This window comes from Pan paniscus, chromosome 14 (genome assembly GCF_029289425.2).
Source record: "Pan paniscus chromosome 14, NHGRI_mPanPan1-v2.0_pri, whole genome shotgun sequence".
Lineage (NCBI taxonomy): Eukaryota > Metazoa > Chordata > Mammalia > Primates > Hominidae > Pan > Pan paniscus.
In genome coordinates, this window is record NC_073263.2 from 47,868,576 (window position 1) to 47,940,664 (window position 72,089).

General features: G+C 41.2%; 1 protein-coding gene and 2 pseudogenes across 1 annotated transcript; 1 reads left to right on the plus strand and 2 right to left on the minus strand.

The window, feature by feature from the left end:
- Positions 1-38,455: 38,455 nt before the first annotated feature.
- On the minus strand, positions 38,456-39,430 carry LOC134728815 (putative uncharacterized protein FLJ45355; annotated as a pseudogene).
- Positions 39,431-40,669: 1,239 nt separating this feature from the next.
- LOC134728816 (putative uncharacterized protein FLJ45355) lies at positions 40,670-41,469 on the minus strand (annotated as a pseudogene).
- Positions 41,470-66,971: 25,502 nt separating this feature from the next.
- On the plus strand, positions 66,972-67,380 carry LOC106635428 (cytochrome c oxidase copper chaperone-like). Its single transcript, XM_034936363.3, has one exon. It carries the CDS (start codon positions 67,039-67,041, stop codon positions 67,228-67,230), a length of 192 nt encoding a protein of 63 aa, XP_034792254.1. The 5' UTR covers positions 66,972-67,038; the 3' UTR covers positions 67,231-67,380.
- The last annotated feature ends 4,709 nt before the right edge of the window (positions 67,381-72,089 follow it).

Sequence of the window (72,089 nt, forward strand, 5' to 3'; positions counted from 1 at the left end):
CCACTTTAGCCTCCCACAGTGCTGGGATTACAGGTGGGAGCCACCAAGCCCAACCCATAAAGTTCCTAACTTTTTATCTCCCTGGGAGTGCACAGCCTACACACACCAGTTTCTCTTTAGAACATACTTAAGAGTCTTGGCTTAGCATCCAACAGACAGAACTTTAACACTTCTACGGATCTGTGCACCTGTCTATGGTGTGGGGTTTTTAAGATCTCTTTCTAATGACACTTTATTTTGCAAAGCAGGACAGTTTCATTCCCAGAAGAGCAGGTATGGTAAATCCTTTGTTCCAGTAACGAAGACAATGATCCAAACCCTAAGCCTCAGAGAAGCCCAGAAACCCTCCAGGCCTCCATCTCTCTGCTCCTAGCACCTGCCTCTCTCTTGACATCAACATCATCCTCCCCTCTCACAGCCCAGCTCCTTCCACAGACCCAGGGATTAGGCACCAGCACCTCAGACTAGATTTTAGAGAATTACCATTCAAGAGGCAATCCTCTTCCCTTGGTTCCAATTTCAAGGTTCTCAAAGACTGGAACAGGGCTAGTTTGAGGCAATGTGCCCCATCGCATAGCCAGAAAGAACCTTACAGTGAAAAGGAAAACAATTCTTCCAAAGTAAGGGGGTGCTGATCCCCAGAGGGAGGACAGATGGGCAACCAAACAGTAACCGGGCCACCACATGCTTCACACTCACTGATCAAGGATTTCTAAAACCACTTTTCTTTCCTCTGAATTTATATAGGACTTTGTATCACTCATAAAGGAATGTCTTATAGGCTGATAACACCTTTCTATTCATGCTTATACTTAACATTTAGGCTAGGATAATTTCCTAACCTCAGTGTCCTCACTATAAGATGGGAATTATTATAATCCCTACCTCATAAATTGTTGGGAGGATTAAAATACTTAGTAAAGTGCCTGACTAATAGAAAGGCATTCAATAAATGTTAGCTATTCATGGTGTCATCATCATTATATTTACCATTATTACTAATCTCCTGTATTGCAAGAATTACAGTTTATATTTTTGTAGACCATCACTGTAGCTAAAGGGTCTTTGGGCCATAGGTGATATTCCATAAAGGTTGGTTAAATTGATCTGTGGTTTTTGACTATGGAAACTCAGAACTCCCTCAAAATGTACAAAACAGATTTACCTGCTAAATAAATCTCTTCAAAGCTGACCCCAGGTTTAATTGAATTAATTCCAATGAATTTGTCACAATGATGGAGAAAGGAAACTTAGAGGGCCCCACAGTTGTTTGCTGGTAAAATGAGAAGTTTGGATTAGATCAATGTTTCCCAAAATATTTTCCTCAGAATGTTAGTGCCCCTCGAATCCTGCACAAAGCAAGAGTTTCATGACCAAGTAGCTTTTAAAACTCCTGTACACTCTACTCCCATTCTTCACAATGCACACTTTCATATTAAAAGTTCTGAGATGTCCTCAACAGAAGACATCACTTAACTTTTTTTTTTTTAAGACAGATTCTCACTCTGTCACCCAGGCTGGAGTACAGTGGCCACCACTCCTGGCCTAAACATTTTTTAACCTGGTGCTTCCCAATCTAAACTCACAGGGACCAGTTTTCTTAATGAAAGAGAATCAGACTAGCTTGTAACCATAGCTGGTGACACTCCCCTGCCCCATTCCTTGTATGCCCTCAGTGGACTAGGTCAGGAATAAATAAATTTTCCTGATTCTCAAGGGATGGTCACTCCTTTGCACTGAGCTCAAAGCTTCTCTGTAGCATGGGTCACAATGAATGGTAGCCCTGATAGCCTAGAGTAGCCTTTCAGCCTTCTCTGAGCCTCTAAAGACTGAGGATCCTTGGCATGAAATGGAGCAACTGATATACCTTTGCTTCCCCTGGGGACTCTCTTGCTCTCAAAAAGGCATCAGCCATCATCTCCATCTAGAGAATATACTAGCTGACTCAGCTTGACCAGCCTGTCCCAAAATGAGAATCTGGGTAAAATAAGCATTGAAACACTTCATTCCTTGTAGATTCACAAAACATATTAGCATATTAAAGACTATGAAGTTCTGCAGGAAAAAAAAAACCTATTTAACTTTAATCCAACATTGCCAAGTTTTATTTGACCATGGAAGATTTTTCCAAAACACTTACAAACAGATCAAGGACATTAATCTTTCATGAAACACTAGATCCCCAGGGTCCTCTCCAGCTACAGCATTCTGTGATTTTCTTTTTTATTTATGATGCATTAAAAGATTAATCTCTATCAGACTTCCATTTAGAAATTCACCAGAATGTGCAAAGGCAGCAGGTAAAATTGCTGAAGGGTATTATAAAAATACCCTCCAGTGATTTTTGAAACTTAAACTGAAATATTTATATAACTATATATTTCAGTTTGTATATTATATATATATATGTATATACACACATATATATGTGTGTATATATATTGGTGTATGTATATCTATATCTATGTATATATGGCATTATATCCATTTTACAGATGCAGAAACTGAGCTTTAGAGGGGGTGAGCAATTGGTCCAAAGCCACACAGCACACAGGTAGTCATTGATAAAGGTAAAAACAAGAGTTGAAGCCTGAGGTGTAAGGACACAGAGGCAAGTACACAAATGTTTACAAGTTACACATATGACACGTGCCTTTAACATGAATTTCTTGAACATTCATTTAGAGGCCTTACAATGAAGACATCAGAGTGGCAGCAAGTTCTTTTGGAATCAGGGGAGCGTGTTCTTCTATAATCCCCTGGCTAACAGGAAAGCACACTGATTTGGCCCATGGTAGTTATACACTCCCATTGAGTCAGGGGCCACTTCTATGCACACATGAGGTGCTAAAAATATGCTGTTGACTCATTGCCTCTAAGAGCAGAAGAAATGCCAAAAGTATAGGACAAGAGGCAGAAAAGCACACGGAAAAATGTCGTAGGGCAGTCCTCTGAGGAAGTGTTAGATCCCTTTGAAATCTGTCCAAACACTTTCTTGTGCTGGGGAAAGTCAATTACATATTTCAAGCAACCCCACATGTCATACGAGTATCTTGTACGTGTTTGTGTACTCGTGTCTGTGAACTTACATCTCAGACTTCAACTTCTCGCTCCCCACCCTTATCAATGACTGCCTGCATGGCCTTGGGCAAGTTGCTTTCCCTCTTCAAAGCTCAGTTTCTGCATCTATAAAATGGACATAATGCTACCTACCTCATGGGGTTAGTGATCACATTTAAGGAGCTAATATGTGGAAATTGCTTACACAGTACCTATCACATAATAAGGGTTTAATAAGTGTTTGATGTAATTGTTTTGATTATTACTACTATTACTAAAATAATAATTACTACGATAATAATGATTCTTATTCTCTATATTAGTATTATCTTTGAAAATGGGCATGGATTATGTCTATGTAACACTTTTGGCACAATATCTAGCATTATATCACACACAAATGAGAGAATTCATGTTATTAAGGATGAAAAAATATTTTTACTGACCCTTAAATTCTTCGTCAGTAACTGCAAAAGAAGCCATTATCCCAACACATGAAATAAAAAAAAAATTCAGTTCCTCTGGAGTTTGTTTTTGGAGGTAGCCACAGGATACCTAAATGTTTTTTCTTTTCAGAGAGACCGAGGGGCTCACTAGGTTGACCAGGCTGGTCTTGAACTCCTGGTCTCAAGCCATCCTCCCACCTCAGCCTCCCAAAGTGCTGGGATTACATGCATGAGCCACCACATCCAGCCTACCTAAAATATTGAATGCTGTTAATAAATCTCCTGAGGCCAGCATAAGAAGGTGATGGGCAAAACTAAGGCAGGTATGTTTTTCTGGCTTTTTCATGTATTGGGCCAAACTTTGAAAAGCACTTACTATTAATGGCTAACTTGCAAAATTTGTGATTTATTAAAAGCAGATTTTAATTGTTTTACCTAAAAATAATAGGCCTCTGATCTGCCAAAGATGAAGATTTAATTTCTAGGTGTTCCCCACAATACCTAGAAACATCAGTGTAATCGATTATTAAACACTTTAGAACTATTCTCATCAAAGTTCTTTAATATATAATACGGCAAAAGAAAAGTTTCTTTTCTAAAGGCTTCTCTATACTTTTTTTAATAGTTGAATTTCATTTCTGAAGGCTCCTAAAAAGAATAGAATTTAGATCTTTATTAAAGAGGAAATATATTTTCCATGTTTAATTTAAATTACATTCCATCAGTCATTTGCAATCTTAGCCTACACGGAATTTTTTTTTTTTTTGGTAGTTTTTATGTTTGGGCTTTAGGAGGGGATTCCCAATAATCTCTATATAAATATTTCTAATCTCTATATAAATATTTTAACATTTCAATGTAAATTAGGTTATTAAAGCTATTTTATCCATAAAAATAATGAATTTGCATGGCTGAGGGTGAAATAATGTGTTACCAGGACCCCTCAGTTTTGGGGGTTGTGAGTAGATCCCATCTTCATGTTCCTCCAGCCCAGCCCAAGCCTGGCTCAGGGCCTCCTCCCCCATTTGTCAGGAACCACCATCCCCAGGGATTCTATGTGCCCTGCCTGACCAGTGTTCTCCATCAGAGTTTACCAATCTTTTGTTCATTCCCTCAGAGCACAGCTAAGCAAGAGTACACTAATTTGAAAATTAACTCAAGCAAATAGAGGAACAATATCCCCAACACATTGCATTTTAACATAGGGTTTCCTGGACACACTGTTTCAACCCAAGAGTTGGGCTAATAGTAGGAGTTCCATCTGCTAAAATACGGCTGTCAGCTTCAGAGGGAAATTCATGAACGTCTTCGTAGTTTGTTTTTACGTTTCACTTGGCACTGTTTCTAAAATTTCCTCTGAAGCCAAAAAATAAGTTATTTCCCAGCACACTGGGCACTTTTCATTTATCATTGGATTGATTTTTGTAACTTGCAGTAGGAGCTGAAATCGACCAGGGGGTTCTTATCCAACAGACAGCAGCAAAACTCTTTGTGTATCTGTGTTCCTTTCAACAAGCGTGACTTCCTCAATGGCATCATTCGTGAGCGTAACACAGAGCTCAGCAATAACGTTTCTTCACTAACCCTACCAGGTATCCAACATAGGATGTTACTTCCTTTCACTGTTTTCTGACTCCTGGCAGATATTAATCATTGGGATTTGGGAACAAGGAAATAGAATTTCTGAGAATGCTTGGGAATTCCCAAATTCATATGATTTTCATAACACTTCACTTACAAGTTTTTGAAAAATAATAAGTGACTATAATAACAAGCAAATAGTCGTTTTTTTTTCTGTAACAGGATTATATGAAAAGTTTTAGTAGTCTTCTCTTTTAAAAAGATATGATAACAAATGATGATTTATTATTATTATGAGCCAACATATTGTAACAAGATTATAAAATCCAATAGCATTAATAGAGAAAACATTAAAAAGAAATGAATATTATCACAAAATAAATGCTAAAGAAAAGTCCTTTAAAGATTGAAAGGTAACACCACAAATACTTAATGCTTTAATCCTTGTTTACATGACATTGTTAAACAAGGCATCAATCATCCCCTCCAATACCATTTAAATAACATAACATTCTGATCTCCTGGCAAGATGAATAGCACTAGAAAGAAGCAACTGTCAAAGTTGCCGATTTAAGGGCATATTTTGTTTCTAAAACTTGGCATTTCTTAGAAAACCTCTCATAGGATTTGTAAAACATATACTATGCCTATGAACACATTAATATTTATTTGCAGAAATGGTTCACTGTTAGCAGTGGACAAGGCCATGAACACACACTTGTAACACAGCAACAGATACAAGAAAGTCTGACTGAGGCTCCTTTACTGCTCCTGTCCTGTTCACCTTAACTTTCATCTCCACATGTCAGTGCTTCCTCATCTTGCTTGACTTGAAGTCAGTGCATTTCTTCAAGCCAGTAAGTTCTCTATACTGACTATTAAGCTGTAATTTTCACAGGAAAATTAGAATGTTCCTTCCCATTTTCCTAATTTCTCAACTGATTTTTCTCAGAATTCAGAATCCATAAATATTGAAATGCCAGGAGAGAATTTCCAAATGGAAATGCTGTTCCCTTCGTCCATTTTCAGAAGAAACCATAGGATAGTGTTATCCTTCTCTTCTCCAATTTTTTTTTTTCCTGCAAACTTATGGTTATCACCTCTTTAAGTGAGTAGCTCACAATTTTGCCTCCCATGCAAATGGTCCCAAAACAGTGAAGTGGGTCCTCTTTAGCTGTGTCTTTAGTACATAATCCTGCATTTCTGACCATATGCAGGGAGTGCGACCCAGGGAAGGATCCCTGACTCAATGGGATTTCTCTTGCTGTCTCTAGAATTTGAACACCGGAACCCAGACGTACGGAGGCTGGGAGCCATCGTGGTGTGCTATATTGATGACAGCAGCAGTGGGCGGTGTGGGGCCAGTTAGTTGACAGCTACCTGTTGCTGACATCCCAGGAACTGCCTGAACCTCCTCTTTCCCAGTCATAAGATATCTAAGATTCTGCAGTATTCTTCATTAAATCCTAGCATGGTTTAAGCTAGCCAGAATTAGGTTCTGTTGCTTTCAATCAACAGAACCTTAGCTAATACGTTGTTATTTCCTGGTCTTTGTTCCTTTAATTTTCCAGGAAAAGAAGGGAAAATGGCTTACTGGTTTTAAAAAGAGACAAGGGACAACATACCATTTATGCAAAATTTAGAAGCACTCAAAGGAAACTCTGGAAAGTTCCTGAGACATATATAGGTAGGATCAGCATAAAACTTGAACAGTGTATCTAGATCATGGTTGCCATGGTTGCCTTGACACAATGAACATCTGTATCAAGATCATATTTTCTTGGTGGGACAGAGAGAAGCACAAGGCGGGACTCACATTTACAGTAATCCTTGTTTTCCAGGGAGCATACAACCCAGTTTGTCCAGAGCTGTTCATCTTAAGTTTGTTATCCCACCATAATTATAAATAGAACCTCCTTTTTCTCTCAAGAATATCCCACTTTGGATGATAATTTCTGTGACTACCCATTAAGAATATTTAATAACTATAGAAAACTGCTTCTCTATATTTTTTGTATGTTTGAAACATTTTATAACAAAAATATCTCTAAAGTTATCACCTACACAGAACATAGCTGCCAAATGCTCCTACTCTGCTGTTCTAACCATGAATCCCTCTGGGGCCCCTTCCTCCTACGGCGCTTGTGAGGATGAAATGAAATAAGCTCTATGAAGTGCCCAACAGTGACCAACACTGAATAAAATACAGCCACCATAGGTGGCCTTCCCTTATGTTCACCAAACTCCTGATAAGTTATTCGGTGATGTTTTAATCTTAATATTTTATGTAGATTATACATTCATCCGATTCAAAATGCAAAAGGTACAAAAGCGTATACCGTTAAAAGTTTCCCAACCCACTACCAATTATCTCCCTGGAGGCAACTGTTTCCAGATTTTTGAATATCCTTAAAGAATATCATATGTATGGAAAAGAAAGATTATATATTTATATGCATCTGTGTATGCATTTTCCTATGAGAGGCTCACAAAGTCTCCTTGAAGAGATATCATTATTACAAATACCCCTCAATTTACAATGGGGTTATATTCCAATAAACTTATGAAAATATTGTAAGCTGAAAATGCATTTAATACACTTAACCTACTAAACATCATAGCTTAGCTCGGCCTACCTTAAACACTCACATTAACCTACAGTTAGGCAAAATCATCTAACAGAAAGCCCATTTTATAATAAAGTGGGCTTTGAATATCTCATGTAATATAATGAATACTGTACTGAAAATGGAAAACAGAATGGTTGTATGAGTACTCAAAGTACAGCTTCTGCTGAATGTGTATTGCTTTCAAACTAGCTTAAAGTTGAAAAATCATAAGTCAAAATATTCTAAGTCAGGGATTGTTTGTACTTCTACTTTACATGATGAAATTGAGCCTTGAAAAGATTAAGTGACTCGCCCAAGGTCACACTGGCAGTTAAATAGTGAAACTTGGATCCAAATTGTTCAGTCACTACATGTATTGTCTTGAAATTTGAAAAAGAGGAAGAGGAATTAAACTACTAAATTGAAGGACTATTTTAGGCATAGAAGAAGCAGATGCCTTCATGTCCAAGTGATTGTAAAAAGCCCACTTGCCCCAAAATATGTCTCCTGGTCATATGAAATTCCACCATTTCAGATTTTTACCTGGGGATTTAGAGTAATCTGCTGTTTTCCTAGAGCTCCCCTAAAATAGAAATAGAAAATTTTGGAAGGCTAAATATATGCTAACATTGGAAAACTCATTTTCTCCCCTTCGTAAGGCAAGGTACTGAAGGAGGGGGCCCTACGGGCTGTGCAGGGACATCCTGGAGGATGGGGAGAAGAAACTGAAAGGCAAGTTTGTATGGAACAAAGAATACCGATCTCAGGATTCTCCCTTGAACCTGCCCTAACTTTGTTCAAATAGACTTAGCCACTGACCTGCTGTCAAAAGACCACAGCCAATCTGACTTGTTTTCAATATAATGATGAATATTGATTTGGTCCCTTCATCCAACATTCTCAGCTGGATCTTTTTTGACCAAGGATATACATTACTAGGTGAGTACAGGCAGTTAATTCTTCCACACGGGACTTCGGAGTTTCTGAGTTAACCAGAATCACCCACCTTAACATCTGCCAGTTTATACCCCAAGTCCTGACCAGTGCCCCCTACCTGCTATGCCTCGTGTTTTCAATAGAGCATAAAATCAGAAATGAAAGATGAAACATCATAGCCAATATCACAGAAATACAAAGGATCCTAAGAAACTGCTAGGTATAATTACACACTAACTAATTGGATCATCTAGAAGAAATAGATAAATTCCCAGACACATAAAACCTACCAAGATTGACTCATGAAGAAATTTAAAAATCTGAACAGACTAATAGCAAGCAAGGAGGTTGAATCAGTAAGAAAATGTCTCCTATCAATGAAAAACCCAAAACCAGATGGCTTCCCAGTTTAATTCTACCAAATATTTTAAGAAGAACTAATACCAGTCCTTCTCAAACTCTTCCAAAAAGCTGAAGTGGAGGGAATACTACTAAACTCATCTTACAGGGCCAGCATTACCCTGATTCCAAAGCCAGACAAGAACACTACAAGAAAGGAAAATGACAGGCCAATATCCTTGATCTACATAGATGCAAAAATCCTCAACAAAATCCTAGCAAACCAAATTCAATAGCACATTGAAAGAATCATTCACCATGATCATGTCATGGTTCAACATAAGCAAATCAATACATATAATATACCATATTAGAAAAATAAAGGATAGAAACTATATGGCCATCACAATAGATATAGAGAAAGCTTTTGACAAAATTCGAAACCCTTTCATGGTGAAAAAAAAACACCCAACAGATCACGTATTGAGGGACTGTATCCCAACAAAATAAAGGCCATATATGACAAACCCATAGCTAACACCATAATCAATGGTGAGAAGTTGAAACTTTTCCTCTACCATCAGGAACAAGACAAGGATGCCCACAGACACCACTTCTCAGGGTAATTAGGCAAAAGAAAGAAATAAAAGGCATCCTAATAGGAAAGGAAGAGGTGAAACGGTCTCTACTGACGGCATGATCTTTTTATATATAGAAAACCCTACAAACTTCACTAAAAAAAGGTTAGAACTCAACACAAAGAAGGGAACAATAGACACTGGGGGACTCCAAAGGTGGGAGGGAAGGATGGTGGGAGCAAGGGTTGAAAAACTACCTATCGATTACTATGCTCACTGCTTGGGTGGTGGGATCATTAGAAGCCCAAACCTCAGCACCATGCAATATACCTGTTTAAGAAACCTGTACATCTACCCTCCTGACTCTAAAATGAAACATACAATATTTAAAAAACAAAAACAAATAAATAAAATTTGAAAACTGTTAGAACTGAACTGATAGGTGAAATCAGTAACGTTGTAGGATACAAAATCAACATGTAGAGCCTTGAACACAGCAACATCCAGCTGTCTGACACGAAAGTCTCAGGGACAAGAAAACCTCTATATGAACTCAGAAACAATGAGCTAAGTTGTGTTTATGTCTGAAAGGATGTTAAGAACTTCATTCATGTTACATCAGAGTCAACAGAAAGAACCAACAGGAAACCTGTACCCAACAAACAGAAATGACAAGATGAAGGGAAAGCAGAGGTAAGGGCTTACCTTAGAAAGGGCAAGTGATTAGCTCAATATGCAATACAATGTTTGCTCCTGAGCCAAAAATTTGTACAATAATTTGGATATTACTTGCACAACCAGAAAAATCAGCCACTCGTTAGGAAAATGTGTTTCTGTATAAGTCTTAGGACTCAGCTATCTATAATAACATGAAAAGACAATATTTTCATCCAAAATGAGTATTTTTGTTTGTCTTGGCTTGTTATTCTAACGTCAACAGCCTCTAAATAAACTGTTGAAGTACATGATATAACCACCTCTTTCTCCATCTTTCCCATTGCTCCCATAGGGTTTCAGTTGTGCAATTTCACCATTAGCAAAGCTTTTCGCTGAAATCTGGCTTTTCAAAGGGAGAGTATCCAGAAACAGAAGATGCTGATCTGGGAGGCTCTTCCTAATAGAACTGCTGCTTCAGTTTAACTTGAAAAAGCCCACACCCAGTTCCTAATGACAAACATCTGAACACCGGGTCTTCCCATGAGCAAGACCATGCTATGCCTCCTGCTCGCTCTGTTCTATAAGCAACCCACAGATTGCTCCCTGTGAAGAGGAGCCTGCCAGGGGAGCAGCATTCCACCAGACCCTGATTTAGCAAGACATTTCCGTATCATTCCCCCAACCAGCTGGAAGTCCTCCACTGCTCTTGTGTAAAAATCTAACTCATCTCGCTGAATTTCCTGATTTAAAAGTCTAATTCATTTCACCAAAAGTGTGACAGAAGGAAACCAAGTACACCATCTCTCTCTTACCAAACCAAAGCTATTGCATGTGCATTCTGGGGGAAAAACATGGTCCAAATATGTTATGGAGGGGGTGCCAGCCCAGTGTCATCCTCTTACTATTGCCATAGGATCTTGGCTGATGGCATCAGAGGAAAAACAAGTTTATCGATTACTTTCAACCATTAAGCTCACTCCTCCATGAAAAATACGTCACAAGTCCAATGTCTCTTATTAAAATAAGCACTGCAAAATATAAAGGAGTCACAGTTTTAAAATGGGACACACGTTCTCTAAGCGGTGAACCACGTTAGAGGTGCACTGTTTACATTGTATAAAGTCCCCTGGAGCCAGGGTTAGGAAGCGCATCTGTTCTTTGGTGTTCTGGGATGAAGGAGAAAGGAAAATGTGCTGCCAGAAGTGAGTGGGAAGGAGCCCATGAGATAAAGGAAGTAAATCCATTTGCTGATTGCAATAATAATGGTAATACACGAAGCTATACATACATACATACATACATACATACATGCAAACTTTCACATTTTTTAAAAAAAAGAACTTAAGGCTTCCACTCATGTAATCAGCCCTTATGAACTCTCCTGATTAGCTGCAAGGAAAATCTTCCTTTCTCCTTTTTCCTGCACCATCCTGGGCTCCCTTTTGACTTTTTTTTTTTTTTAACTTATAAACGATCAGCTCATATTCTGAAGTTTGTAGTCCCCTCCCGCCCCCTCTCTCTCTATACGGCTCATTTACATTGGCAGCTGTCGTGCTGCTGGGCATCCTCAAACCCACCAGTTTCCCTTTAATGTTTGAGCAGACAAACATGATCATGCACTAGGCATCACTGTGCCACTCAAAATGCTTTTTTGTTTTTTTTATTGCATCTGAGAGAAATCTCAAGGTTGCAAACCTGGAGTCAGAATTGTCTCCATGTGTCTCAGTGGGAAGAGTATCGTGTGAAGAAACAAGTTGATTCTACTAATCAAAAGGAATTTTTTTTTATATCAGGTCATCCTCCGAATGAATTTATATTACCGAGTGGAGGGTCACATGAAGAAAATGGTCAAACAGCACCACCTAGAGCAAGAGCTGAGAAGTGCAGCGGAGACGGGCTGTGTCAGGAAAGAAAAGCAAGCTGGGGCCTGACTTAGCGCTCTCCCCTCTGCTCCTGTCTGCACGGAAAGATTAGGATGACAGTGGCAGGAAGCCTGTGCACCTAGTATACATCACTTGAAGGGAACACACAGATTCCAGTAAACAGTTGGAAGGAAATGTTAATACCAGGCTCTGCTAAACAATATGAAATGACTCCTAGATGAGACAAGCGACTTTCATCAAAGTTTCCTGATACCTGAAAAGACAGCCCAGGGGATCCTGCACTACATGTGGTGTATGTAAATTAAGCGGGTTTTTTTCCCCTTTGTAATCAAGGCTCATACACAAACAAAATCACATTTTAGAAACGGCCTATTTCAACTTGTAACTAGCTTGCTTTCAGGGGCTCCAGGTCAAAAAGAAATAGAGCACAAAGACGCTTGCTCCTTAGGGATCATACACAAATTCACTCTATCCGTTTCTTTCCCACATGGAGCAACAAAGCCATCAGTCCTCTCCATCCACCCATCGGGTCCTTCCTGATTAAAGTGAGATAAATCACAGCCCTCTCTCTCTAGTTGGCAGGCGACAAGAGGGGGATGCTTGCCTCAAGAAGTCCTCCCCATCCCTCTACATTCATGCAAGCCCGAGCGGAGAGATGCAAGAAATTACGGATGCATTTTAATTCCCCAGACCCTGCAATTAAAAATGGAAATTTTTTGGCCACGCGTGTTGGCTCACGCCTGTAATCCCAGCACTTTCAGAGGCCGAGGTCGGCGGATCACCTGGGGTCAGGAGTTCGAGACCAGCCTGGCCAACATGGTGAAACCCTGTCTCTACTAAAAATACAAAAATTAGCTAGGAATGGTGGTGGGCGCCTGCAGTCCCAGCTACTCGGGAGGATGAGGCAGGAGAATCACTTGAACCCGGGAGGCAAAGTTTGCAGTGAGCCAAGATCGCACCACTGCACTCCACTCTGGGTGACAAAGGAAGACTTCATCTCAAAAAATGTTTTTAAAAAATGGAAGTGTTGTTCTTTCATTTGTAAATGTGTTTTGGTAAAAGAGGGGCAGTTTAAGCAACCCTTTCTATTGTCTACATTGTTAAAATTCATCCGACGTGGACTCTTGACTCCGTTTTGCCTGGGCAGACCCAATTCAAGCATTTACAACAGCTATAACCTCCTCAAATCCAAAAGAGGAATCAGCATTATTGCTAAGTTCAAATAAGGTCTTGTTTTATTTCATTTTTATTTTTGAATGCAGCCATTCCTCCAGGTGCTGTCATCAGGTAAGATTGTCAGTCCTGATTAGGTAAAGGTATTATTACAAAATGCAATTCTTAAAAATTCAGTGTCTAACTACACTTTTAATAAGCCTTTCCCCCTCCCCTATGTATTCTCCCTTAGACACCCCTTCTCAAATTTAAAATCACAGAAACTAAAATATGATGCCTAAAGAGAGCCTAGCGACTGCCCAGTCCTCTAATTTGATGAGTGGGAGTACTGAAGCCCAGAGGAGGTCAAGTAATTTGTTCCCAATGTCTTAGATAAGAAGAAAATGACCAGCTGGGAAATCCCACTCATGTCAAGGCAGAGGCACAGGGCCACAGACTGTGGTTGAATTTTGCCACACTCCTACATCCTTCTTTAGGAATCACAGAACATTCCTGTGTTGAGTCGGAGTCACTGACTTCCTTTTCAGGCTGATTGAGTTCTGTCCTTACGGGCTGCGACAAGAAGTTTTGGTATTATGCTACACCAAGACCATTTATCTAGTTCAAGAAATGAGCACAGTCCTTAGAGCCCAGCAACTTTCCCCATGTCCAGTAAATGTAGCTTCTCCATTAGAAGCTGTCAGAATGGAGCCTTCTGGCTCATCTTGATTTTGATTTGTGCAAGAATGAATGGTTGTGCTAAGACAGCTTTCCTAGCTGATAGAGAGCGAAACTTTTTTCTCATAATCTATAAAAAAATTAAATTAGAACTTTTTTCTCATAATCTGTGAAAAAATATTAAATTAAATCTGGCTCATCTTGATTTTGATTTGTGCAAGAATGAATGGTTGTGCTAAGACAGCTTTCCTAGCTGATAGTGAGCAAAACTTTTTTCTCATAATCTATAAAAAAATATTAAATTAGAAGCACAGAGTTTATTTCATGACTTTTATCTTCCTGCAATTTTCTTGTGGGCATAAATGATTTGTTTTTATCCTGCCTGCCCCCCAATCCCTTTTCCAAGAGACTAAAAGAGTATCTAGTGCAAAGTAGAGACTCAAATATTTTTTAATAAACAGTGATCCCAGCCACCCAGTGCATGTTGCCAAATGCCAACCCCATAAATGATCAAACACATCATCTCATTCAGCCAATCAAAATCAAGTGCTACCTATTTTTTTAAGTTTTCATAGCCCTTGGGCATCTGCTTTCTCAGCATTTCCCAAACTTGAGTCATTCTCATCCTGCCTTCCTAATTTTGCTCTGTCAATTATCTCTACTATTATTTATTTCATATATTTTTAAATAGCCCCACTTTTGAAACTTAAATACATGCCTTTTAAAAGGAAGCTTTCTTACTACTATACATCAAAAGCCATTATTACTTGTTCTAAGTACTCATAACAACATGTTCACAACTATTAAAATTTACTAATGTGCATCCACATACTCTCTAAATTCATGGAGCATCTGCACACACTTTAAGAAACAATTCTGCATTACTCACTCAATTTTCTTGACATCCTTCTGAGGCAGGACAAACCTTGGGCCCAAAGAATTGAGGTAGGAGTCCAAGCAAGTTGCCAGCCACATAAAGGCAAACCTTGGCTCGGAAGTCAGGACTACCAGCCCCTAGGTTATGGTTCATGCTCTTTCCTCTGCTCTCCAGAACCTCCTATCTCCAAGTGTAGTTAGCAGCCCAGATGCAGCAGCATCCTCTAGAGACTTGTTAAAAATGCAGAAGCTCAGGCTCCACCCCAGGCCTATGCAGACTGAATCTGCATTTTAACAAGGTCCAGGTAATTCACGTGCACATTAAGTTTGAAAAGGCCTGGTCTAGATCAGCGGTTCTCTAACTTAGCAGCACATTAGAACCATCTGTAGAGATTTTAAAAATGCCAGTGCCTGGGCTTCACCTCCCAGAGAATCTGACTTAAGTGTCTGGGGTTTGCCCTGAGTCTAGGTATTTTTAAAAACTCCTCAGCTTATACAAAGCTGGCAGGGCCGGGCACAGTGGCTCATACCTATAATCCCAGCAGTTCGTGAGGCCAAAGTGGGCAGATTGCTTGAGTCCAGGAGTTTGAGACTAGCCTGGGCTAAAACCCCATCCCTACAAAAAAAAAAAATACAAAAAGTAGTCGGGCATGGTGGTGGCACATACCTGTAGTCCCGGCTACTCAGGAGGCTGAGTCCTCGCTTGAACCCAGGAGGTCACGGTCTGGTCAACAGAGCAAGACCCTGTATCAAAACAAACAAACAAACAAACAAAAAATGCTAGCAGCTTACCAGCTAGGGAGGCCTGTACAGCCAAGTTTTCCAAATGGGGCTACATTATTTGTTCCAGAACTTTAGCTGCATCAAAACCACCTGGATGGCTTGTTCAGCTACAGAGGGTCTGGCCATGCCCCTAGAGTTTCCAGCTGAGGGTCTGGAATGAGGCCCGATGATTTGCATTTCTAACAATCTCCAGGTGATGCTGATGCTGTGGGTCCAGGGACCACATTTTGAGAATCTATGCTAAATGAATTGGAGAAGACCAAAGCTCAAACTTATTCCAAGAACTTTTCAAGGCCCACCTGCAAGTTGTAGTGGAAGTAAGCATCTAAGGGTGCAAAAAAGTGTCACTGTAGACTAAGGCCTTTTACCTGAGCTCTCAAATGTTCACATTTCTCTTCTCAACCTAAATAACAAACAGAGAGAGGCTCTCCACAAGAAAAAGATATTCGTTTGGAAACAGAGCCTTGCAATAGAAATAGGCAAGCCAGAGTAAACTATATGCATATTCACGGAGGTAAAGGAAGACAAAAGAAAAAATGAGGAAGATTATATGATCATTTGGAAATGATTATCCTTGGCTACAAAGATCAATAACAAAGGTGATGCCAGGCCCAGGTTGGACAGGCAGTTGTTGTGCAAATATCCTTCAGAAGCATTGTTGTGTGCAAAGTTGCAATGGGCTTTGTGCAAGATTGTGTTTTTTGCAGTCTTCTGTGATAAGTTTTTGTTATCAGGCATACAAGCCCAAGAATCCTTTTTTGCATGGGCTTCCCTGGCTCTATTTGTCAGGGTTTTGGTTAGGGGAGGGGTATTTTTAACACTCTCAATGTAAAAAGTGCCATAAGGTAGGTACCCCAATTGCTTGTTTCGTCTTCATAAAATAACTTTTCCACCCGAACAAAGTCTACACATAAATTGTAAAAATACCCTGGCATGCAGTCCCTGGAAAAGTCTGGAGTCATTCTCGGGGTTCCCACCCAGGTGGGCAAGCATAGCCACCACAGATAAACACAAAGTAGGGGTGCCCGCTGGGGTTCGGCGGCAGGCAGTGGCCCTGGTTCTGATATTTGGCTGAAAACACAGCTCCTCTTTGTCACACTCAGGACATTTCAGCTATTTCCTAGATAATAATCTCACTTCACCCTGCACAAAACAGGCACATGATCATGTCACTCTGACCTGGTTTGAGTCCAAGGAGACTTTTGTTTTTAAAATAATTTAGGTTAGTAGTTAAAATATGAACTTTGGGCCAGGAGTGGTGGCTCATGCCTATAATCCCAGCACTTCGGGTGGCTGAGGCGGGCGGATGACTTGAAGTCAGGAGTTGGAGACTGGCCTGGCCAACATGCTGAAACCCCATCTCTACTAAAAATATATATATATATACAAAAATTAGCTGGGTGTGGTGGCGGGCACCTATAATCCCAGCTACTTGGGAGACTGAGGCAGGAGAATTGCTTGAGCCTGGGAAGTGGAGGTTGCAGTGAGCAGAGATCTTACCACTACACTCCAAAACAAACAACAAACAAAAAAATTCTAGAGTCACACTGAAAATCTTAACAACCTGCTTCTACTACTCATTTTTTTTATTTTTATTTTGACCTGATTTTAGACTGATAGTAAAATGCACAAATAACACAAAGTGCCCCCTATGTCCCTCACCCTACTTCCCCTAATACTAACATTTTCAGAGCCATCCTTATTTTCTCTATAAAAGAGCAGAATTCTCCTTTTAGAGATTTGGAAAGATTATTAAAAGATAAGTTACAAAATACAGTACCTGACACGTATAAAATATTAAATAAATATTAGCCATGCTTAATTATTTTGTTTTAAGTCTATATGAGTCAAGTTTTAGTAGAAATATGGGCTAGAAAAAAAAAAAAGAAAGCGGGACTCTGTGATCCGACTTGGGCTTATAGAACAGACTGTACTAGTTTGTTCTCATGCTGCTAATAAAGTCATACCCAAGACCGGGTAATTTATAAAGGAAAGAGGTTTAATGAACTCACAATTCCACATGGCTGGGGAGGCCTCACAGTCACGGCAGAAGGCAAAAAAGAAGCAAAGGCACATCTTAAATGGTAGCAGAGAAGAAAGCTTGTGTAGGGAAACTCCCATTTTAAAACCATCAGATCTCGTGAGACTTATTCGCTACCACGAGAACAGTAGGGGGAAACCGCCCCTATGATTCAATTACCTCCACCTGACTCCATCCTTGACATGTGGGGATAATTACAATCAAGGTGAGATTCGGGCGGAGACACAGCCGAATCATATCAATGACTAATGAGAGTTATGTCCAGAACCTAATGAAAACCTGTCTGAGGCCACATTCCCTGTAAAGCAGATTTGAGATAGAGATTTGTGTAGAGAACATTTAACTGGGTAAAATCCTAGGAACTAACAACTGTGGCGAAAAAGCTGAATTGGACAAAGGGAGTTGAGATGTAAGGCAGTCACAACAAATACCTCAGCTAATCTCAAGGGGGAGCTGAGAAGCTGGGGTGACCCTTCAGAGTTGCCCTAAATTGAGGCAGGAGTATGGAGTTTTAATACCTTTCACTGGCCATTCTTCAGATACGAGTTGTCCCCAAGGATGGACATCAGCTTGACAAGTTATTAATTAGATCTCCTGAGAATAAATTCTAGAGAGAATCAGCTGAGAGGCATGATTTGCCAACACTCCCAATAGCTGGGCAAACTTCAATTTTGAGGGAGGATTTGGGTCACACACAAAAGTCTCCACAACCAATTATTCATGGGAAATTCTATGTAGGCAGAGCTATTTCATGGCCAGTTAATCAAAACTACATAATCTATTTGGTTAAGCAAAAGAAATTAAAAAGATAAAATAAAATCTATATATTAACACTCAAAAGTTTTTAATGCATTTGCCTTGCATTTCGTATGTTTTGCCTTGCATTTCATATGTTTTGCCTTGCATTTGTTTATTTGCTTTTAAGAACCTTTAGAGAACAATAATTACTAATATAATATGGAGTAGCACAGCACCCACAATTGCGTTTGAAATGTGAAATTGTATTAGTCAGCTCATGTTAATAACAGTACCCACTACTATGCTTACATTTATGAGAAGATTGTTAGTGCTATGGTGATATGAGGTGGGTTGTTATTAGACAAATAGTATAATTTTTTTTAGATAATCACATTAACAGTATACTATAGTAATATAGATGAACAAAATGTATGATTCGTAAAAGACCCTACTATTTTTTCTCTGGGGTTAGGCAGAAATCAGTGATGTATTTTTAAAATAACGTGATTTTTTTCTGTCATGTTAAATGTTTATTTATATTGTCTTTGCATTATATATATGTGTGTGTATATATATATATATTTTTTTTTCCCCAGACTAGGCTAATGATCTCAAATGTTTCATACTTCTTGACAAAAGCTCAATTACCTAAAGAGCCAAAATATGAATATTTTAAGCTAAAACTCAAGTTGCTTGCTTAAAATTCACAGGGATCTCTTATTACCCAAGATAACCTGCTCTCCAGGATATAAGGAATTATTTATATTAACGCTACCCATTTTTACAACCCAAATCAAGTGCAATTGCATTAATATTCCCATGTCTTGTAGCACAATTTAATAATTCCATTTTTCTTTTCTTTGTTTTTTTGAGATGGGGTCTCGCTGTGTTGCCCAGGCTGGATGCAGTGGCATGATCACGGCTCACTGCAGCCTCAACCTCCCGGGCTCAAGAGATCCTTTCATCTCAGCCTCTGAGTAGCTGGGACTACAGGCATGTGCCACCATGCCCAGCTAATTTTTGTATTTTTTGTAGAGATGAGGTTTTGCCATGTTGCCCAGACTGGTCTGGAACTCCTGGGCTTAAGCGATCCTCCTGCCTCAGCCTCTCAAAGTGTTGAGATTAAAGGTGTGAGCCACTGAGCCTGGCTTGATAGTTCCATCTTATTTCATGACTATGTATGCCTGATGTTGTAAGTTATTTTATCACTACTTCCCATTCCCTCTTAACAATTATATTGTTGATCGTTTGTTGAAATAATGTTGGCCTCCTTTCAGAACTCATTGTGGGGCATACAGTATTTCCAGGAACTGAAGAAATATTTGAAAAATCTGTCTAATAAATTTCAAAACTGAAAAGAATATAAAGCCATATTTCAAGGATCCCTGTGAGCACAAAAGAACAAATACAAAGAAAACCCACATAGGCACACCCTAGCCAAACTGCCAAAAATCTGTGCCAGAGAGAAAAATGTTAAAAGCAGCTGGAAAAAAAAGCATAAATCACCTTCAAAGAATAATTATTAGACCTCTTTAATAGATGCAATGGAAACCAGAAGGAAAAGGAATGTTATCTTTAGAGCGTTGAAAGAAAGTAACTGCCAGTGCATTTGTTTTCTATTGATACCCAGGGCATTTGTTTTATTTTAGTTTCTATTAGTTTTCTATTGCTATGTAACAAACAACCACAAACCTAGAGACTTGCAACACTCATTTATTATCTCTTAGTTTCTGTAGGTCGGAGGTCTAGGATGGCATGGCATGGCTGTCTGCTTAGGGTCTCAAAAGGTAGTAATAAAAGTACAAGGTACGATGGCTCCATCTGGAGGCTGGGGGGGGGGAAATCTACTTCCTGGCTATTCTCATTTAGATGGTTGGCAGAATTCAGTTTCTTGTGGCTACAAGACTGAGATCCTTGTTTTATTGCTGCCTGTCTGCTGAGGATTTGTTTCATCTCCTTAAGCCCACCTGTCATATCTTTTCATGTGGCTCCTTACATCTTTAAACCAGCAGTGGTATATCAAGCCCTCTTCTTATTTGCTTTTTCCCCTACTTTTTCTTTATTGTGATAAAATACACATAACATAAAATGTATTATTATCTAAACCATTTTAAATGCACAACTTAGGAGTATTAAGTGCTTTCATATTGTTGCACAACCATCACCAACATCCATGTCCAAAACTCTTTTCATCTCACAAAACTGACATCTGTACCTATTACACAAGAATTATCCACTCCTTTCTTCCCTCAGGCCCAGGAATCTACCATTCTACTTTCTGTCTCTAAGATTTAGGCTATTCACTATACCTCAGATAAGTCTAATCATATCATTACTTCTTTTTGTGACTGGCTTATTTCACTGAGCAGTATGTCCTCAAGTTTTGTTTTTTGTTTTTTTTTTCATTTATTTACTTATCTCTTTGGACAGAGTTTTGCTCTATTGCCCAGGCTGGAGTGCAGTGGCACGAGCGATTTCAGGTCACTACAACCTCCTCTTCCCAGGTTCAAGCAATTCTCCTGCCTCAGCCTCCTGAGTAGCTGGGATTACAGATGCACACCACCACTCCCAGCTAATTTTTGTATTTTTAGTAGAGATGGGATTTCACCATGTTGGCCATGTTGGTCTCAAACTCCTGACCTCAGGTGATCCACCTACCTCAGCCTCCCAAAGTGCTAGGATTACAGGTGTGAGTAACCGCACCTGGCCATGTCCTCAAGTTTTATTCACTTTGTAGTGCATGTCAGAATTTCTTTCCTTGTTATGACTAAATAACATTCCATTGTATGCATTCACCACATTTTTCTGATCCACTCATCAGTCAATGAATAATTGGGTTACTTTCAGGTTTTAGCTATTGTGAATAATGTTTCTATGAACACGAGTGTGCAAATCTCTCTTTCAGATCTTGCTTTTAATTATTTTGAGTATATACCCAAAACTGGAATTGCCGAATCATATGGTAATTATATTTTTAATTTTTTTGAAGAATTGCTTTCCTCTTCCACAGTAGCTATGCCATTTTACATTCCTTAACAGTGCACAAGAGTTCTGATTTCCACATCCTCACCAACACTTGTTCACTTCTGGATTCGTTTTTTGTTTGGTTTTGTTCTGGGTTTTTATTATTTTGGGGTAGTAATCTAATGGATGCAAGGTGGTATCTCATTGTTTTGATTTGCATTTCCCTAATGTTGGTGATGTTGGACATCTTTTCACATGCTTATTGGAGAAATGTCCATTAAAATATTTTGTCTATTTTTGAATTGAGCTGTTGGTCTATTATTGAGTTTTAGAAGTTCTCTCCTATATTGTGGATATCAATCCCTTATCAGATATATAGTTTGCAAGAAGTTTCTCCCCTTCTTGGGGTTGCCTTTTTACTCTGTTGATAGTGTTTTAGGATGCAAAAAATTTTAAAGCTCTCATAAAGTCCGATTTGTCTATTTTTTATTTTGTTGCCTGTGTCTTTGGTGTCATCCATTAAATCATTGACAGACACAGCATCATAAGGTTTCTGTCCTATATTTTCTTCTGAGACTTTTATAGTTTTAGGTCTTATATTTAGTTTATGGATTGATTTTGAGTTAGTTTTTGAATATGAAGTTAGGTAAGGGTCCAACTTCATACTTTTGCAAGTTGATATCTAGTTTTCCCAGCAGCATGTATTGAAAATATTGGATTTTACCAATTGAATGGTGTTGGTACCTTTGCCAAAAATAAAAAAATCACTTTTTCATATATGTGAGGATTTATTTCTGGACTCTGTAATCTATTCCACTGATCTATACATTGGTCTTTTTGGCAGTACCATACTGTTTTGTTTACTGTAGTTTTGTAATAAGTTTTGAAATCAGGGTGTGTGTGTCCTCCAACTTTGTTCCTCTTTTTCAGAATTATTTTGTCTATTTGGGGTTCTTTGAGATTCAATATGAACTTACTTTCTATTTCAGCTAAAAAATGTGACTGGTATTTTAACAGGGATTATATTGAATCTGTAGATCACTTTGAGTGATACTGACATCTTAAGAATATTACATCTTCTGATCTATGAACATGGAATATCTTTTCATTACCTATATTTTTAAAAATTTATTTCAGAAATGTTTTTTATTTTTTATTGTACAAGTCTTTCACCATCTTAATTCCTAAAGACTTTTATTCTTTTTTATGTTATTGCAAGAGAATTGGTTTTTTAATTTCCTTTTTGGATGGTTCATAGCTAATGTAAAGAAATGCAACCAATTTTTGTATTTTAACTTTACATTTTGTTGAATTCATTTTTTAGTTCTAACAGGGTTTTTTGTAGAACTTACAGGGATGTTTACATATAAAAATTCTTTGTTTCCAATTTGTATGACTTTTATTTCATTTTCTTTATTCCTATTATTTTCTTTTTTGTTATGTTTTAAACTAATTGTTTTTGCTAGTACTACGAATAGAAGTGGCAAACATGGATATGGATGGACATCCTTTCCTTATTCCTGATCTTAGAAGAAAAGCTTTTAGTCTTTCACCAATGAGTATAATGTAGCTGTGAGTTTTTCATACATGGCTTTTATTATGTTGAGGTGGTTTCCTTTTATTCCTGGTTTGTTGAGTATTTTTATCCTGAATTAAATATTGAATTGTATCAAATGTTTTTTTCTGCATCAATTGAGGTGACCACGTGTTTTTTCTTTCCTTTGTTCTGTTAATGTGGTGCATTACATAGACAGATATTCCTAGGTTGAACCATTCCTGCATTCCAGGAAAAAAATCCCACTTGGTCATGTTGTATAATCTTTTTAATATGCTTCTGAAATAAGTTTGCTAATATTTTGTTGAGGATTTTGCATAAATGATCATAAAGGATATAGGTTCATAGTTTTTTTTGCAGTCTCTTTGTCTGGCTTGAGTCTCAGGGTAATGCTGGCCTCATTGAATAAGTTAGAAAATATTCCTTGTCTTCAATTTTTTGGAAAAATTTGAGAGGACTGTTGTTAGTTCTTTTTTACATACTTGGCAAACTTCACCACTGACACTAATGGGACAGTTCCAGGGCTTTACTTTGTCAGCAGATCTTTTATTACTTATCAAATCTCTTTGCTAGTTGTAGGTCCATTCAGATTTTCTATTTCTTTGTGCTTTAATCTTGGTAGGTTTTACATTTCTAGGAATCTGTTTATTATACTTAAGTTATCCAATTTTGTGGGATGTACTTGTATATGGTACTCTAATCTTATAATCTTTTTTATTTATGTAGAATTGAAAGTAATGTCCCCACTTTTATTTCTGATTATAGTAATTTGAATCTTCTCTCTCTCTCTTTGTCTATCCCTCTCTCTGTCTCTCTCCCTTTCTCTCTCTCCCTAGGTCCATTTCGTTAAAGGTTTGTCAATTTTACCAATCTTTTTGAAGAATCAATGTTTGATTTCTTTGATTTGCTTTATTATCTTTATATTATTTATTCATTTCTATCAAAGCTTTTCACTTCTACCTGCCTTCAGAATAGATCCAGAATCTGCCCACTTCTGACCATCTCTACTGCTCTCTCCCTACCTAGCTCAAGTCACCATCATTTCCTTATTCAGTCCTTGGAATACTCCCCAACTGCTCTTTCTGCTTCCATTTCTGACACTGGCCAACAGTTGGCAGTTTGCTGGTGATGTCGTCTAGACTTTGATGTTGCTAGTACCTGAACTTACAATAACAGCTGAGCTATAGTGATCTTCCGTTGAACATAAAGATTTGCACATATCAACAACATTAAACAAGGTCACTCCGTAGACTGAGAAATAAAACCACACAAAAAGAAGGCCACTCTATTCATTTCTGAACACAGACAAAAAAAGATCACAGTGTAAACTCGAAACTCCTCAAATATTCATTCCCCTTTCCTGACTGACATGAGTATTGTATTTTAACCAATTATAACTTTAGTTCAATTTCTCTCACCTCCTAAATAAAATTTGTTCAGATATACAATTACAGAATTATCCTATTTCTTGAAAACATCCAATCAAAAGAAAATTCTTGCTTCCTTGAGCCCTTCTCTAAATGACCCAACACAAGTCCAAATCCTAGAACAATTTCCTCTTGTTAAGCCACGTCCCAGTTTCTCCTAGTAGGCTATTTTCCTTGCTTAGCAACTATCAATAAACCCAATCTTGTTACAGGTGGTCATTGACGATGGGCATCAATAACCCCCTTCTATCTCTTCTCAATGTAGCAAACACAGTGATTGTGGCAAGTCAGATCTTGCAAGTCTTCTGTTCAAAATGCTCCCAGTCTCATTTAAAAGCTAGTGTCCTTACAATCACCCATAAGGCCTCGGCTGAAATGGTCCTCAACCTTGGCTGCACATAATTTAAAAACTGTGAATGCCAGGATTCTACCCTAGAGATTGTGATTTAATTAGCCCTGCCTCAAGACTTTTTATTTCGACTTTTATTTTAGATATAGTGAATACATGTGCAAATTTGTTACATGGCAATGTTGCACGATGCTGAGGTTTGGAGTACAGATCCCATAACCCAGGTAGTGAGCACAGTACCCAATAGGTAGTTTTGAAACCCACCCACCTCTCCACCCTCCAGTAGCCCATTGTCTATTGTGTCCATATTTATGTCCATGTGAACTCAATGTTTTAGTTCCCACTTACGAGTGAGAACATGTGGTATTTGGTTTCCGTTTCTGTTAATTTGCTTAGGATTCCGGCCTCCAACTCAATCCATGTTGCTGCAAAGAACTCTGAGTGTCTCTCACACACAGCCAATGTTGGGAACCATTGCTCTAGGTGGGCTGCTCTTCCTCAGCCTTATTATCCTATAATTGTTCTCTATAATCAACCTCGTCCAGCCACATTGGTCCCCTTGCTATTGTTCAAATTCACCAGATGTATTCCTGTCCCAATCCCTTAGTTCCTTCTTTCTGCTTAGAACACTCTTTCTTTTCTTTTGAGATATCTCAAAGCTTGTTTCCTCACCTTCTCAAGTCTTTGTTACAATGCCACCTTGTAACTGAGATGCACTATGACCACTCTCTTGGAAATTGCAAAGTTCCCTTGCCTTCCCCCATTGCCCTTTCCTTGCCTCATTTTTTTTTCTACAGCATACATCCCTTCTAAAAATAGTACATAATTTATTCACTCATTATAAGGGTCAGTCTCTCCCAAGCTAGGAAGCAGGGCCCTAATATTAATCCTCTTTATGCCTTATTTTACAGAGCTATAAATTAGTTTGTGCATGCAAATTTACTTCAAACACTGTCAGCTATAAAGTAAGTGCTTAAAAGTAAGCATGTGAGTATTTATACTACATAAATTAACTAAATTATTATGTGGTCTTTTAGGTGCCTTTCAACGTATAACCCAAAGAGATAATTATATCACATCAGAAGCAGTGTACATTTCACTCCCTACAGTGGTGTGTTTCTGCAAGGCAGGGAGACGTCGATTGCTTGGATGCTTGGAACACTTAGTGTTAGGTGGGGAAGGCTCTTTACACCCCCTTTTTACCTATCACACACATTGCTAACCTGAAAATGGAAACAAAATGAACAAGAGTAGTGGCATGTGAGAAAAGAGAAGAACTGAATAGTTTCAGCAGATAAGCAACAAAAAGAAAAGGAAAGGCAGTAATACTTCTAACACAATTTTAAGAGTGAAGAAGAACAATGATCTTGTCAAAAAAAATAATATCCCAGCCGAGCTCAAAGTATGACATGCAAAAAAAATCCACTCTCTCCACAGTCACCATTAATAATCTAATGTATTGAAACTTAATCTTAAATAATTACAGAAAAAGTCTTTCTTGTTAAATGCCTGACTTTTATTCTCAATAGAATTTTCAATGGCGGAAGAAGAATCACTTATTTTCACTACTATCCTGAATTCTCCTAATTTAACAACATGATTATCTGCAGCAAAGATTGATCAAAATAGCATGGGTTATTTATCAGATTTTACCTGACTATAGAAATAGTTTTCACTTTTCTTTATCGGAGATCAGTGACTTCCATAAATGAGGGTGAATGGACGTTTTCTCCACTTCTTGATTTCATGCCACAGAAATGATGAGCCTTCACCAGAAACAACCTCCCATTAGGGTCTTTCACAATGACATCTGTCTAGAGGGGTTTGTCTGAATAGAAAATAGTTGTCTAGATTTTAAACTTGAGGACAATGAGAAGAGAATGGAAATCCAGTTTACTAAGGAAAAATAACTAGATAGCCTTTTTTTCCCTACAGAGACTTATTTGCCAATATGCATTTAATAAAAGGGGAAGATACTCAATAATTAGCAAGTGTAGGTATATTTTCAGACTTTTTTTCCTTGTATTCAGGGCTATGGAAAAAGAATATAAGATAGAACATAGAAAACAGCAGCTCATTTTTCTAGACCTTACAAAATTAAAAGTAATTTGTAATTATACAGAGAGACACATCATAGAAATCCTTTAATATTATAATTAAGATGAAGTATCTCCAATCTAGCCAAAAAGGCCTACTCAGAAACATTTTTCAGAAAATACACTGAAAAAAGTAGTCCTAATTCAAAGACTGACACACGCACACACACACACACACATCTCAAAACATATAGAGCAGAGAGTTGCTATAGGAAATTCAAGCCTTCTCTTAATGCATTTATGTAATAAAAGAAAACATAAGTCTCAGTGCAGAGTAATGCAATTATTCTTGGTCAATACTGAGTACATAAGATACATGGCTTGCAAAGTATCAACACACATAAAATGACTTTGTCTCTATTATGCATCTCTGCTGTGGAAATGCCAGTGTCTAATGCACATATTTCTGTATTTAGCAGATATACTAGTTTGAGGAAAATATATAATCAGCATCTAAGATTGAATAAATAAATAAATAATAAATCACTCCTTTTCCTTGTACTATTCAACCTTGGCTAAGGTTTCATTGAATTCAACTACTCAGTAGAGACTTACATGTTTTTTTTTTTCTCATGAGTAGACAGAAAAGTAGAATATAGGAAATTGTTTAGAATTTTTTCATAAAATTAGTACATGCGCTTTGCACTAAATAGGTTTTAGACAGAAATAAATTATAGTGCTCACTAAATGTTGTTTGGAAATATTAAAATGTCTTTACAACTTACAGAGCTGCTTAAGTAAATTTTGGCTTTCTTGCCTGCATTACATAGCACAGCCAGAACAAAATAGTTTATATATGTCCTGTTAATACAATGTAGGTGTGAGAAAATGTACCATTTATACTATTTGACACATAATATCTTCATTTTCCAGTATACACATTATCTCTTGGAACGAAAGAAAGCACTACATAAAGTAGCATTATTTATTTTAGTCTTGAGGAAACAAAGTATTTGTTCACAAAAATAGGAACTTATAAATAGTATTTGCATAATCATGAAAAGTGAAAGTAAATTTCAAAATGGACTTCAAACACAGGGACACTGCCACAGTTTTACTTTGTTGATATGATTGTTTATTAGCATAATGTTTTGGGGAAACATTTGGCAAAATGTGTTGAATGTCATTAAATGACAATTTAGGCCAGGCATGGCAGCTCATGCCTGTAATCTCAGCACTTCGGGAGGCCAAGGCGAGTGGATCACCTGAGGTCAGGAGTTCGAGACCAGCCTGGCCAACATGGCAAAACCCCATCTCCACTAAAAATACAAAAATTAGCTGGGCACGGTGGTGCTCACCTGTAGTCTAGCCACTAGGGAGGCTGAGGCAGGAGAATCACTTGAATCCGGGAAGCAGAGGTTGCAGTGAGCCAAGATCGCACCACTGCACCCCAGCCTGGGCAACAGAGCAAGACCCTGTTTCAAAAACAAAACAAAACAACAACTACAAAAAACTCAAACCCCAAATTTCCCTTTTTATGATCTATCCTAAAGAAACAATTCAGAGTAACAATTTTGATCTAAAAAAAAATAAAGGTAAGCTTTCAAAAATGATGAGGTAGCATTTTGATTGGCCTCAACATCAAATAACCCGTCCAGGAGAAATGGACTTTTCAGAACACTGGAACTATGGGAAGACACCTAGGTACTGGTTCTGCTCTCTGGAGCTCACTCCTCATCTGCCTTCTTTTAGGGTTTGTCCTGATGCCAAGTTTGACTTGAGAGCTAAGATGTGCAGATCATGTTAAACATTCCCTTAAATGAAAACATACAGAGTATTTGTCTAGTTCCTCATAAATGGCAACATGATCCCAGGTCTAAAATCCACTCTGGCATTGAACTTTTCTGATACACTGTAATTTCGCTACGTCCAGGCAAAAATTACATCCAACAGTGATTCACCCTGCAGCCTGTCCCTTAGAGTTTCTGAAGGTCCAGAGAAGTTTTGTTGAGATGTGTTGTATTTGTCATGCTATGTAGGTTTTTCAGCCCTTCAGCTATCATAAATAAAAATCAGAGATAATTTAACATCATAGTCAGTGTGTGGTGTTTTAACTGGCAGAGAGAGAGAGACTCCTTGAAAACCTGTACACCTGGGTTACATTTTAAGTAACTGCACTTTTATATCATAATATAAATAAGTATGGAAACATTCGATTAAATTATCCAAGGCTATCAAAATTCTGCAAAACTTCCTAACCTCTATGTATCCCAAACAGTTCTTGAACAAATCCAATAACTTGTTCTCTCATTTACCAAAATTGGTTGCAATTTATGTTTGCTATTTTTTTCTACAAAATCTGAAAATATTTCAAGGCACTGAAGACCTAAATTTTTAGCAAACTTAATAACCCGTTTGAAGTAGGTCATAATCAGTCTCATGTAAAAAAGAAAGTAAATTGTGTTAAAGATGGTTGTGAAAGTGAGAAAAATTAAAATAAATAGCATTAAAATATTAAATGTTTGAAATTCAAGAATGGCAATGGTCCTTTTTAGGAGGATTTAAGTTCATAAATAGAAATCCTGAGGGTGGCATTGTCTTTTCCTCCTTATAAGAAACCCCTGTTTTTTCAAGCAGTTAAGGTCTCTGTAAGAGAAGTGATATGCTCATTTGTTCAACATTAGAATCGCAGCCTAAATTTTGCATGCTTCCTTCAAACCTTTTTGCTGCAAAGAAGACAAGAAAAAAAAAAGACTCCTACTTCTCTGTATTCTTCACTGTGTCTTTACCTCACCTCCACTCATTGCCAGAATCTTTAATGAAAGGATTCACAAAAATGGGATGAAGAATTAGCATTTCTATGAATAAACAGATTCACAGTATAAAAATTAGTTTTTTCAAAAAAGCAGACAAAAAAAAAACCCTCAAAATAAGACTTTAGAGAACTGGAGGTCGTTTGCTAATTTTCTAATTCAATTCCCTATGAGGGTGGGTCCCTTATCCAAATAGTGATCTTTTATTTTCCTTTTATGTCTAAAAAATTATCTTTTAGGTCCCCGAAAAGCACTATAAGAATTAAAAGCAATTTAATACATTTCAGATTATAAAAGGTACTGTGATTAAAGAAATAATTACTAAGGAGAAGGTATTAAGTATTATTTTTTAAAGACATTCATTCCTTAAACTTCTCGACAGCATTTACTAAGTGACCATTTGACATATTAGAGACTAAGGGCATCGTTTCTCCTCCAAAAGTGAAGTTTTGATCATTGGCTTCAAACTTCCCATTGCTTAAACTGCTCATGTAGGGAACTTTTCACATTTTCTAAAAACATCATTCTCAATGTAATGATGACCTTAAAAGGATAGAAAGGCTATACGATTTGCAGTTAAGAACGTAGGTTTTGGGCCAGGTGCGGTGGCTCACACCTGTAATCCCAGCACTTTGGGAGGCTGAGGCGGATGGATTACGAGGTCAGGAGATAGAGACCATCCTGGCTAACACGGTGAAACCCCGTCTCTACTAAAAAAATACAAAAAAAAAAAAAAAATTAGCCAGGCGTGATGGCGGGCGCCTGCTGTCCCAGCTACTCAGGAGGCTGAGGCAGGAGAATGGCGTGAACCCGGGAGGCAGAGCTGGCAGTGAGCCCAGATCGCACCACTGCACTCCAGCCTGGGCAACAGACTCCGTCTCAAAAAAAAAAAAAAAAAAAAAATGTAGGTTTTGGAGGCAGACTGTGTTAAAATGGAATTCTAACTGATAAGAAACTAAATGACAAGAAAGTTTGTAAAATGAGGAAAATAGTACCTCTTATATTTATTTTGCTGATTAAAAGACTATATAGGTAAGGTTCTTAAACCATGTACATTTGGTAACAGTCTTAATGTATATCAGAGACAGGCCTAGAACTGTTAATCCCTGGCAGAACTTGCAATAGATACTCTTCTTACACAGCAAGAAAACTAGAAAACATCTTAAGAAATTCCTAAAGTATAATAATAATAAAATAAAATAAAATTGCTGCTGAGGACTTACCTACTTTCTATTGAATATATTCTCCAACTTCCTAGAGTTAAAATAGCTACTTGTTTACATCTCTATTCCAGTTATCATTACAACACTATTAAATCGATACATTTCTTACCTAATAGACTAAGCTTCTTTTCTTAATTTTTAAAACAAATTTTATTATGTATATTAAAGATATACAACATAAGGTTATGTGATACATACAGATAGTAAAATGGTTATTACAGTGAGGCAAATTATCCATTATCTCACATAATTGCCCTTTTTTTTCTTTGTGGCAAGAGTAGCTAAAACTTACTCATTTATCAAATCTCAAATCTCAAATCTGTTATTAACTGTAGTCCTCAAGTGTTATTAACTGTAGTCCTCACCTTGTACATTACCTCTCTAGACACATTTCTCCTCCATATCTGTTACATCATATCCTCCGAGCTACATATCTCCATTTCCTTCCCTTGGCCCCTGCCTCTGGTAACCACTGTTTCATTCTCTATATCTGTATATAATTTTTAGATGCCACACATAATTGAGATCATGCAATATTTTCCTTCTTGTGTTTGGCTTATTTCACATAGCATAATTTCCTCCAGATTCACCTAGGATGTGAAAAATGGCAGAATCTCTTTTTTTAAGGCTGAATAATATTCCACTGTTTTTTAGATACCACAGTTTATCTATCTGTACATCAACAGACACTTAGGTTGTTTTCATATCTTGGCTATCAAGAATAATCCTGCAGCGAACATGGGAGTGCAGACAGCTTTATGAAGTGGTAATTTCATTTTTTCTGGGTATATACCCAAAAGAGAGATTGCCAAATCATAGGGTACTTTTATTGCTAATTTTTTTAGAAACCTCCATACCATATTCCATAATGGCTGCACAATTCACATTTGCACCAACAGTATGAGTACTCTTTTCTCCACGCTCTTACTAAAATGTGTTACGCTTTTTTTTTATTATAGCTATCCTAATTGATATGAGGAGGTATCTAAAAGAGTTTTGGATTTGTATTTCCCTGATGATTAATGCCAATGAAATGTGGAATATCTGTTCATATACCAGTTGATTATTTTTATGTCTTCTGTGGAGAAATGTCTATTCAGGGCCTTTGCCCATTTTTTATCTATTTATCTATTTCTGAGTTGTATAAAATCTTCATAAATTTTGAATATTAACCTCTTATCAGATATATGGTTTGCAAATATTTTTCCCGATATGCAGGTTGCTATTTTATTTTGCTGAGTGTTTCCTTTACTGTGCAGAAGCTTTTTAGTTTGAGGTAATCCCATTATTTATTTCTGCTTTTGTAGCCAGAGCATTTGGTGTGATATTAAAAAACCATTGCCAACTCTAATATCAAGGAGTTTTCCCCCTAAGTTCTCTTCTAGGAGTTTAATGATTTCAGGTCTTAAATTTAGGACTTTCTTACATTTTGAATTTATTTAAGTGTACGGTGTAAGACAAAGGTCCAATTTCATTCTTTTGCATGAGAACGACCAGATTTTCTGGCACCATTTATTGACGAGACTATTTTTTCCCTACTGTGTCCTCTTGGTGCCTTTGTCAAAACTTATTTGGTCTTTTATGTTTAGATTTATTTCTGAGCTCTCTGTAATAGATTATGTTTCTCGAGGGAAATGATCACACTTTCTTCTTACCAAATCTCTTGGTATAGAAAAGATGCTCATAAGGTTTTTTGTGGGTCGCAGCATGGCTGCTTGCCAATGTATTAGCAATCAGCAATGGCCCTGATTTTTCTCGTCATTCTCATGTATGTTTTGAATGCAGAGGAAAGAGTCTCTCCAACTCTTTGCGCCACCACATTTCTGGAAAATGTCTGTGTTCCTCCACTGTCTTGACTCAAAACCACCTTGGTTTTCACCTCGGGTATGGGTAATCAATAAAATGGGATGCTTCTCTTGCCTTTCCTCTTGCCTTTTTTTTTTGTGTTCAATAGCACAGTTATTAAAATACTTTTGGAAAAGCTTATCCACCAACAGACAACCTTCTTTTTTTTTCTTCTTCTGTATTACTTTTTCAGGGATGCTAGGATAGTTTTAGAATCATTTAAGTAGAATGCAGAAAGAATGGAGGCATTGCCCTGGAAAAGGACAAACTGAAAGGAGACTCTTAAAGGTGGAAAAATATATAGAACTAGGCAGGATCTATAGTTTTATGACCATAGAACTATTTATTGATACACTGTCATTTGAAATAACATTTGTAAGCAGTATAAAGTCTTCTACTGCTAGTTGTACTGAAATAGCAACTGCTTACGATAATAAGAATACTATGATGTTAAAAATAATTTAATAAATAAATGTTTATAATACATATATTGTGATAAGAAAATATAAGATCTACCCTCTTTTTTATGGGGGGGTGGCAGACAGGGTCTCTCTCTGTCACCCAGGCTGTAATGCAGTGGTGTGATCTCAGCTCACTGCAACCTGCACCTCCTGAGTAGCTGGGATTACAGGTGTGTGCCACCATGCCCTGATAATTTTTATATTTTTAGTAGAGATGGGGTTTTGTGATGTTGGCCAGGCTGGTCTTGAACTCCTGGCCTCAAGTGATCCACCTGCCTCAGCCTCCCAAAGTGCTGGGATTACAGGCTTGAGCCACTGCATCCAGCCAGATCTACCCCCACAACACATTTTTAAGTGTACAATACATTGTCATTGACTTTAGATACCATGTTATACAGCAGATGTCTAGAGCTTATTCATCTTGTTTGACTGAAAATGTATGCCTGTTGATTAGTAATTTTCCACTTCCTCTCCTCCCAGAACCTGGTTACCACAATTTTACTCTGATTCTACAAATATGACTACATGGATACCTCATATAAGTGGTGTCATGTGTTACTTATTTTTCTACGACTGGCTAGATACATCCTTGCTCTTGTGTTTTGAGCGCTATCCTGCATATATTTCAAATGTTATTCTCCAACAGGGCAAAACTGAAAGTTAGCAGAACGTTTTCATTCATCGCCTCTAGTTTAAAGAGAATCTGGTTTGTTCTCACCGGCAAGTCATTTCCATCATGCAGAGGTCTCTGTTCTGACTGTCTTCATCATACAATGCTCACTTGAGTAGTGTGCACTTTACGTTCAGAGAGTAAATATGTACATATAAATATCTGCTGAAGGAGTCAGTAATGCACTCACAGCAATTAGTTTCATGTGCTCCCTTTGGGCACTCAGTTGGAAAATCGCGTATCTTCCTGGATGAAATACAACTTGCATCCTCACCAGGCACAAATCTGGCTTCAAAATTGAGATTAAGAGCGTAAAACAGGCTCTCTCCCTTTAACAAATAAACAGAATGTAAAATTATTTCATCAACAGTAGCTTTTAAATATTCTGAAGGAGAAGAAGCTTGATTAAAGGCCAAATCAAAGTAGCACTTGCAATTTTCATCACGCGGACTGTGAGCAGAAAACTACAGCTCTAAGATTGCTTTGAAGTGGTGCAGCCATTTGTATGCCTATTAAAGATTTCAAAACTTCAAGTCCAGTACAGGGTCTGGGTAGTCTGGGTAAACCTTTGGCCATTCTGCTCCATACATATAACAATTTACTGTCAATGGAGCATGGCACGTTTTTAAATATTCCTTTCAGTTTCTCTCCATAAACTTCTGCCCATTACTAATACTGAACTCCACAAATGAGATCCTATAATTGTCTACTGGACATATTTGCAAAAACAATAAGAAACGCCTTTTTTTTCCTTTGTGTACATCCATTGATCTTTCAGGAATCATTCATGTAATTTGTCCTAGTTAGATATATTATCTATCCAACTGATCTGGTGTTCAGATGGATGCACATATCCATGAATCCTGAGTGAATTTAAGAAAAGAATTCTCCGTAAGCAAGATCAAGTGTCTCAAAAACTTTTGCTAAGGTTAACTTTAGTAATGATTTAAAACCTTTAACCACACTTTTGCCTCGGTAAGAGCTCAGGAAAGGCTGCCCCAAAGTACTTGGAACTGAAGGAGATTGGGAGGTACCCCAGGAGCAAGGTCACTCTGATCTTCCCTGACCTTTCTTTGTGAGCGCTGGTCATAAAGAAATTATCTGGCTTATCTTGCCTGAAATTAGGTCACAAGATCCTCATTCTAGAGGGGTCCTTTCCTGTTCCCAGGGGTGAAGAAATTCTACACAAAGGAGTCAAGGAGACTCTGAACACAGAGGCTTTGCTAAGTTTCCCTGCTCAGTCTGTTACCATTGGATCATACCCTTTTGTCCAATCACATTTCAAAATGGCTGTTTGTTCTTCACCAAAACTAAGCAGAAAAATACACAGTTTTCTAAATAGGAAAAGGGGCTGAAAAACAAATAAAAACGAAAAAATAAAGCACATGCTTTTCTCTGGGTCTTTGCATCTTCATTTCTGAAGGCTCCTGTGTCAAGTAAAACTTTGATAAACAAATTTATTATGCTTTTATCTCATTAAACTGTCTTTCATTCTCGGAGTGTCAGCTGTGACCCTTATGATGGGTGAGGAAAGGTTTTTGTCACACCTTTCTGCCCCTATACCTCCAAATACTACATTACAAGAGAATGCTCTTCAATGTCAACTTTAATGCTTTTCAGCTATTATGATTCTGGTGATGTGGTATTTAATTAGGAGAAAGAAAATCTTTAATTAAACAACAAAAATAAGGTAATCCTGTTTAACCCTTAAAAACTCGTGAATCTTTTTTTTTTTTTTTTTTTTTTTGAGAGGAATCTTGCTCTGTCACCCAGGCTTGAGTGCAGTGGCGCGATCTCGGCTCACTGCAAGCTCCGCCTCCTGGGTTCACGCCATTCTCCTGCCTCAGCCTCCCGAGTAGCTGGGACTACAGGTGCCCGCCACCATGCCCTGGCTAATTTTATTGTATTTTTAGTAGAGACAGGGTTTCACCATGTTGGCCAGGCAGGTCTTGAACTCCTGACCTCAAGTGATCCGCCCGGCTCAGCCTCCCAAAGTGCTAGGATTGCAGGTGTAAGCCACTGCGCCTGGCCAAACTTATGAATCTTTAAATGAATCATTAAATCTGCTGCTCTGCACTCCTCGGTGTCTATCAGAATCATACACACATGTGCACAGACAAGCATGCACACACGCATGCACATGCACACACACATGCACACATGCACGCACACACACGGACACACAGGCATGCACACACACATATGCAGACACACAGGCAGACACGCGCACACATGCACACACACACACACTTGCATGAACACATGCGCAGGGCTTAGAATGGTCTATTATGCATGCAGGATACACATTCTGAACAAAGTAAATACACGTTAACCCAATATAAGTTAGCACCCAGAAATATACACTCTCTCGAATGAAAAATATCTTTAATAAAGGACCTTTAATTAAAAGTTCTTTAATCGTCTCAATCCAGAATCATGTGACCCAAATTTTTCTTGATTAGTCCATTCAGCTCCTGTAAGAATACAACTGTTGCACTCACTAAATATGTTGTTTAAGTAAATATAACTTAGGAATATACAGTATGTCTGATTTTCATATGCAAATCTTTTCCATAGATACAGATTAAGAAAAATAAAGTGTGACACTTTTCAGAAAACATTTTTAATATTGTCAGATTCATTGAGATCTGAGGGTAGGAGTGGTCAGAGAGAAACATCAATTAGTACTAGAAAGAGAAAGTAACTGAAGGTATAGTGTATATTCTTTCAATGTGTACATGATCCCAGAATCTAAATAATGATTAGGTTTTAAAATACATAGTTGACTATATGAGATCCATTTTTATGGCAACATTTCTGGCCTGTAATTGATATTCTCTCCAAAAAATTTAGTCAAAGAATTAGACAAACTCCATCTGTGATTTGAAAATATTAAATTTTGAATAGAAACACAGAATTTTAAGGTCCAGTTTTAAATTTTGGTTGGCCTTACATCATTTTCCCAAACACAACCTTTTTGCTTTTTTTGAACTCCTGGGTGATCCTGAAATAAGAATATTATTACACGCTCATTTGAAGTTCTGAATAAAATTAATGGAGAAGTGAATATTTATAAAAGTGTATTTAAAATATGCAAAATAATTATAATTTTTTCATAATATTTATAATTAAAATATTTGGATGCAATAATTTCAGCTGCAAGCATAGAATATTTTCCATATTACTGGAAGAGAGGCCTAAGGACTAGACCAGTTGTTTACCTTTTAAAATATATATATATATATTTTTTAGGTTTCAAGAACAGGTGATATAATCCACACCCTGTATTAGGTATTCGTGACTCTAATACATTTTATATTTTGATACTGAGAAGAGCTTAATTCAATGTTTAAAACAGCAACAACGACAAGGGAAAACTTACACTTGCTTTGTGTACTGGTCCTTGGTAGTGATTTATAGGAAATTTCACATTCCTGGGACACACTGATGTCATCTAGAGCAACGGTAGCATTTGATGACAAAACAGTAGCTTCCAAAATTAACTATAATTACAGAAAGATGAAACTGTTAAAAACACATCACAAAAGTAATGTCTTACAATCATATTTCTTTGTGTAGAGGAACCCTATTTACATCTGTCCCATTCTCCAATCTAATTTTAGAAAACTGTTCTGACCAGAACATCCTAATTTAAATTTATAAAACCATAACTGCTTTGACAGCGTCTTATGTACCTTAATGCCAAAGGTAACCTTGTTTCAATTAAAGTGGTAACATTCATCACGAGTGAAGGGCTCTCTTCTCATTGGAGCCATTAAGAGTCATATGCATTTATAATGAGCTCTTTGGGGTAATCAACTGTGTGACTTACAACTCAATTTAATTGAGATATGAATTGATTTGAAATCAGTGTGCTGAAGGCAATGATTTATTTCCATATTAAAATATTTAAATATTATATACATTCATACAAACATAATATATATTATATACATACACAGAAACATACTCACTGTAGTAAAGCACACATCAATAACCACATACAGTGGTTGATAATATTCATATGCTGAAGCACTCAGAGACATCTATTTAATTTTAGTTTATTCTAACGCTGAATAATGACTGATATAATTTGTTTTCTTTCTTGTTAATTACTCATATTATGTTGTTATTCCAAGAAGAAAAAAAGAGAGAGAGAGAGAGAAAGGAGGGAAAGGAAGAAGTAATTTATGCCAGGAATCTTATGAACCTGCATAGTGGACCACCAGTCCAGGACACAGACAGAAGGTACATTTCTATCCTATCAAGGAGGGTCTCCAATCTCAAGGATCATTAAATTTACTTGTGCCAGGGCTCAGAACATGCTATCTCAAAATACAACACCTTGGAGTCAGAACATGCTGTCCCAAAATATAGCACCTTGGAGTCCCTCTCTGCCTTCCCCTCTCTTTCCTTTGTGAGAGCCAGCCATAAAGGAATTATCCGGCTTACTTCTCCTCAAAATAGGTCATAAGAACCTCATTTAACTGGTGTCCTACCCTATCTATACCTGGATGAAAGAAACACTACACAGAGAGGCCCATAAAGATCTTTGCTGATCTTTTGGTTTTGTAGACTGTGGATCCCAAACTTTGCAGTATTAGCCAAGCCTTTGTATGAGGTCACAAAGGGGGCGGGGACCGGAACCTTTGGAATGGGGATCCCAAGAACAGCAAGTCTTTCATGAGTTAAAGGAAAAACTTCTGGCAGCTCCAGCCCCGGGGATACCCGATCTGGCAAAGCCTTTTCCATTGTATGCGTTAGAGAGAGAAAAGATGGCAGCTGGACTTTTAACCCAAACTGTGGGGCCCTGGCTGAGGCCGGTGGCCTACGTCTCTGAACAACTAGACAGGGTTTCTGAAGGATGGCTCCCCTGTTTGAGGGCCTTGGCAGCAACTGCCCTGCTAGTACAAGAAGCAAATAAGCTGACTCTTGGGCAAAACCTGAACATAAAGGCCCCCCATGTTGTGGTGGCTGAGCGGCAGTCCCTTTTCCCCCGCTGGGTCTTGGGACCACCATCGCAGGGGCGATGGCACCCCCCGCGAGGCACGGACTGAGAGCCAGCCCCTCTTCCGCCCCAGGCTCTTAGGACCCCCATCGCAGCGGGGGGAGGCACCGCCCGCGAGGCGGGGACTCAGAGCCAGCCGCTCTTCCGACCCTGGCTCTTAGGACCCCCATCGCAGGGGGGGAGGCACCCCCCGCGAGGCGGGGACTCAGAGCCAGCCGCTCTTCCGACCCCGGCTCTTAGGACCCCCATCGCAGGGGGAGAGGCACCCCCCGTGAGGCGGGGACTCAGAGCCAGCCGCTCTTTCGACCCTGGCTCTCAGGACCCCCATCGCAGGGGGGGAGGCAACCCCCACGAGGCGGGGACTGAGAGCCAGCCCCTCTTCCCCCTCTGGCTCTTAGGACCACCATCGCAGGAGGGGGAGGCACCCCCCACGAGGCAGGGACTCAGAGGCAGCCCCTCTTCCGCCCCCGGCTCTTAGGACCCCCATCGCAGGGGGGGAGGCACCCCCCGTGAGGCGGGGACTGAGAGCCAGCCCTTCATCCCCCCAGCTCTCAGGACCCCCATCGCAGGGGGGGAGGCAAACCCCCACGAGGCAGGGACTGAGAGCCAGCCCTTCTTCCGCCTCTGGCTCTTAGGACCACCATCGCAGAGGGGGGAGGCACCCCCCGCGAGGCGGGGACTGAGAGCCAGCCCCTCATCCTCCCCTAGCTTAGGACCCCCATCGCGGATCCTAAGAACCTTAAGGACCCACCTGGAGGACTCTGGGTATTAGGTGTCCAAGAAGAAAGCTCAAATCTGCCGACGGCAGGTACCTTCCTTGGGATTTACTATCCGACAGGGGTCCAAACGCCGGGAACAGAAAGAAAGCAGGTCGTTTGCAATCTACCGGAGCCTAAGGGCAGAAGGCAGGTGAGGGAATTCTTAGGGGCTGTGGGGTTTTGTAGACTGTGCCTCCCAAACTTTGCAGTATTAGCCAAGCCTTTCTATGAGGTCACAAAGGGGGCAGGTGAGGGAATTCTTAGGGGCTGTGGGGTTTTGTAGACTGTGCATCCCAAACTTTGCAGTATTAGCCAAGTCTTTCTATGAGACCACAAAGGGGGCGGGGACCGGGAACCTTTGGAATGGGGATCCCAACAACAGCAAGTCTTTCATGAGTTAAAGGAAAACCTTCTGGCAGCCCCAGCCCCGGGGCTACTCGATCTGACAAAGCCTTTTCCATTGAACGTGTCAGAAAGAGAAAAGATGGCAGCTGGAATTTTAACCGAAACTCTGGGGCCCTGGCTGAGGCCGGTGGCCTACGTGTCTAAACAAATAGAGAGGGTTTCTAAAGGATGGCCCCCCTGTTTGAGGGCCGCGGCATCAACTGCCCTGATAGTACCAGAAGCAAATAAGCTGACTCTTGGGCAAAACCTGAACATAAGGGCCGCCCATTTTGGGTTGGGTGACAGCCATCCCCTCTTCCCCCCCTGCCTTAGGACCCCCATCACGGATCCTAAGATCCTTAGGACTCACCTGGAGGACTGTGGGTATTAGGTGTCCAAGAAGAAAGCTCAAATCTGCCGACGGCAGGTACCTTACTTGGGATTTACTCTCCGACAGGGGTCCAACGCCACCCGGGAACAGAAAGAAAGCAGGTTATTTGCAATCTACCAGAGCCTAAGGGCCGAAGGCAGCCGAGAGAACTCTCAGGGGCTGTGGGGTTTTGTAGACTGTGGATCCCAAACTTTGCAGTATTAGCCAAGCCTTTGTATGAGGTCACAAAGGGGGCGGGGACCGGAACCTTTGGAATGGGGATCCCAACAACAGCAAGTCTTTCATGAGTTAAAGGAAAAACTTCTGGCAGCCCCAGCCCCGGGGATACCCGATCTGGCAAAGCCTTTTCCATTGTATGCGTTAGAGAGAGAAAAGATGGCAGCTGGACTTTTAACACAAACTGTGGGGCCCTGGCTGAGGCCGGTGGCCTACGTCTCTGAACAACTAGACAGGGTTTCCGAAGGATGGCTCCCCTGGTTGAGGGCCTTGGCAGCAACTGCCCTGCCAGTACAAGAAGCAAATAAGCTGACTCTTGGGCAAAACCTGAACATAAAGGCCCCCCATGCTGTGGTGGTTGAGCGGCAGTCCCTTTTCCCCCGCTGGGTCTTGGGACCACCATCGCAGGGGCGATGGCACCCCCCGCGAGGCACGGACTGAGAGCCAGCCCCTCTTCCGCCCCAGGCTCTTAGGACCCCCATCGCAGGGGGGGGAGGCACCCCCCGCGAGGCGGGGACTCAGAGCCAGCCACTCTTCCGACCCCGGCTCTTAGGATCGCCATCGCAGGGGGGGGAGGCACCCCCCGCGAGGCGGGGACTCAGAGCCAGCCGCTCTTTCGACCCTGGCTCTCAGGACCCCCATCGCAGGGGGGGAGGCACCCCCCACGAGGCGGGGACTGAGAGCCAGCCCCTCTTCCCCCTCTGGCTCTTAGGACCACCATCGCAGGAGGGGGAGGCACCCCCCACGAGGCAGGGACTCAGAGGCAGCCCCTCTTCCGCCCCCGGCTCTTAGGACCCCCATCGCAGGGGGGGAGGCACCCCCGCGAGGCGGGGACTGAGAGCCAGCCCCTCATCCCCCCAGCTCTCAGGACCCCCATCGCAGGGGGGGGAGGCAACCCCCCACGAGGCAGGGACTGAGAGCCAGCCCCTCTTCCCCCTCTGGCTCTTAGGACCACCATTGCAGGAGCGGGAGGCACCCCCCACGAGGCGGGGACTGAGAGCCAGCCCCACATCACCCCTGGCTCTTAGGGCCCCCATCGCAGGGGGGGGAGGCACCCCCCGCGAGGCGGGGACTGAGAGCCAGCCCCTCCTCCAACCTGGCTCTCAGGGCCCCCATCGCAGGGGGGGAGGCACCCCCCACAAGGCGGGGACTGAGAGCCAGCCCCTTTTCTCCCCCTGGCTCTTGGGACCCCCATCGCAGGGGGGATGGCACCCCCCACGAGGTAGGGACTGAGAGCCAGCCCCTCTTCCCCCCCTGGCTCTTAGGACACCCATCGCAGGGGGGGTAGGCACTCCCAATGAGGAAGAGACTGAGGGCCAGCCCCTCATCCCCCCCGGCTTAGGACCCCCATCGCTGATCCTAAGATCCTTAGGACCCACTTGGAGGACTGTGGGTATTAGCTGTCCAAGAAGAAAGCTCAAATCTGCGGACGGCAGGTACCTTACTTGGAATTTACTATCTGACAGGGGTCCGAACGCAGCCTGGGGACAGAATGAAAGCAGGTCATTTGCAATGTAGCAGAGCCTAAGGGCAGAAGGCAGTTGAGGGAGTTCTTAGGGGCTGTGGGGTTTTGTAGACTGTGCATCCCAAACTTCGCAGTATTAGCCAAGACTTTGTATGAGGTTACAAAGGGGACGGGGACCTGGAACATTTGGAATGGGGGTCCCAACAACAGCAAGTCTTTCATGAGTTAAAGGAAAAACTTCTGGCAGCCCCAGCCCTGGGGCTACCCGATCTCACAAAGCCTTTTCCATTGTATGCGTTAGACAGAGAAAAGATGGCAGCTGGACTTTTAACCCAAACTGTGGGGCCCTGGCTGAGGCCGGTGGCCTACCTCTCTGAACAACTAGACAGGGTTTCTAAAGGATGGCCCCCCTGTTTGAGGCCTTGGCAGCAACTGCCCTGCTAGTACAAGAAGCAAATAAGCTGACTCTTGGGCAAAACCTGAACATAAAGGCCCCCCATTTTGTGGTGGCTGAGAGCCAGCCCCTTTTCCCCCGCTGGCTCTTGGGACCCCCATTGCCGGGGTGGGGAGGCACCAGCCGTGAGAGTGCTGGGATTACAGACATAAGCCACCGCAGCTGGCCAATAAATGTTAGCTTTTTAATAATGTATCTCTGGTAGTTGCCTGCTTCACTAGCCCTACACACACACACACACACACACACACACACTCACACACACACATGCACCTGTGCAATTTTCCCTGGTCAGCATTGATGACAGTGAATAAGAAGAATAGATATACATTGTTTCATGAACCTTTGCTGTGTTTGAGGTTTTATAAAGGCACAGGTCCATTTATACAGACTTGTGCCATCAAACTTGTGCAGATTTAAATGAGTATTTTTTTTTTGGCTGGGCTTGGTGGCTCATGCCTGTAATCCCAGAACTTTGGGAAGCTAAGGCAGGAAGATTGCTTGAGCCCAGGAGTTTGAGACCAGCCTGAGCAATGCAGTGAGATCCCATCCCTAAAAAATAATAATTTTTAAAATAAGAACAATTAATTTAAAAAAATAAAATGAGTGTTTTTAAAATTGTATTTTTAAATTGACAATAATTGTACACATTCATGGGGTACATAGTGGTGTTTCCATATACATAATATATAGGGATTAGATCACGGTAATTAGCATATTTATCATCTCAAGAGTATTCTTTTTAATGTATCCTTTCCTCAAAGAGGAAATGAATATTCTGCTTGCTGGGGAGGGGGAAAGAGGCAGTTGCTATTTATTCTGTGCCCACTGATTTTTTCCCTAATCTAAATGAAAATAATAAACCACATAATCTGTTTGAACCACAGAGATTCTTCCTTATAGTATTGTTCCCTTCTCCCTCTGTCATTGCCATAAAAAGCTTGTTCCTTGCCATCTGAATTCTCATAAAGCCCAGCTGGCCTTTGTCCTAACCCAGCAGATCTCAGCTTATTTCCCTTTCAGTGAATCAGATAACATCATCCTTTTTTACTGACTTTCGTACTTAGATTTATGAGTGACTTGGCAATGTGGTAATGTCTACCAATGAATGTTTTTTTTTTTTTTTAACCAAGAGGCATTTGTAAAAGCAGCTAAATATAGTAATTGCTGGATTCATTTTTCCCTGCTTCCACATAGTTTTAGCCAAGGAACTGTGCACTGTCAAGGGCATTGAGCAATAGACAGTATAATGATATGCCTATATGACCTATTTATTTAGAATATTTAGAATCTCTAAACTTCAGTTTGTTCATTTGTAAAGTCTGCATAAGAGTATCCACTTCAATAGTATAATTATAAAAATTAAAATAGCTAGTATGAATATTTAGTATGGAGCTAATTTTGCTTTAAACTACTGATTATCTTTCAAAGATATCTAAATAATAAGAAAGAAAGTCTTCCTATTCACCTATATGGAACCATGGATTGCTGGACCGGCATGGTGGCTCACACCAGTAATCTTTGCACTTTGGGAGGCTGAGGCAGGAAGATCACTTGAGCCCAGGAGTTCGAGACCAGGCTAGGCAACATAGAGAGACATCGTCTCAAAAAAAAGAAAAGAAAAGGAAAAATAAAATCATGTATTTACCCATGGAGTCACCATTTCCAGTGCTGTCATTCATAGGTGAGGATGATGCAATTGACCCATTAAAAGACAAGGGCTTGGGGCCGGGCGCGTTGGGTGACTCATGCTTGTAATCCCAGCATTCTGGGAGGCCGAGGCAGCCGGATCACGAGGTCAGGAGATCGAGACCATCCTGACTAACACAGTGAAACCCCATCTCTACTAAAACAATATAAAAAATTAGCTGGGCGTAGTGGCAGGCACCTGTAGTCCCAGCTACTCGGGAGGCTGAGGCAGGAGAATGGCGTGAACCTGGGAGGCAGAGCTTGCAGTAAGCCGAGATCACGCCACTGCCCTCCAGGCTGGGTGACAGAGCAAGACCCCGTCTCAAAAAACAAAACAAAAAAAAGACAAGGGCTTGGGCCGGGCCTGTAATCCCAGCACTTTGGGAGGCTGAGGCAGGCAGATCACAAGGTCAGGAGATCGAGACCATCCTGCTTAACGTGGTGAAACCCCGTCTCTACTAAAATTAGAAAAAATTAGCTGGGCGTGGTGGCGGGTGCCTGTAATCCCAGCTACTCATGAGGCTGAGGCAGGAGAATCGCTTGAACCCGGGAAGCAGAGGTTGCAGTGAGCAGAGATCGTGCCACTGCACTCCAGCCTGGGTGACAGAGTGAGACTCCGTTTCAAAAAAAAAAAGAAAAAAGAAAAGACAAGGTCTTCAGGCCGGGTGTGGTGGCTCATGCCTGTAATCTCAGCACTTTGGGAAGCTGAGGTGGGTAGATCACCTGAGGTCCAGAGTTCGAGAGCAGGCTGGCCAACATGGTGAAACCCTGTCTCTACTAAAAATACAAAAATTAGCCAGGTGTGGTGGTAGCACCTGTGATCCCAACTACTTGGGAAGCTGAGGCAGGAGAATTGCTTGAACCTTGGAGTTGGAGACTGCAGTGAGCCGAGATCACACCACTGCACTCCATCCAGCCTGGGCAACAAAGTGAGACTCTGTCTCAAAAAAAAAAAAAAAAAAAAAAAAAAAAGACAAGGACTTCAAGCTGCTTCACCAGCAGTTATCTGTGTCTTTTGTTTTAGGGACGGCTCTGCAGATTTGGGGTAGCATGTGGCCAGGGAACCAAAGTAAATAGTTTGCAAAATGATGAAATTTGTCTTCCTGACATTGTCAACGTCTAATTTAATGTTCATCTTTTGGTAATGTTCCAGAAAATAGATTAGACACTTTGGGAGTGATAGCAATTCTTAAACAAAATTTTTTTTTCTATACTAAATATAATATGTGCATTGTACAATAGTTGGGATGGAAAAATATTCTAAATGTCTAAATCATATATAATCCTAAAACTTATAACCATTATTAATATTTTGGTATATTTTCTTTTAGTCTTTTTTGCATATATGGATGCACAGTATATATGTTACACATACGCATATTTTAAAAATCACCTTATCAAATATCTAGCTTTTAAAAACAACATTATAGCATCAGCAGCTTTATAATCACTAAATGTCTTTCAAAAAACCTGATTTTGAATGACTGTGTAATAGTCCATAATATGGCTGATCCACAATTTATTTAACCAACACTCACTGCTTAATAAAATTACCATTCCACCACATATGCCAGGGGTACGATTCACTTTTTATACAGAAGAGTGGGCCAAGTTCTATTTATATAGTTGGAGACCAAGGGATACATTAATGGTTTAGATACTAGAAGTGTCAGATGTATAGAGAATGACAGCAAATAACTTTAGTCTCCATTTCTATCGTGACCTTTAAAATTTGGCTTTGTGAAAGGAAAATAAATCTTGGAACCCCAACATCACTAAGCCAAAGGAAAAAGTCAAGCTGGGAACCGTGTCATGCAAACCTGCCTCCCATTTTATTCCTAAATAAGACAGCTACAAAGATTTATTTATTTATTTATTTATTTATTTATTTATTTATTTATTTTAAGATGGAGTCTCGCTCTGTCACCCAGGCTGGAGTGCAGTGGCACAATCTCAGCTCACTGCAACCTCTGCATCCCAGGTTCAAGCGATTCTCCTGCCTCAGCCTCCCGAGTAGCTGGGACTACAGGCGCCTGCCACCATGTCTGGCTAATTTTTTGTATTTTTAGTAGAGACAGGGTTTCACCATGTTGGCCAGGCTGGTCTTGAACTCCTGATCTCAAGTGATCTGCTCACCTTGGCCTCCCAGTGTGCTAGGATTACAGATGTGAGCCATCCCACCCGGCCCAAAGATTTTTTTTTTTTTTTTTTTTTTTGAGATGGAGTTTCACTCTTGTTGCCCAGGCAGGAGTGCAAAGGCACGATCTCCACTCACGGCAACCTACGCCTCCTGGGTTCAAGCGATTCTCCTGCCTCAGCCTCCTGAGTAGCTGGGATGACAGGCACGCACCACCACGTCTGGCTAATTTTTGGGTTTTTAGTAGAGACAGGGCTTTGCCATGTGGGCCAGGCTGGTCTCGAACTCCTGGCCTCATGTGATCCACCCACCTCAGCCTCCCAAAGTGCTGGGATTATAGGCATGAGCCACCGCACCAGGCCAAGATTTTTTAAAAGGCTACGTACCTCCCTCACAATTTGTTCATCAGGAAATTCCTTGTGGGCCCCAAGATCTTTACCCTAAAACAGTTCTGTTGAATTTTACCCTGACAATGTAAACTGATGGCTTATCTTCACAGGTACAGGACAAAGGACAGAGCTCTAAGTCATCCCTCTGTACTCACCTAAGACAAATGCATATCTGATTGCTTCCTCTGTAAAAATGCACATTCCCTGAGCTAGACTAAGGCGTAAGTGACTACTCCTTTACCCTCCTCTCACGTGTAAATTGCGTATTTGGTGAAAGGCTGATCAAAGACTCAAAACAATGCAACCATTTGTCTCGTATCTTTCCACACCTTGTAAACATTTCTTCCTCTTTCCCCAGTATCCGCTCTTTCCCCTTTAAATATTAAAGCCCTCAAAATCATCTCTGGAGAAAGGCACAGACCTGCCTCTCAGCTGCATATACTTAACCTTGGGCAATTTATCTCTAAATGGATTGAGACCTGTATCAGATATGTTTTGGTTCACAACTTGAAGGAGATAGATGATGCAGTGACTGATGTGTTTGCCTATGGTGATAAATAGTAAGTTTTACCTTGATTCCTACATTTAGTTTTTCACTCACATGTTCCCAGCAGATCCTAAGAGGTAGCAGCCTTGTTGGTGAATGAGTTATTTGTTCATTCAATAGACTAAGTTCTCTGTGTTGCCATTTCCTTTGGCCACTCTGAGTTGTAGACAAATGAATTCTTATTAGAGATGAAATCTGTATTTAATTGTTGAATGAAAGGAATTTTCAAATCAATTTAAATGTAAACTCTTCATATAAATCCGAACATACCTAGCTCTTCCTTTTATCTTCAAAAGTCAGTTGAGTTTTTTTTTCATCAAAAATGTTGCATAGGGGCCAGGCGCGGTGGCTCACGCCTGTAATCCCAACACTTTGGGAGTTCGAGGCAGGCAGATCACGAGGTCAGGAGTGCGAGATCAGCCTGGCCAATATGGTGAAACCCTGTCTCTACTGAAAATACAAAAACTAGCTGGGCCTGGTGGCACGCACCTGTAGTCCCACCTATTTGGGAGGCTGAGGCTGGAGAATCGCTTGAACCCAGGAGGCAGAGGTTGCAGTGAGCCGAGATCACACCACTGCACTCCAGCCTGGCAACAGAGTGAGACGCTGTATCAAAAAAAAAGAAAGAAAAAAAAAAAAAAGTTGCATAGGGCTGGGCTGCATGTGGTGGCTCACACCTGTCATCTCAGCACTTTGGGAGGCCAGGGTGGGCAGATCACTTGAGGTCAGGAGTTTGAGACCAGCCTGGCCAACACGGTGAAACCTGGTCTCTACCAAGAAATACAAAACTTAGTTGGGCGTGATGGTGTGTGCCTGTAGTCTCAGCTACTTGGGAGGCTGAGGTGGGAGAATCACTTAAACTCAGGAGGGAGAGGCTGCAGTGAGCTGAGATCATGGCACCGCACTCCAGCCTGGATGACAGAGTGAGACCGTGTCTTACGAAAAAAAATATTGTTGCATAGTTTTGCCCTAAGCCAGCCACACTCACTAGCCTATCTCCTACTGACACTCACCCCTACAGACCCTTAACCCCACCCACAGCTGTCAGCTCTGCCTGGCCCTTGAGGGGTGGGTTTATGAGAGACCTTCTACTTACTGCTAGTCTCAGAATCTATGGTATTCATGGAATGCTGATGCTATGGTTTGAATGTATGTATTTCTCCAAACTTCATGTTGAAACTTAATCCTGATGTGACAGTTAAGAGGTGGGGCCTTTAGAAGGCAATTAGGTCATGAGGGCTCTGCTCTCACAGATGGAATTAGTGCCTTATAAAAAGGCTTGAGGGAGCCTGCATGGTCCTTCCTCCCCTTCCACCATGTGAGGAGGCAGCAACAAGGCACCATCTTTGAAGCAGAAAGTGAGCCTTCACCAGACAGCAAATCTGCCGGCACCTTGATCTCGGACTTCCCAGCCTCCAGAATTGTGAGCAATAAATTTCTATTGTTTATACATTACCCAGTCTAAGGTATTTTTGTTATAGCAGCAGAAACAGATTAAGGCAGATTGAGGATAAAAATAATTGACTGTATGCCAGGCGCAGTGGCTCACTCCTGTAATTCCAGCACTTTGGGAGGCCAAGGCAGGCGGATCATGAGGTCAGGCGTTCAAGACCAGCCTGACCAACATGGTGAAACCCTGTCTCTACTAAAAATACAAAAAATTAGCCAGGCATGGTGGCGGGTGCCGGTAATCCCAGCTACTCGGGAGTCTGAGGCAGAAGAATCGCTTGAACCTGGGAGGCAGAGGTTGCAGTGAGCTGAGATCACACCACTGCACTTCAGCCTGGGTGACAGAGTGAGACTCTGTCTCAAAATAAATAAATTAATTAATTAAATAAAATAAAATAATTGACTGTAAAACACTAGTAACTGTAAACGTTGCAGCATCCTTCTACAAATCATCTAGCCCCACTACATTGTGATGGGGTAGGATGTATATGGACTAGATTTCAATGAGAGTTAATAGAAATGAAGTGGAACTATTTGGGAGGAGGTTAAGGAGGGGGCAGGAGGGGACAAGGAAGAACATCTAAATTACCTAGCCTCCTGCTAGCATTTTTACTTTTTAATATGATGACAGTCAAGGAGAGGACAGAAGAGAACTCACTTCACAGTCCCACTTGGGGTGTGTTCCCGAGTTACACAGATAAAATTAGCTGAAAAATGAACTCCTCTGCACTGATTCTTTAAAGAGTATTTTTACAATAAATTATATTGTGTATGGCTCTCCAAACTCTGTGGGACTTTGTCTCTGGGTGGATTCCCCAAACAACTTTCAGCTGCTTTTTGTAGCCACCTAACTCCCTAAGCAAAGAGCCACTCCAAGGGCCCCCTCTCCAGGAAGGAAAGGTCCTGACACAAAGTTGGCCTGGGCCCCACAATATCATAAGCTGCATGCTTTGTTTCCTCTTGTTTCATATAGTTGACATCTTTCAGATGGTTGTGTGAAGGTTATTCTTGTATTTTCCTTCTCCCTCTATCTTACTGGTAAGAAAACATTTGGCTGTGCAAAAGGTAGAAACAGAGGCAACTGAGATGTGCATGTGAGCCGGAAAGTCCTGGGCTTCAGGTATTTATTCTTGAAAGTAATAGTGAGTATTTAGAGACGATCCCCCTATCCAAAGGTACCAGTGAGATTAGATTTGTTAAAGACATTACTCACAGGTGCAAGAGTACACACCCACACCTGTTCAGACGCCAGCAACCGGGAGCATGGATAAGAACTAGAACCTGCTGACACAGCCCTTTGCAATGACTACACCGCATGCCAAACGGCTCTAGTGCAGAGTATGAATGAGCTCAGAACAGTGGGTGGATTTATGCAATTTCTGAGAACCACATGGAAGCTTCTGGCTTGATCGCCAAAAAGAGAAGACTTTTTTGTTGTTGTTTTTGTTTGGCTTTGTTTTTTATTCTTTGCCTCAGAATGATCATCCTCCCACATATAAATTAGTGATGACACCCGTGACTCGGAAAGCCAACATTGGAACAGCAGCAACATGAAGCACCGCTTTCATGACTCATTTCACCCAGAGAATGCACTCAGGCCCTATTTACAAAACTGTGCAACATAAATAGAACTGCACAGATACACTTACTGAAAGATTCAGCTTGAATCAAAAGACATATTCAGATCACTATTTTTCTTGAATACTAGAATTAGGCTATCTCAGTATTTTTAAGTGATATGAATGCACTCTAGAATTGAAGTACTTTAAAATGTACTAGTTTATTCCTGTTCAAAAACTCTAAAAGCTTCTCTTTACAACAAATTAATGGTTAGCTACTCCACATCAATCTTTTTTTGTTTGTTTGTTTTTGTTTTTGTTTTTTTGAGATAAGGTCTCCCTATGTTGCCTGGGCTGGACTCAAACTCCTGGGCTCAAGCAATCCTCCCACTTCAGCCTCCTGAGTAGGTGGGACTACAGACACGTGCCCTGCCTGGACACATGAATCATTTTTATCCAAGACTGGCAACTCTTCAACATTCTTTTTCCTGTGTCAGGGCAAAAGCCTCAGCAATTCTTCTATTTTTCTACAGAACAAGAACTTGCATCTTCACATATTAGGTTTCAATGCAAGTCACTGAGCATTTTGATCTCTATTATAATGATTTTTGACATACAGTTTCACTCTTGTTGCCCAGGCTGGAGTGCAATGGCATAATCTCGGCTCATTTTAACCTCTGCCTCCCAGGTTCAAGCGATTCTCCTGCCTCAGCCTCCCGGGTACCTGGGATTACAGGCATGCACCACCACATCCGGCTAATTTTGTATTTTTGGTAGAGATGGGGTTTCTCCATGTTGGTCAGGCTGGTCTTGAACTCCCGACCTCAGGTGATCTGCCTGCCTCAGCCTCCTAAAGTGCTGGGATTACAGGCGTGAGCCACCGTGCCTGGCCTGGATCTCTATTATTAACGTGCAAAAGAGGAGATAAGGAAGCATCTTGTGCGCCTTCTTTGGTGGAGGGGATGGGTGGTAGGCAGCTAGGAGGGGGTGAGGGCCTGCACACCGAAACTGGATTTACTATAAAGCAATCTGGAAAACATAGTAGTAAACCCTGTCTGGAAACTGCAAGTCACATTCCGAGAAAACCTGGGATGAGAAAAGGATAAATTTAGCAATAATGATTTTTGCTAGATCCTGATGGTACAGGCAGAACGACAAAGAAAGAGAATGTCTTTTGAAAACAACACTCTCATAAAAAATGATGAGTTTCCATCAAAGAAGTAGAAATAAGAAGATACATAGAGTTTGTTTCCATTTACATGAAATTCAAAATAGACAATATCCAAATCTATTTTTTAGAGCGAGAGAGTGATAAGTGGTACCAGCACGAAGAAAAATAAAGAAATAAGCACAGAATTCAGCATAGTGGTTCCCATTAGGGGTAGGGTGGGAACAGGCTGCGATTGAGTGGAAACACAAGGGGAGTTCTGGATCGCTGCTGAAGTGGCTACATTGTCTGGGGTAGATATCCGGGGTTCGTCATCTCAGCCAGGAAAATTTAGGACACGGACGCACACGAGGAGTTTAGGAGCAGAGGTTTAATAGGCAAAAGAAAGAGAAAGGAAAACAGCTCTTTCTCCAGTGAGAGAGAGAGGGGCCTTCCAAGAAGAAAGACTGGCCAGTGGCAGATGCTCAGAATTGTATGTATAGTCAGGTTTTAGGAGGCAGTGTCTGATTTACATAGGGCACACAGATTGGTTCCATCAGGTATGACGTTTACATATCGAGAGGGGAAGGCTGGCCTCCCCACCCTAATCTTATTACGCAAATGAACTTTCCCCTTTGTGGCGCCATCTTGTCTGCTCCTTACTGTCCACATGGCTGACAAAGAGAAGGGAAGATGGTACTGCCATCTTGAACATGACTGGCACAACTGCCAGGATCTATGTCTGCAGCTCAATTTTACAGGCTGCTCTTTGTTAGAAAGGAAAATAATTTGGGGCTGCTTTTCATTAAAAGGAAAACCTTACTGAGGACTTCTGTACTCCTCACTATCTGCCTAAGTAATTTCTTTATTTTTTTTTTTTTGAGATGGAGTCTCACTCTGTCGCCCAGGCTGGAGTGCAGTGGCGCCATCTCAGCTCACTGCAAGCTCCGCCTCCCGGGTTCACGCCATTCTCCTCCCTCAGCCTCCGGAGTAGCTGGGACTACAGGTGCCCGCCACCACGCCCGGTTAATTTTTTTTTTTGTATTTTTAGTAGAGACGGGGTTTCACCATGTTAGCCAGAATGGTCTGCATCTCCTGACCTCGTGATCCGCCTGCCTTGGCCTCCCAAAGTGCTGGGGTTACACGCGTCAGCCACCACGCCTGGCCTAAGTAATTTCTTCTTAACTCTTGTATCATTGGTAATGTTATATTTCTTAATCTGGGTGGTAGTTATATAAAGTGTCGTGTGGTCTGAATGCGTCTCCAGAAATGGTGTTGGAAATGTAATCCCAAGTGCAACAGTATTAGGAGGTGGGGCCTTTGGGAGGTGTTTAGGTCATGAGGCGCCACCCTCATCAAGGCCCTTATAAAAGAGGTTTGCAGGAATGGGTTCACTCTCTTTTACTGTTTTGGGACATGAGGACAAATTGTTGGACCCTGCTTGCCCTTCCACCTTCCACCATGTGAGAATGCGGTATCTAGCCAATTACCATAGCACAGAGGTTAAGTGCACAGACACCAGAGAGCCAGGCTATCTGAGAACCTGACAAGAAGGCTCTCACCAGACACCAGATGCTGGCACCTCGATCTTGGACTTCTCAGTTTCCATAACAGAGAAATAAATTCTCTTTTTTGCTCAGTCAGATATTGTGGATAGCAGCACAAAAAAGGCTAAGACAGGGAGTTTGTGATATAATTATTCACTAAACAAAACATCTGTTTTATGCATTTTTTACGAGTGCATGTTTTATTTTACAATTTTTTTAATGAGATAAATGGCTACATTAATCATCCCTAGAAAGATAAACATTCTCTCAAAGATGAGACTTGGGCACCATTGAATATTTAGCGACTGACACACTCTGGGTTTCACTAGAGTGAGTCTCTCACTTTGGTATCCCTGAAAGTCCTTCATATTTAGGATTAGAAGCTGAGGGAGCCACCAGCCTTGATGCTGGCTTCTCCATGAAAGTCCTGGCACCATAGGCAGCAAGGGCAGGAGCTGAAATATGAAGGGATGGACAAAAGTTGGGGGAGCATGATTAGGAAAAAGAAGACACAAGGCAGAGCAGGGAGACCAGAGCTCATAGTGGGAATCAAGTGTCAAGTAGGCAGAGCTACTGGCAATAAGAGCAAGGCTAGATGTCAAGACCAGGCAGGTAAACAGAGATCTGGACAGTTATGGAGATTGCAAGTTCTCAGAATGGAAACTTAGAACTCCAGAGATTTGATGCTGAGTCTCCTGGCATAAGCCCAGTTGAGCTGGGGAGTGGAAAGACAGATGGGGACTAGGAATAAAACAGACCTACTGTGATGGCAGCGGTACTAGGGTCCCAGGTGAAGGCAGTTAGAGAAATGACAGAGTAAAGACAGAACAGTGTAGCCTAAGGCTTTATGCATGTATGCATTCATTCAAATACTTCCTTGAGAGCTTACTGTGGGTCAGATACTATCTGTGGGTCAGATACTATCCTAGGTATTGGAAATCCAGTGTAAACAAAACAGTCCCTGTCTTCCTGGAGTCTATATTCTAGTAATTAGCAAAGAAGCAGGAGAGACAGATGGTAAATAAGTAATTGGACAACTAAAAGGGTAGTTTCACATAGTACTATCAAGAAAAATATAGAATGGCTTGGGGAGGGGGCAGTACTCAAGAATGATAAGTGTTTTTCTGGAGAAGGAGCAAGCAGGAAGAGCATTAGATGAGATGTTATGGGCAGCCTGAAGAGAGTTCCAAGTGCAGAAAAGAAGCAGAGATGAGGCCTGCAATTAGGATGTAGCTGTTCAACACAGCCCAGGGCCAGGAATCTAGCCACCTGGGAAGACTGAAACTACTGTGGCATTCCTGGCCCAGCGGCTGAGATACCTGACCTGTTATCAAAGCAGGGTCCAGGCTTGGCAGAACTCACCAGAGAACATGATTCCAGTAGAGCAAACCTGGGGCTTGGTCCTAGGAACATGTCAGAAGTCAGAGCCAGGCCACAGAGCCAGAATATTCTCCACTTAAGACATGATTACATTTCCTAAGCTAATTGCTTTTTCTCCAAAGAAGTCTCAGATCTCCGGTTTAGAGCTTTCACCATGATGTACAACGTTATGCTTAAAACACATCAAAACATCCTCCTTGCTGGGGAATGCTACTGGATTCTCTCATCTTGGCTTAGCATGCTGCCATATTCCAATTATCCTGAGGCTCTTTGGAGACAGAGACGGGCAGGATGGGGAAAAGCTCTTCAGCCTCCAGGCTAAGTTTGAAACATACTCTCTTTGTCAGCAGTCTTACTTTTAGATTCACCCGATAAGATCCTCTAGGATACTGATTACAAAAAGCCACAGAATCAAGCAAGATAAGGCTGGTGGTCTCTCACAGCTTACCTCACAAACTGCTTTTCTACATATTTAAAAGTAGCCCTTGGCTATTTACGTCTGCATCCTGGGGACGGCTGCTTAGCCCAATACTGCAGCTAGTTCTGGTCCTTAGTCTTCAAAAGCTAAAAGCAGTTCAGAAAAGGGGCAAAGAGGATGATTCCAAGTTCATGAACAGGACTACTCCATGAGACACAGGGAGAAAATCCTCCCTATTTCTCCCTCCATGCCACCCTGCAGAGTTCCTTGATCACATCCCTGGCAAGCTCACCACTAACCCAGATGGCTCGACAGTCTTCCTGGCCTACCTCACAGCTTTGTTGAGAGGTCAAAGGAGGAAGCTGTAAAGCATTAAGGAAATTTAAGAACCCATTATTATTATTTTACAGTATGATATGGTTTGGCTGTGTCCCCACCCAAATCTCATCCTGAATTGTAGCTCCCACAATTCCCACGTGTCATGGGAGGAAACTGGTGGGAGATAATTGAATCATGGGGGTGAGTCTTTCCTGTGCTGTTCTCGTGATATTGAGTAAGTCTCACAATATCTGATGGTTTTATAAAGGGGAGTTCCCTGCACATGCCTTCGTGCCTGTCACCATGCGAGATGTGACTTTACTCCTCCTTTGCCTCCCGCCATGATTGTGAGGCCTCCCCAGCCATGTGGAACTGTGAGCCCATTAAATCTCTTTTCTTTATAAATTACCCAGTCTCGGGTATGTCTTTATTAGCAGTGTGAGAACAGACTAATACACAGTAGTATCACTTTGAAACCTACTATAGTCCCAGAAGTTCAATAGTTAGGAAAAATAAGCTGCTTAAGTTTAAAAGAACATGCAGCAGTGTGGTCGTAGATGACCCTCCAGAGGAAAAAGGCCTGAAAAAGGCTATACTTGCCAAGATCTGTGATGCAAATACTCCCACTGCAACTGATCACGTTGATGTCAAGCCATCAACATGATATCACAGAATTGGAAAGAGATGAGCACGGTCCACCCTGGCAAGCCAGTGCATGCTGGCTCCAACACACTCAGGGGCCATGCTAAGGACTGGGGGCTCGGAAGTAAATAAAACACAGCTTATGGCTTCAGATTAATGCATGGGCTAGTCAAGGAGATGGACAACAAAGTAAAGAACCATGATAATAAATTCTGTAACAAAATTATGTACTGATAGCAGATGCATGTGTGTGTTCTCCCAGTGGAATCTGGAACCCAAAAGGAAACAAAGCTTTAGACCAACAAAATGAAGCTTTGATAGTGGAATGGCAGACATCGGCTACCAGTCAAGGAGGGTTACTGGAAATTCCATCTCTAATAGATAGCTGCCAACTTGTTTATGAAGGCTGGCTCTAGATAAAATAGGCACTGTAACAGAGAATGTTCAATGATCTCAGCTACGCTACTGATAAGCATGAGAAGAGTTGAGTCAGAGACAGGGTAATTAAAGCTTATGCTTCCATGGGCCAGAGAGAACCTGCATCCACTCTCCTAACATCTGTCTACTTATTCCTGCTGCTGCCATGTCCATACATTGGCTGGATAGAGCAATTGGGTCAGAGAGGGGCAGGAAAGGCATGGGAGAAGGTTAGGAACCAAGGGGAAGAAGAGGTAGATGCCACCAACATCTCCTTATCTTCCTGCTCTTTTGAAGTCCATGAAATCTACTCATCCCATACCCTTCTCCTAGGCAACCCTATTGTCTGTCAAGGTTCAAGACTCAGTCACACCTTCTTCAGATATTTCAGCATCACAGTCTTTCTCCCACAGCTGCTCTTGCTAGATCTCACATTACGCTGTTTCTCTCTCCGTTTCTGGCTCTTTACATGCAGAGGCTTCTTCAAGGTTCAGTCATTCTTGCTTCTTTTGTTGTTCCATAGTTTCTCTTTAATATTGACATCCACTTCTTTATTTCTCTTCCCTATGCAGACCACATCCCTGCTTACTTATCAAGACCTTACCTTTCTCCTGAGCACCAGCCTCATATTTCAATCAGCTGGTGCACAATTCATTTACAGAGACCTCTGGAATTAATTCAGACAGCACATCCTCTGAGACCTCGTCTTCCTCTTCAAGTTTCCATTGCTATTTTATTTATTTAGCAAAAATGTATTTTAAAAACTGATTCATATCAGTTGTACATATTTTTGGGGTACATGTGATAATTTGTAATGTGTACAAATATGTACAATGTGTAATTATCAAATAGGGTAACTGAGATATTCATCACCAGGGCATGGTGGCGTGTGCCTGTAGTCCCAACTGCTTGGAAGGCTAAGGTGGAAGGATCACCCGAGTCTGGAAGGTCGAGGCTGCAGTGAGCTGTGATTGTGCCACTGCACTCTGGTCTGGATGATACAGTGAGATCCTATCTTAAATACATACATACGTATAGTGTATATTATTCTGTTTCCTTGTACCAGCAAACAGCTTTGGGAGGAAAAAAGTCCTTTATAATTGGGAGCTAATGAAATGCTTTTAGAATGGGGACAGAACTAGAGCCACCCTTAAGGTTAAATGGACTCAGGAACAGAAACAAAGACTCTCACAGCTGCTTCCTATGGCTGCCAGCCTCTGTGTGTGTGTGATTGTGTGTGTGTGTGTGTGTGTGTTTGTAGGTTTTTATCCACAATTCCTATCTCATAACTTCCACGGACAGAATTTTGTTATAATATTGGGGCACTGTAGGCCAGGCATTGGAAGCAGGAATCAGAAAACAGAATCTCTCTCTCTCTCTCTCTAACATTCTCCTGTCCTCCTTTGACCTGCCCAAGGCAGGACCCTAGTCTGGTTGTGGGCCCTAAGAGCCTCATTTGCGAGAGTGTCCTGCCCCATACCCTAAAGGAAAAAAGTGCTGCACAGAGAGGACAGAACGACGTGAACAGACAGGCCTTTCTGGGTTTCCCCAATCAGTCTATTAGTATTGAATCATACCTGTTTTGTCCAATCACATTTTGACATGGATGTCCATGTTTCAATCATGCCTATCCAACAAAGTCTCCATAAAAGGCTCAAGAGGACTGGGTCTGGGGGCCTTCCAGAGAGCTGGACACATGGAGGCTGACAGGAAGGTAAACAAGAATTCATTCATGTGCTGTAAGGATGGCACACCTCAACTCCATGGATCAGAAGCTCCTGCACTCCAGACCTTTTCAGACCTTGTCCTGTGCATCTCTTCATCTGGCTATTTATTTGTATTCTTTAAAATATCCTTTGTAATAAACTGGTAAACATAAGTAGGTGTATGGCTGAGATATGTGAGGCACTCTAGTAAATTAGTCAAATCCAAAGACAGGGTCATGGGAACTCCAACTTGAAGCTGGTCAGTTAGAATTTTCAGAGTCCTGAACCTGCTACTGGTGTCTGAAGGCTGGAGGTTGTCTTGGGGACTGAGCCCTCAACCTGTGGGATCTGACATTATCACTAGGTAGATAGTGTCGGAATTAAATTGGAGAACACTCAGCTGGTGTTCACTGCAGAATTAATTGCTTGCTTCCTGGTGGGGAGAAATCCCCACATATTTTGGGGTCACGGAAGACTCCTGTATTGATTGTTGTTGTATTATTGAGTGAGAAAATAGGAAAAAGCACATTAATTGTTGTTTTTTCCACATTCAGAAGTCTTTAATTCATTTAGGTTGATTTTTGTATATGATGAAAAATGGGGATCTTGCTTCACTCTTTTGCTTATGGATATTGAATTTTCCCAGCATCATTTATTAAAGAGACTGTCCTTTCCCCAGTGTATGTTCTTGACACCTTTGTCAAAAATGAGTTGGCTGTGTGTGGATTTATGGGTTTCTATTTATAACTTTCTCCAGGTTTAGAAAGTTTTCTGTTATCAGGCCAGGTACAGTGGCTCATGCCTGTAATCCCAGCACTTTGAGAGGCCAAGGTGGGAAGATCATCTGAGGTCAGAAGCTCAAGACCAGCCTGGCCAACATGGCAAAACCCCGTTTCTACTAAAAAATACAAAAATTAGCCAGGTGTGGTGGCAGGCATCTGTAATCCCAGCTACTCTGGAGGCTGAAGCAGGGAGAATTGCTTGAACCCGGGAGGCAAAGATTGCAACCTGGGTGACAGAGCAAGACTCCATCTCAAAAAAAAAAAAAGCTTTCCGTTATCATTTCTTTGAATAAGATTTTGACTCCTTTGTCTTTCTCAGTTCCTTCTTTAACACCAATAACCCAAATATTTGTTCTTTTGATGTTGTCCCGAAGATTCCATGAGCTAGCTTCCTTCCTTTTCATTCATTTTCGTTTTTCTCCTGCATATTTTATAACGGTCTCTTTGATCTGATTCTTTATTCTGTTTGATCAGTTCTGCTGTTGATGCTCTCTATTGCATTTTTCATTTCATTCATTGTATTTTTCAGTTCTAAGGTTTATGTTTAATTTTTTTAAGTATTTCAATCTCTGTTAAATTTCTCTGATAAATTTCTGAATTGACTCTGTGTTTGCTTGAAGTTTATTGAGCTTCCTTAAAACAGCTATTTTGAATTATTTACCTCATCACACATCTCCATCACTTTAGGGTTGGTCACTGGCAACTTTATTTTGTCCATTTGGTGAGGTCATATTTCCCTAAATGTTCTTGTTTTTTGTGGATGCGTGACAACGTCTGTGCTTTGAGGGACTAGGTATTTATTTTAGTCTTTGCAGTCTGGCTTTGTTTGTGGCTGTCCTTCTGCTGAGGGCTTTCCTAAAATTCTAAGCTGACTGCTGAGTTCCTTCAGCCTGTGACCACTGAAGCCATCTCAGCACTGGAGGGTGCTCTAAATCCAGGCTTGCAGAGGATCTCACAAGGACTCTGAGGTTGACATCGCTTTCTGGCCCAGATGGACTTGCAGAACACCCAAGGAGTATACTGGGGCTGTGTGGGGATGCTGGCTCACAACCTGAGTCAGCTCAGCTAGCTAGGAGGAATAAGTTCTAATGTTTCATCGCACTGTAGGATGACTCTACTTAGCAGTAATATATAGTTTCAAATAGCTAGTAGAAGGATATTGAGTGCTCATGACACAAAGAAATGATGTTCAAGATGATGAATATGCTAATTACCCTGATCAGATCACCATACATTATATGTATTGCAACATCACTATGTACTCCCCAAATATGTACAATTATTATGTGCCAGTTTTTAAAAATTAAAAATTAAAAACTCTTAATTTTCTCCTTACCCATCATCTCCCAAATAAGACACAACTTCATTGTATCTGTTCTAGGTCATTGATTACAACCTTGTAAATAATAAATTGCTTGTTTGTTTTATCCCCTTCTAGGTTATAAACTCACTTTCTGGTGGAGCTAATTTAAGAAACATTTGTCAGTGTGCTTATGCCAGTCCCACACCAGCAGTGTATTGGCAATGGAGTTACCAAGATCAATAAGGCTAAATTCCTGCTCCCAAAGTGTTTATGATCTATTATAGTAGAGTGACTATCAAAACTTGGCTGCAGTTTGGAATTGCCTGGAGAGATTCTGATTTGATGGGCCTCAGATTGGTCAGGGATATCAGGAATTTTAATTTCCTGGATGATTTGATTGTGCAGCCAAAGTTGAGGAAAGTTGTTGTGTTAGAAGAAGCACCTCATTTCAATACAATACTGAGAGTTCTGAGGCTGAAGTAAGTAGTCACATAGTTCTATAAAAATCCCCGGGAGAGGCCAGACGTGGTGGCTCACCCCTGTAATCCTAGCACTTTGGGAGGCTGAGGCAGGCAGATTGCCTGAGCTCAGGAGTTCGAGACCAGCCTGGGCAACACGGTGAAACCCCATCTCTACTAAAATACAGAAAAATTAGCCTGGCGTGGTGGCTGTAGTCCCAGCTACTCGTGTGTGCCTGTAGTCCCAGCTACTCAGGAGGCTGAGGCAGGAGAATTGCTTGATCCCAGGAGGCAAAGGTTGCAGTGAGCCGAGATTGCGCCACTACACTCCAGCCTCGGCGACAGAGCGAGACACTATCTCCAAAAAAAAAAAAAAAAAAAAATTTATCTGGCCCCCTTCAGAATAATCGACTCTGAATCTCAGCTCTAGAGGGCATTAGATATTTTTACAAGCTCCCCAGGTGATTCTGGGGCTCACAGACAGTTGAGAATCCTGAAACCCATCTAGGGAGTTATAATGAAGACAGGCTCTCTAAAAGGAGTTAACAGCTGAGTGTAGAGTTGGAAAGTACACATGAGTAGTCCAGGCAAAGAAGAAGGCAAGACCTTGCCGTTTTACTTTGTCAAAATGCCCACATAGGCCTTGAACATTGTCGTTACTCAATAAACTTTTTTTTTTTTTTTTTTTTTTTTTTTTTTGAGGCAGAGTCTCGCTCTGTGGCCCAGGCTGGAGTGCAATGGTGCGATCTCGGGTCACTGCAAGTTCCGCCTCCCGGGTTCATGCCATTCTCCTGCCTCAGCCTCCGGAGTAGCTGGGACTATAGGCGTCCACCACCACGCCCGGATAATTTTTTGTATTTTTAGTAGAGACGGGGTTTCATCGTGTTAGCCAGGATGGTCTCGATCTCCTGACCTTGTGATCCACCCGCCTTGGCCTCCCAAAGTGCTGGGATTACAGGCATGAACCACCACACCCGGCCCTTCTATTTTTTTTTTTTTAGACGGAGTTTCGCACTTATTGCCCAGGCTGGAGTGCAATGGCTCAATCTTGGCTCACTGCAACTTCCACCTTCCGGGTTCAAGTGATTCTCCTGCCTCAGCCTCCCGAGTAGCTGGGATGATAGGCATGTGCCATCACGCCTGGCTAATCTTGTAATTTTAGTAGAGATGGGGTTTCTCCATGCTGTTCAGGCTGGTCTTGAACTCCTGACCTCAGGTGATCCACCTGCCTCGGCTTCCCAAAGTGCTGGGATTACAGGCGTGAGCCACCACGCCTGGCCTCAATAAACTTTTGTCAAATGAGTATTCAGGATGAAAATGATCCATAGAGTGGAAGTATCTGTATCCCTTTCCCAGGGCTGCTGTAACCAAGTATCACAAACTAGGGGGCTTAAACCAACAGAAATTTATTGTCTCACAGTTCTGGAGACTCAAGTCTGAAATCAAGGTTTGGGGCAGGGCCGGTTTCTGTTTGGAGTCTCGGAGGGAGACTCTGCTTCATGCCTTGCTCTCAGCTTCTGGTGGCTGCCAGGAGTCCCTGGTGTTCCTGGCTGTAGACGCATCACTCCAGCTTCTGCCCTCATCAGCACGTGGTCTTCCCTTGAGTGTGTTTCTGTGTTCAAATTTCTCCTTCCTTATAAGGACACCAGCCACTGGATTAGGGCCTACTCTAATCCAGAATGACCTCATCATAACTTGATTACATCAGCAAAGACCCTATTTCCAAATAAGCTCACACATGGCTGAGGTTAGGACAGCATCCAAAATGGGTAGAAGAAACCAGTGGCCACAGGATGGAGAGTGGAGAGAGAGGAGCAGGGGAGGGATCATGAACTCATCCCAGCCTTGTCCCTGCTCTCACTGAACCTATGTGCTTTCATGAGTGGCTCTGAAACATTTTCCATCTTATGAAATGCCTAGTTTTTGTATGACTCCTTCACGTATCCCACACTGCTGGTTTGTGAAGTTGCACTTCTCATTTTTAGGAAGAAATAAGAAATATTTTCTAAACTAATGAGAGAACATGTGACATCTTTCCTCCATCCAAGTCCTCAGGCTTTATTGACATGATTCTTGTTTTGTCTTTGACTAAAGCAGAACTCATGCCCCGCACACTCACAGATGCAACGCCTTCAGTGCTAAAGCTGGGACAGGTGCTCACCCTCTTGGTTTCTCACTCTTACTTCTTCAGCCTTCTTTATCTTCTGTCTGGGTGTGCCCTGTTGGAAGAGGATAACAACACATGTGTCACATTTAAAGCTTTATTAATGGACTGTGAGAAGTTCCAGCTAATTTTACCCAACCTTCACGCTTAGATATTATGCAAGAAGTGACGTGGCCTTATGATTTGGTAAAATTCAAAACAAATTTTTGTTCTGTAAAGCTCCACCTAACTGCCCACACAGTGAACTAGGATACTAATAAACTTGAAAATGTTCTAATTCCAATTTAGAGTGGTCCAATTTTGAATATGTGACCTTGATCTTCATACAAATTTGGAGCATTCCTTTATAGCCAAAGGTCTGTGAAACAGCCTACACTCGTGGTCTCCCCTGCTTCACTTCTGCCTCCGTGCCCACTGCAGTCTCGCTTGTGTCCCCATACCTACAATGGAGATGCTTTCTGAAGATGGTCAGAACATTCCGATTGTCAGATTTTATGGACAACCCCCAGTGGGGTGGCTAAAATGAAAAAGACTGACACTACCAAGTGTTGACAAAGATGTGGAAGAATCTGAACTCAAACACTGCTGGTGGGAATGTAAAATGGTAGCTTCACTTTGAAAAACAGTTTGGCAGTTTCTTAAAAAGTTGAACATACAGGCCGGGCATGGTGGCTTATGCCTGTAATCCCAGCACTTTGGGAGGCCAAGGCCGGTGGATCATGAGGTCAGGAGATCGAGACCATCCTGGCTAACATGTCTTTACTAAAAATACAAAAAATTATCCCAGTGTGGTGGCACATGCCTGTAGTCCCAGCTACTCGGGAGGCTGAGACAGGAGAATCACTTGAACCCAGGAGGCAGAGATTTCAGTGAGCCAAGATCGTGCCATTGCACTTCAGCCTGGGAGACAGAGCGAGACTCTGTCTCAAAAAAAAAAAAGTTGAATAGGCACATACTATATGATCCAGCTATTTTACTCCTGGATATTTACCCAAGAGAAGGGAAAACACATTGTCTCTGTCAGTTTGGGTTGCTACAGCAAAGTACTGTAGCATGAATGGCTTAAACAACAAACATTCATTTCTCACAGTTCTGGAGGACAGAAAGTCTAAGATCAAAGTACCAGATAATTCAGTGCCTGGTGAGGATCCACTTTCTAGTTCATAGACGGCTGTCTTTTGCCTTCACATGGTAAAAAGAAAGCAAGGAACTCTTAGGGGTTCTTTTTACAAGGGCACTAATCCCATTCATGAGGGCTCCTCCCTCAAGGCCCAATTACCTCCCAAATACCCTACCTCCTAGGACTATCATTTTGGGAATTAGGATTTCAAGACATGAATTTGAGGACACGAACATTTAGTCCATTACACAAATGTTCATACAAAGACATAAATACAAATATTCAAAACAACTTTATTTGTAATAGCCCAAACTGGAGACAACCCAAATGTGCACCAACAGGTGAATGGGTAAACAAACTGTGTTCTATCCATACAATGGAATACTGCTTACAAAAACAAAGCAAAACAATGAATGAGCTATTGATACATTCTCCAACACAGATGACTCTCGGTTTCAAAATAATCAGCCCAAGTGAAAGTGAAAAAAGCCAGACAAAAAAGAGAGTACATACTCTATGTATTAGTCCATTTTCACACTGCTGTAAAGAAATACCTGAGACTGGGTAATTTATAAAGAAGAGAGGTTTAATTGGCTCATGGTTCTGCAGGCTGTAAGGAAGCATGGCAGCACCTGCTTCTGGGAAGGCAAACTGTCTTACATGGCAGGAGCAGGAGAAAGAGGGAGCAGGAGGTGCTACACACTTTTAAACAAGCATATCTCACGATAACTCACTCACTCCCTATCACAAGAGCAGCACCGAGGGGATGGTGCTAACCCATTTATGAGAATTCTGTCCCTATAACCCAATCACCTCCCACCAGGCCCCACCTCCAACACTGGGGATTACAATTCGACATGAGATTTGGGTGGGGACACATATCCAAACCATATCACTGTACTACTTTACTTACATAAAATTCTACAAAATACAAACTATAGTGACAGAAAGCAGATCAGTTGTTGCCTAAGAAGGAGGGTTCATGACAGGTAGGAAGGAGGGATTACAAAAGAAGAGGAGGAAATTTTAGGATGACAGAAGTTGTTATCTTGATTTTGGCGATCATTTTAGGGTATGTATATATGCTAAAACTTGTCAAACCATACACTTTACATATTTGTATTTAAATATCTTGTTATATGTCAATTGTACTGCCATAAAGCTGTTTTTTTTTAAAAAAAAATCCCATACACGTGTTTAAGTCCTACATTTACTTGATTTAACTGCAGTGTCTGAGAAAACTGGAAATTTCCTCCTCTTTGAAATGTTCCTCCCCTTCCTTGGCTTCCAGGACCTAATTCCCCTGAGCCCAAGTCTCTTTCTGCCATACCATACAAACAGTAAGAGATTCAGTGTTAGCTGTAAAGATGATTTTCGAGTTCCATCTGTGAATTTCAAGCAGATTGTCTTATTTGTCTATCATCATCTTAAGCAGCTACAATAACCACAGAAAAGCAGGGAAACTTCAAACCAACTTGCAACTTCGAATGTCTCTATCGATGCTTTTGTATTTCCTAGCTCCTGTGACACCAGAAAGGGGGATAGGTTCGCATTTCTGTGTATTTGGTATTTTTTGCATTTATAAATTTACTACCCCAACAGAATTGCCAGACAAAAGATTCTAAGAACCAACTGTGGGCCGGGTGAGGTGGCTTATGCCTGTAATCTCAGCACTTAGGGAGACTGAGGTGGGCGTATCACCCGAGGTCAGGAGTTTGAGACCAGCCTGGCCAACATGGTGAAGCCACGTCTCTACTAAAACTACACAAATTAGCCAGGCGTGGTGGTGGCTGCCTGTAACCCCGGCTACTCAGGAGGCTGAGACAGGAAAATCGCTTGAACCCGGGAGGCAGAGGTTGCAGTGAGCCGAGATGGGTCCACTGCACTCCAGCCTGGGCGACAGAACAAGACTCTGTCTCAAAAAAAAAAAAAGAACCAACTGCCAATTAACTCAAAGGCCTTCCACTGTGCCCTGCAAACCTGCAGAGACCTAAACGAGTTGATCTCCAGTTGCTCACATGAACAGTCTCATCCTTCAAACAAGTCTGGTGCACACGGTGGGACTTGGCTGGGCTTTCGCCTCCTTAGATGCAGTGCAGGCAAACATCTCTAGCTGGACTGGAGACCCCCACCTTCACCCTGCTCAGGAAGAAAGGATAAAGGAGCATCTTGGTCATAGTCCTCCTCAGCCCTGCAGCCGCTCACACCAGAAGCATAAAGAAACGGAAAGTCACTGTGCTTCCAGAAAGTTGCTTTGCCTTCCCAGACAACGATTGACTCACTTTTCTGAGATTTGTTGCCAACTTATTTTTAGTTGGCCCAGGAGTTGCCCAAATATGTTATGACATATGTTTCTTTAATAAGTCACCACATGCGGTTTGAATTTCTTTAAGAGAGGAAAAGAGATCTCCCAGGTGGTGGGTCTGTAGTTTTACCAGGACTCTGAGGCGCAGAGCCAGGAAACACAATCCCAAGTTTCTGCCCAAATGCCCTGAGTCACAATCATCAATGCTTGTAGGAGTCACATGCTTAGCTAGTGACAAGCGCCTGTTTGGTGATTCCCCTGTTTTACTAAATTCGAGGTTGTCCTCAGTAGCCATCTAATTTGGTTACTACCAAGCTTAATTTTTAGTCTTTTTCCAGGAAGCGTTTAGCTCAGTTTCTCTTTCAGATGGTATCAAAAGGGTTAATGCTTCTAAGATGCTTAGTTCAAAGATCTCACTACAAATGTGTTTGTTGACTGCTTCCAAATAAAGATTTAATCCCTTGCTCTGGCAGAAGCAATCCTTTCTATTTCCAGGAAGAAAACAAACACTGTCTGATAGGACTACTGCTTAAAAGCCAGGCAAATCCCACCTGATTAGGATAATGTGTGTGTTAAGATAAAGGAGAAACACCACCACATGCAGCAGTGAAGGGTAGGCGCCAGGCTGTGCTTGGGAAGCTGTGATTGCTATTGGCTCTTTTGGGATACAGAAGTGAGTTGGCCAGAGGCCACTATTAGTTCCCCAATCCGTCAAGGGATATTTGTATCATGAACTGGTATTGAAAGAGATGAAAAGTCAGAGAGTTAAAGCCAGTTACAGGGGTATAAAAGTAATCAAAGGCAATCAATTCTCCCCCACCCCCACGCTTCCCTTTGGGGTAGATGTTTTCAGAGAACAGCTGCCTCTCAGAAGCAAACAGGCAGAGCTTCCTTTTCCACATTGACAAGAGTCTGAGCCAGTTACTTAAAGAATTGATTGCCTTGAGCCCCTGACCTTTGGAAATGGGACATATAGAGCATTACAGAAGAGCTTATCTGGAGTGACAGAATTAAAATGATTTCTTAATTTTGAAACCAAGAGAGGGAGAAGGATGAGATGGTCTTGCTGATATGTATAGCACAGTAGGTGCAATCAACTTATTTAAAGAAATCGGACGAATTGGCGTTTGCCGAGGCTGGCATAGATTTGGCTGTCTCCGCTCATAGCTGCTTTTGGCGCGAAAGATGCCGGGTCTGGCTGACTCAAACCCTGCCCTGCCTGAGTCTCAGGAGAAGAAGCCGCTGAAGCCCTGCTGCGCTTGCCCGGAGACCAAGAAGGCGCGCGATGCGTGTATCATCGAGGAAGGAGAAGAACACTGTGGACATGTAATTGAGGCCCACAAGGAATGCATGAGAGCCCTAGGATTTAAAATATGAAATGGTGGTCTGCTGTGTGAATAAATAATTCCTGAAGAATGAAGAAGATTAATTTTGGGAGTTCTTTGATGAACTTTGATATGTGGAAAAAGTATTTATAATTTATTGTAAGAAGAAAGTAAAATATTACTAGTGGAAAAAAAAAAGAAATCATCAAAGACTGTAGCTAATATAAAGAAAAATAAAATAATGTGCAGTGAATTTCACCAGTGTAGACAATTGTCCAGAAAAAGAAAACACAAACTATACTTTGTTTTGTTTGGTTTTTGAGACAGAGTCTTGCTCTGCTGCCCCAGGCTGGAGTGCAGTGTTGTGATCTCGGCTCGCTGCAACCTCCACCTCCCGGGTTCAAGAAATTTTCCTGCCTCAGCCTCCAGAGTAGCTGGGATTACAGGTAAGTGCCACCATGCCCAGCTAATTTTTGTATTTTTAGTAGAGACAGGGTTTCACCATGTTGGCCAGGCTGGTCTCAAACTCCTGACCTCAAGTGATCTGCCCATCTTGGCCTCCCAAAGTGCTGGGATTATAGGTGTGAACCACTGCTCCTGGCCGCTGCACACAATTTCTTACCTATTTTGTATATGAGGAAATGAAGGCAGAGAGGAGTGAACTGCGTGGCAGAGCATGGATTCCCATGCAGTCTCAAGTGTCCAGATTCCTCCAAAGCACTCTTGCTACTCTGCTGGGCCCACGGGAGTGTGGTTAGTGGTTTTGTTCATTTGTTTTCATGGCATGGGTTTGTTTTTGTTTGTTTTGTTTTGTTTTAGTTGGAAACTGGAAGTGGGGAAGCCTGGTTAGTGATGGCCTCCTGCTGTATGTAAATAATTTTCAACATTTACTAAAATATTTTGTATATGTGTGTGCACGGAGAGCCCACACGTCCAGTGCAGGAATAGAGTTCCCTGCCCAGAGGAAGTACCGCACCACATGATGAACAGTGCATGGGACTGGAGTCAGGGGTCCACATTCCAGTCCCCATGCCATCATTTTTGGGTTGTGTGGCTTAGGGCAAGCAACGTCTCTCTAAGCTCATTTCTTTATCAATACACTGAGTCCTATCATCCTCATATATTTATATGGGAGGAATATCACAGTGCTTTCAGCTCTCTTTAGGTTTCCGTTACATTAAGGGGTTAGTTTGACTTACTAAAGCTTTCTAAAAAACATACAGTGGCCATGGAAAATGTATCTTTTTATCTCCTTTTGGTCTAGGGGATCTGCAGACTTCATGGAAGTGATGCTGCCTTTATAGTCTCTGTACCAAATAACAGATCACACAGTGCAGTGAAAAAGGGAGAAGAATCTTGGAGTCCTTGGAGACAACTACTAGTTTTTCACTGTTCTTTGCTTCCATATGATTTTCTGCTTTGCTCTTCAGTTTATAGTAATTCAATCGACATTTACTGCACCTTTGTGCTAAGCATTGGGTGGCTGGGAATATGTAGTTACTTCCTCAAGACCAAAACTCTGTGCTCAAAAGCACAACCATTAGTGACGGATTCGGATAAATACAAAGCAAAGTACAATCAGTTGTCAGCCATTATAGAGACTGGGAGGAGGTAGAGGCACCAAGGGAGAAATAGACAAATGTTTTTAACCAAGGGGACATGAGGATGAGGAGGACATGAGAGAGAGGAAAATGAAGTTAAATTTGTGGGCTGGATCATGAAGGTCCTTATATGACACATGGATGTGATCTAGCACTATGGAATTATAAAAGGGTTTTAATTCTGATCTCATGTGTGTTAATTCTCTTTCTTTAGAGCAACTCCGCAGGACTCAAATACATTCCTGGGTTACCAACAAAGACATCACAACCACCCTGACTACATCTTTGGCAGGTAGGATATTCTGATTTAAAATTGTTTAAAAGCATGGTTAGTATCAGAAGCAATGAGTCTCAAGGAAGCAGTTTTCCTCCAGAGAGAAGCAAGATGCTATTTCCTGGATCCAAATTTCCCAGGACAAAACTTCTTGCATTTCTCTTTTTAAAAATGGAAGACCACAAGAGGGCACCAAACTTCATCTTTCCGGCTGAGAAAACAGCATCTGGGCATTGTAAAGTACAAAATGAAGAGGTGGCCAAAGGAACAAGTTGTTATTGTTTGTCTTTGTTCCCTAATAAAATTAGAAACATATCTTTATATTACTTTGCATGAATGTGAGTATTGATTTATTCTTCAAACTCCAAATCTGGGTTTAAAAACAACAAAACAAAATGATACAGTATTTTCTTTGCAATTGGATTCCCACCCAATATTCAGGGACTGACGAATAAGATAATGAACCATCCTCTTCCTGATACTTGTTTTCAAGGCTGAGCAACCTATAACTGCTGATAGGTGGCTTGTTCATTTATTTATTTATTTATTTGAGATTGATTCTTACTCTGTCACCCAGGCTGGAGTGCAGTGGCACCATCTTGGCTCACTGCAACCTCTGCCTCCCGGGTTCAAGCAATTCTTGTGCCTCAGCCTCTCAAGTAGCTGGGATTACAGGCATGTGCCACCACACCCAACTAATTTTTGTATTTTTAGTAGAGATGGGGTTTCACCATGTTAGCTAGGCTGGTCTTGAACTCCCTACCTCAGGTGATCCGCCCACCTTGGCCTCCCAAAGCCCTGGGAATACAGGCGTGAGCCACTGGACCCAGCCTGTTTATTCCTTTAACAATACTTATTCAGGTTTGGTGATATGCTGGGCAAGTTGCTAGGTGTTAATACAAAGATAAAAAGGCATGGATCTTGGCTGGGTGTGGTGGCTCATGTCTATAATCCCAGCACTTTGGGAGGCCGAGGCGGGTGGATCACCTGAGGTCAGGAGTTCAAGACCAGGCTGGCCAACATGGTGACACTCCGTCCCTTCTAAAAATATAGAAAATTTGCCACGTGTGATGGCGCATGTCTGTAATCCCAGCTACTCAGGAGGCTGAGGAAGGAGAATCGCTTGAACCCGGGAGGTGGAGGTTGCTGTGAGCCAAGATTGTGCCATTGTACTCCAGCCTGGCAACAGAGTGAGACTCCATCTCAAAAAAAAAAAAAAAGACATGGATCTTGGGATCAAGGAGCTTATTGTGAGTAGGGGGTTGGGGAGTCAAGCAGCTGAACAAACAAGCAAAAGTGGTCACTGATCTAAGGAAGGCATTTTAATATTGTAGGAACACCAGAGAATGGCCATGTAACTTATGTATCTCCCATGAAACCTGGGCTGTTAACGCTGTTACAGGAAGAGCAATGGCCTGGGAGCTTAAGGAGCTTAGGTGTTAGTCCTGGCTGGGCCTCCGGCTGTGAGCTTCACCTCCTGGAGCTCAGTTTACTCACCTCTGAATTGACACCATCTTCCCTCCAATCTGTAAAACTTTCTGGCTTCAACATAAAATTGGCCATTTCAATTTCAGTGCAAAGTTTTTTGTTTTTTGTTTATTTTTTATTATGGTGAAATATACATAATGTAAAATTTACCATTTAAACCATCTTAAGTGTACAATTCAGTGGCATTAAGTACTTTCACACTGTTGTGTAGCCATCACCCTCATCCATCACCAGAGCTTTCTATCACCCCAAACTGAAATAACAACTTCATATTCCCCCACCCCTCAGCCCCGACAGCCACCATTCTTCTTTCTGTCTCTATGAATTTGACTACTCTAAGTTCCTCAATAAGTGGAATCATAGAGTAATTGTCCTTTTGTGTCTAGCTTATTTCACTTAGCGTAATGTCTTCAAGGTTGATCCATGTTGTGGGTTGTGTCCACATTTTCTTCCCTTTTATGGTTGAATAATATTCCATTGTATGTGTATGGCAAAGTCATTTTGAAGTGGCTGTTTCAGACCCCACCAATCACATAATGGGAAGAAGGAGAGCCCTAGAAGAGCAAACTTGCTCCCTTCTCTCCAGATCCAGGACAGCCAATTTAGAACTCAGTGTTCAGAGGGCCTTGCTACTTCTGCTGGGGCAGCTCATTCCTTTCACAAGCTATGCTTTAGCTCCTAGTGTCTTAGCCCTTTGGTCTACTATAACAAAGTACCATAACCTAGGTGGCTTATAAACAACAGAAATTTATTTCTCACAGTTCTGGAGGCTAAGAATCCAAGATCAAGGTGCCAGCAGACTTGGTATCTGATAAGGGCCCATTTCCTCATTCCATGAAGGTGTTTTCCAGCTGTGTCCTCACATGGTAAAAGGGACAAACAAGGTCTCTGGGGCCTCTTTTGTAAGGGCACTAATCCCATTAATGAGGGTTCCCATGACCTAAACACCCCCCAAATTTCCCATCTTCTAAAATCATTACCTTGGGGGTTAGGATTTTAACATGTGAATTTTAGAGGGACACATTCAGACCGTAACAACTACTCATGAAATGGCCCTTCCTTCTTATTTGTTGAGCAGGAATCTTGTCTCTACCTCATAGGAAAGAAAATATTTCATTATCCAAGTGTCCTGAACACGGAAGACCAAGAAAATAAAGATATACTACTTTCTCTTCTTTACCTGAGAAGGCAGCAAAATAAGATGCCAGGAGCAAAAAAGAGCTGTGTGTTCAGGGTATTTAGAACCTGAATTCTCCATTCATGCAGTTTATCACCGACCAGAAAATCAAGTATGGAAAATGTGGTCTTAATTACTACCACGTGAAATTGCTAAGTGATGTGGTTGCGAGGAATTAGACTTCTGGAAGAAGAAGAAAACAAAAAGCCAGTTTGTTCAAATAGAATTTTATGCCTTACTCAAATGTAGACTAGAGGCATGTAGGTGACCATTGGCTCAAAGCATCGCTGTTGGAAACCAGACAAGGAATATATTGACTCTGAGAACATTTGCCAAACCTACTCACAATAAAATAATATGGTTTCATTTTC

Excerpts from the sequence above, each read along its gene's own strand:
- LOC106635428 (XM_034936363.3), top strand. The coding sequence starts at position 67,039 with ATGCCGGGTCTGGCTGACTCAAACCCTGCCCTGCCTGAGTCTCAGGAG.